Source organism: Myodes glareolus, chromosome X (genome assembly GCF_982192425.1).
Source record: "Myodes glareolus chromosome X, mMyoGla1.1, whole genome shotgun sequence".
In the NCBI taxonomy this organism is placed as follows: domain Eukaryota; kingdom Metazoa; phylum Chordata; class Mammalia; order Rodentia; family Cricetidae; genus Myodes; species Myodes glareolus.
Genome location: NC_142053.1, coordinates 147,401,829 through 147,473,917, shown reverse-complemented (window position 1 = coordinate 147,473,917; position 72,089 = coordinate 147,401,829). Strand labels below are relative to the sequence as shown.

The window sequence follows — 72,089 nt, the reverse complement described above, 5'->3', positions numbered from 1 at the left end:
CCTTTTTATATTAAATAATAATGCATTTGTGTGCCTACCTTATAGGTCTAATAAACCAACTATATTATATGTTCTGCCATTCATAATTTTCTCATTAAATTTTATTGCATTATATAATATATATTAAATACAGATTTTCATTCACTTATATTATATATTTAGTTTATATTGCAAATATTAAACAATATACTTTATGTAAGTGTGTATTAAGAGGACTCCTTAATTAAAGAGTTTAATCTAACTTTCGAGTTTCTACTATCTGTGAATTCTCTTTTCCTAATTTAATGTCACCTATCAATTTCCCTTCATTCATCTTATACTATTTCCTCTCACTCACTTTCAGGTATAAACAAGTATTTTGATTTTGTGCCTTGCTGTTTTTCCTTTTGATTTATTTTTCTTTAATTCATGCTTCCCTTCCTTTCTGTGTTCCTTTTATCATTTGTAAATGTCTCTCCTTAAGTGTGCTGAAGGTTGAATACATAAAGGAAAAACGTGTCACACAATATATCTTCATGCAAAGAAGATAGACATTATCAATACATTCTTATGGGAACTGTGTGATTAGAATTACACATTAAGTTTTTGAGTTTTCAAGCATATGTAAGACTTCAAGTCTCAAAATGTGTTCATCTGTCAGAGTGAGTAAAAGGAGAAACAGCCTTCCATGCTGGGGAGGAATATTGTTTTAATCCATGGAAGAGGATGCAGTTTCTGCATCCAGGTTTCGATGACTGTGACAAAATAAACAATGTTATAATCTGAAGTACCTGATTGACTTTAATTGGTGAAATTTTATCTCTATTTGTTCAACATTCCCCAGAGAATAATAAGGTATATTATTTAGAAAGTCTTATCTTTACAATTTTCCATAACCAGAGAACATTCTTTGTAAAGGAAGTGCATGATCACAGGTAGAATATTTTCAAGCATATATCCTACTTACAATCTATCATAGATGTTTGGCTTGGAATAGCCTACAATATGGTAAGATGGTTTGTTTCTTCTTCTGATAATCCTCTTGTCCTTGTATAGTTGACCCAACTATACTTTATGCGTGGTTTCTCCACCTTTTCTTACTGCCTGTCTACTAGCTAATGAGCCTCCTCTTTAACTACAATTGACAGGGTACAGACAGTTCCATGGGAGTCTTCAAAGCATGACATACTAAGTTGAGATAAGGAACAATATCCTACCCCATACTGAAAGGCAATAGAAGGTATCCCAGCACGGGTAAAAGTTGCAAAGTGTCATCTTATGCACCACGATAGATCTTTCACTTATATCTTGAGGTAATAAGACCAAATAATTATATACAACTGTTAACCTACATGCAAAGGTCCAAGCTAATTTGCTGTCAATAATCTCTTCTTTTGAGAGAACAGAAGAGATTATTGCTCCAAAATATATAGAAAAGTTTTTCTTACAGTGAATTCCATAAGCAGCACGTGTTGAGACCTCACTGCTATTCTACAGGAACAAAGAAAACTTGACTGATAAAATAGAGGTTTTAGAGTCAGTTCAATAAAGAAGGAGGATAACATGTCTTCAGGTATAGACGTCTTTTTCATTAGATCTCACAAAAGTTTTCAAAAGTATTCAGGTTGCATCTACAGACTCATGATTTACAGAAGATATGAAATGCATTTCTTAAGTTAAAAATTCAAGTTGTAATAAACCTAGAGAAAACAGACACCTCTAGTTACATTTGATAAAAAATTTATGTGACCATGTGTGTTTTGAGCACCACTGCCATTAATTGTGTTCTACATTTGTGCATGTGTGACTGTTTGTGTGTTTCTGTTAAGTGAATGTTTAGATTTTCTGTCACTTAGCTTCTGACTTTGAGTTTTGTACTGAAACTAGTATTCATATACCTGTTTGCTCCATTCAATTTCTCCATTCCAGTGGTATAAAGTTCAGCTACAGTAAAGTATATGACAGATATTTGTCTTCAATTGAACAAGAAGGGGATGAATAAGTGAGAGGTAGAAGAGACATATTGCTGTCTCTGTCCTTTAAATATAAGAACTTCAGTATATGGAATATATCTAAGTTTTTATCTATCTCCGAGATTAGCATAGTGATGACTTCACTTATATGCATGCTGGACCACACTTCTTATTGGTAGTTTTGGAAGAGGAGAAGTAGAAAAATTACAAGAATGATGGAGATTTGTGTCTTTTGGGAAAAGTTAGAGGATATATTGAGAAGTCATAAGTGTGTATAGTTGATTTTAAGTATGTAGGCAGATTATATTGGGACACTCTGATTAGTGTTATTGCCTGGAAACAATGGGAGAATTTTCTTTGTCTGTTATGGGACAAAAAAGCTGCTAGGAATCTGAGATGTAGTGCTCTTTATGTATTTTATTCTTCAGAGGCATGTGATCAATTATTACCATTAATATCAGCTTCCATTGGAAGTGAGTCTTCTATTCATCCCAAGACCAAATTTGGACGTTGGTCATGCAACTGAAAGTATTACCCAAAGCAAGGGTACAAAATTTCACTGATGAAAGTCTGTGAAGGAGCTGTACAACATTTTCCATTTTTTGAATAGGTTCTCCTCCATAAGAACTAAAGTTCTAGAATCAGGTAAGCATAGAATCAACACTATCCACCAAAGTGTAGAGAAGTTTTTTTTTTTATATCTTGCCTGTGTTTAACAAAGTTTTAGCCGTTTCTTAGAAAGGTGTAAGGTTGTTGTATTATGTGTTTATCTCAAATTTGGTAAATGCACAACATACTCTGTCAGAAGGTTTTTCAAACCTTGAATCCAGAGAGTCAGTATCTCCTGTAAAATTTTAGTTTATATATGTCAGGTCAGTGTGCATTCCAGAAAAGTCTAAGGTCCTAAAATAATCTCCATGACATTGTGTTATGATGTATTGTTGCATAAATTGGGAAATGTATCTTGTCTCATTGTAGGGCAGACTTTTTCTGAGGCTACACTAATATTTTCCACTAATGAGATTTTACATATATATTCATATTTTTCATTGATACTTTTTTATGTACACACACACATAAATTATTTTCTCAATTTTTGGTTTATTGTCACTTTAATTTATTGAAAATGGTATTCCTGCACAGTCTTTACACTGAATAACCTTTCGTAAATGCAACTGTGAAAACCACTTTTGGGTAAAATTGCCAAAGTCAGTGGGCTTTGTGTGGTAGGCAGGTAAAGGACAAGGGTACTTTTCAAAATTGATCCAAATGAGTGAAACTAGGTAATAGCAGCTTGACTTTTTGATGATAAGTTATCTTGAAGCAAATTTGGTTTAGTAATATAATCAGTACATTTTTTGGTTCCCTTGTCAGCATTTGAATTGAAAGGGTTTCTTATTTTTGAGGAAAAGAGAAATTTCATTCTGTATTTGAAGTTCCAAATGTTTCCAAGTCCATGGATCCCTCTGTACACTCTAGTTTACAGTGCAGTTAGCAGAATTCTTGAATTACTTGTAACTTCCGGGGCCAGCTTGTTGGTGTATCTGTCATGCTTGGCAACCCACAGCCAGTATACCCCAAAGAAAATCATACAGAGGACTAGATAAGATTATTAAACTGATAGATCTATTAGCTCAGGCTTTTTATTATCTAAGTTTTTCATATTTTGGCAAACCATAATTCTTGTCTGTGTTAGCCATGTGTCTCAGTACATTTTCCAGTGGGGCAGGATTCATCATGCTTCCCTATGCTCTGGGTAGGAATGTTGAAGAATGGGCTTCCTCCTTCTCAGCATTCTCCTGTTCTCCTTGCATTTCATGTACTTCCAGTCTTGTTTTCCTTCCTGTAATTCCTGACTGATCAATCAGCATTTATTAAAAATATAATTGACTGATTACAGACAATTCTCCCAAACCATTTCCCCTCTTTATCTTTTAATAAAGGAAAATATCCATAGTCCATTTTTGGGGAATGTAGACATTGTTCCAGGCTATTTCCTGTTTATTGGGGGCACTGATAATCTTATGGGGACCTAAAGAAAGTTTAGAGTTCTTAAGTCCTGACAGGAATATCCTTTGTGTCTTGATCATCCCAGGCAGCAGTCTTGAATCAGTTCTGGATGTAGAACTCAGACATCTGGGCCATCTGTTCCTACCAGGGATTTAGCAGGTGGTCTTCCTTGATCAAATCTTATTTTTCTTAGTTCAGTAAGAATCCACAACCTCTCATTTCCTGTGGAAACAAGAAGAAAATCTCTTCTACAAAGTAACATACAATTTGACTTCAGTTTTGAAGCCAAGTTACTTTCAAAATCCCTTTCTTGGGTTAGTTCAACAGCATTTATAAACAAAATTCTTGTTAGCAGCTGTTTCTCGTTTCTTAGCATTCAAACAATTCAAAGAAAACACAGTATCATATCGTATCAAGATTCTCTTTGTATTTTCCATCATAAGCCGGCTTTATTTTAACCTCTATTTCTTTTATTTTTACTTTTACTTTTTGAGACCAGTTTTCTGTATAACTTTGTCAATTGAATAACTCTTAGAAAAGACTGTCCTTTTTACTCACAGAGGTCTGTCTGTCCCTGCCTTCCCAGTGCTGGGATTAAAGGTGTATACTACCACACCTTGAAGTCACAGAAATCAATCGACCTCTGCCACCCATGCATTGGGATTAAAGGTGTGTTCCACTGCACCCAACTACTCTATTTTTTTACTTTAAGAAGTTCAACTTTTATACAGCATGTATTTTTAAAAAATTGTAAACCATTAAGAGTTTTTCTTCCTCTTTGAATCACTCCTTATTGTTTATCTCTCTTTTTCTGACTACACAAGTCTTTACCAAGCAGTATTTGAAGGATGAAAGTCAGGGCTTTGACAGCTGGATCCTTCCCATTCCTTAGCTTTTTGAGATTTCACTACTGGCTGTAACCACATTTATTTCCATAACTCTACTGTGTTTCAAGATCTCTGCAGCAAGCAAGATAGAGCATCCTGCTCACAGAACACAATCAGCCGGACTGTCTGCCTGAAGGAGTCAGAGTTTGCCCTTGAAGGGTGGCCCAGAAAGCCGACATTTTAAAACAGCACAGCATTTTTTTTTTGCTTTGACTGAAAACTGAAAAGCATGTTCTTGACCAGGATGAAATAGAAAATATATTCTCTGAGTTCCCTTGCTGACTCATTATGGGTGTAAAGTAAAATTATATCAATCAAGGGAAATATATATGTGAATATTGTAAAAGGGGCTCTTTCCTGTGATTATTGAATTGTTTCTCAGCAGAAAACAAAGTCACACCAACTATGCAATAAAGTGTCCACGGGTGTTTCTGACCTCTCTAATCAATCCCATTTCTCAATTCTTTGGTTCTCAATGGGTTATGGTCACTTTGAACTATATCCTTGAGTTGAAAGCACAATGTAACTTTAAACAATGTGACTAAGATTTGCATAAATTTTATATTGTAATATTAGTTCTCCCTGTTGCTGGACATATTTTTGGCATATCTAGTAAATGTCAGAATTCTCTTTCTTGTCTTACATTATACTACTATTATATCAAACTTATCAAACAAAAAAGCATCAGGAGTTCCTAAGAGTAGCATCAAAACAACAAGCGACCTTAACCCTTAAAAAAAGAATACAAATCACAGGAGTTCTGTGAATGGGAACTATAGTCTTCCAAAGTATTAATATCACTTCCTTTTAAGCTAGTTAATAATAATACAATAAAATTTTGAACATTTGCATTTGCAAAACCAATTCAGTAAATTTCTTAGAACATTCATGGTACCATTTCCCATGACTTTTTTGAATGTATATGTGAGCATATATTATCATATGTATATACAGAGTTATTGTAGCAATTTTAATATATACTTATTAATCTATAAATATATTAATAAGCATCTCTAACTATATTAACAGTTCTTTCATATTTATGTGCCCTTTCTTCCTTTGCTCTTCTTTACTATATTTTTCCTACCTCCCATGCCACCAATATAATACAAGCATCTGACAACCCTACAAAAGGACAACTCAAAGATGGGAAACACACAAACACTACCACCAGGTAAAATAACTGGCGCTAACAACCACTGATCAGTACTATTGCTTAATATCAATGGACTCAACTCACCTATAAAAAGGCACAGGATAAGAGAATAGATACAAAATAAGGATCCAACATTCTGCTGCTTACAAGAAACATACTTGGAACACAACGACAGACAATACCTCAGAGTAAAGGGTTGGGAATAAGTTCTCCAATCAAATGTACCAAGAAACTAGCAGGTGTGGCTAAACTAATATCTAACAAAATCGATTTCAACCTGAAATCAATCAGAAGAGATAGAGATGGACTCTTTATACTCATATCAGAAACAATTCATCATGAGGAATTCATCCATTCCTTTATATTTCTATACATATGGTCTCTGAGTATTAGGGTGGTTTCAACTTTGCTAGAGGAATGTTTGAGTGACGTAAAAAAAATTCCTCTACAATCTTTGAATCTGACACTATCCCAATGACTTAAATTGTGAAAATCACATTTTGTTAGAATTACTTATGATTTTGGTGTTTCCATGGTAGGCAGTTGTAGACAGAAGAGGGTATATTTTTGGTTCCCAGCCATCCGAATAGCTTAGAACCAAAATAATCAAATAGGAACAGTATTAATTAATGAATACTTGGCTCATTAGCTCTAATTTCTTAATGGCTAACTTTTACATATTAATTCAACCAATCTCCATTAATCTGTGTATCACCAGAAGAAAGTGCCTTATGGCCAAATTTCAGCATGTCTGAATCTGTCTGCTCCATACTTTTTTCTGACTCTACCTTCCTTCACCAATTCTATGGGCCAAACCAGTTTCTTTATTTATTAACCAATAAAAACAACACATAGAAAGATGGATCTCCCATACCATTTGCCCTTTACTATTTAAATTTAAAAAAATCTTTAAATTTAACATAGTAATAGTACATGTAACAAAGAGTTAGGATTTTAAAAATTCAGTTAAAATTAAATCTACTGATTCTTTTACCATAATTAAGAAAAACTATATCTACAAATTTTTCAACTTCATCAAATACTCCTGAAGGATCTAAGTAAACAGGAAATACATTGTAACCAACTTCCAAAGCTCTAGAATTGTTTTTGACATGTTGCTGCCTGGACAGTCACCCAAAGTTCTTCTGCTCCAATGGGGCACTCATCTTCAGGTTCGTTGTCCAACAAACTCTTCCATGAAGCATGAAATTTCAAAGACAGTTCCACCTATAGTGGCAGACTTCCATTCGCTTTCTTTTGTATCCTGCATAATATATTCAGACACTTTCATGAGGCAGAAACCCCCAAGTATCATCCCACATTTAAGCAAGTTCACCAATCCTTTCTATGTTATAACATGAAGGGCCTGCTTGTTGGGGATTTTCTGTCCTCCCCAGTACCCCAAGCTGTTTAGCACCAAAGAAAATAACACAGAGGACTCCGTAAGTTATAAAGGTGATTGGACCATTAGGTCTAGCCCCTTACTTGCTAACTCTCACATCTTGATTAACCCATTTTTTTGATCAATGTTAGCCATGTGGTTCAGTACCTTTTTCAGTGGGGCAGATCATATCCTGCTTCTGTGATCTGGGCAAGAGTAGGTGGAATCAACTTCCTCCTCCCCAAAATTCTTCTGCTCTCCTTGCATCATTTCTAGTTCCTGTCTAGTTTTCCCACATATACCTCCTGCCTGGCCAGTCACCATTTATATAAAAGACAACTGACAGAATACAGACAATTCTCATGCACCACTTTGATCAATGGAGATCACCTGAGAAATCTCTGGTAGGAAGAGATGGCCTGATATCAGAGTTCCTCATCCAGAACAGGTTCAAGACTGCTGCCTGAGATGAACAAGACTCACAGGATACTTTAGTCAGGAATGGATCATAACTCTAAATTTTCTTTGGGTCCCCATAAGATTATCAGTACCCCCAACCAGCTGGAAGTAGCCTGAAATACTAAGCCCACATTCCCCAACAAAATGGACTGTGAATATTTTCCCTTGTTTTTAGTTTATTTTTTTAAAGAGGGGGAAGTGGTGTGGAAGAATTGCCTGTGTTCTGACAGTCGTGTTTTTACACAATTATATTTTACTTATTTTTTCTTCACTCAGGATACTTTTTAGAAATGTCCATTCCACAAAATATCTTTCATATATCAAAATTCCTGTAGGGAATTACTGGGAAAGTAAAATGACCAGAATTTGACACTTAAGATTTGGGTCCACATAATCTACATGTACCTTCTGTAATTTCTTTTCAATCAAAGTTAATGCTATTCAACACCAATTTTTAATTTGGTAGGTCAATGTATGTCTTTGTTACCATGTAAGTTATAAAAAATAATTTATTAGATCAGGTGGAATCTCAAATGTGTGCTGTAGATTGGAAATATGTCCTAACAATCTTTGGAAGTCTTTAAGAGTTTTTAATTTATCTCCCCTTATTTGCACATGATATATTCTTTTTTACTCTAAACATAATTTATTTCCAAGAAAATTTATATCATGTCCTCTTTGTATTTTTTCCAGGAGTAATTGGAAATTCCTAACTAGGCAAAAGATTCTTTACTTCTTCAAACATTCTTTCTACAGATTCAGTTTCTAAATAAGATAGCAAAATGTCTTCCATGTTGATAGAAATTACCGATTTTGGAAATTGCTTATGTATTATTTACAATGAATGACTTACAAAATGTTAGCACTGTGTTGTCTACTAAACTTTCCCTTTGGGAAGAGCCTTCTCTTGAAGATTTCTTTAAAACTACAAATGCCCAAGAATTTCATACAGGATTGATTCTTCAGTATTCTGAGCATCTAGTTTCTTATGTAACCCTAATTCTAAAACCCATAGTTTCTCTTTTGTTAAAGGCCATTGTTTAGCCTATATTGATCCTAAGTTAACCATTTTAAAGGTAGTTGATATCTCTGACGTTATGCTAGTTGTTATTAATTATATTTGCACAACATGAATGGTTGTTGAAAGTTTTTGTAGTATCTTGGAATATACTTCATGAAAATATGAGTAGGTTTATGTTCCTTTTCTTTGACTGCAGGAATTTTAAATTGCATATTTCTTTGCTGCAACAGATCACAGTCACATAGATTTTCTTCTCTCTAAGTCACATATGGCCTCAGATTTCCTCTCTCTCTTTCTGGTCCTATATATCCAACCAATCTCTTGTGTTGATTTCCTTGAGATAGGACTCCAATTCCTAATAAATGAACATCTGCCTCCTGAAGAGTTCAATTCACATGCCAAGACTCTGGAGTAATAATTGTCACGTTACTTACCATGACCAGTAATCCTTCAATTAAAATGTTATTGAGTTGAACTCTCAGCTTTGATTTTTGATCATGCATAGACATCTACCAAAATATATGTGTTCTCGATCCTATTGCAATTTTTGATTCATCCTTCTTGTTTATTCATTAATCCAGAGCAGTGTAGGTTTTACAAAAGGCACTGGATAGTTTAATTTTTCTGGGGAGGCAAGTACTTCACAGTGACTGGGAGTGATTGGATCATGTTTGACCTGGGAGACTGAGAGACCTACCTAGAAGTATTTTGTTGGTAATTGATTTGCTTGTTTGTCCCTTGTTCATCTATATTCCTTGATAAAATATATGCCTTTGCCACATCTTTGAAAAGATCCAGAAATTTGAGACGTTCTATTTGTGTAACTCCCACAGAAAACAGTATTTGGAAGAATGCATTGTCTAAAATCCAGGTGCCATATTCTACCACAATTAAAACCATTTGTATTTTGATATTTCTTCAAACACTTGGAAATTGCTTGTCATATCCACGCCTCAGTATTATAGTCAAATGATTGAAAACTGACAGTATGCATGAACCAGTCACCCTTTGATGCTTCTCTAATGTTAAGGTCACATTAACAAAACATTAATACAAAATAAGAATTTGTATTCTTATGTAAAAATTTTCAACTGTCAGAGAGTCAAGTAAGTACACATCTAGCTTCTGGATCTGTTATTTTTATTTCTTTAGTTTAATTAATTTATTTATTTATTAAAATTTGTACTTCTTCCCCATCTACATTTTCCCTCCCTCTCCCCACCTATCTCTCCCTCTCTAGTCCTATGGGCAGTCAGGGTGCTCTGTCTCATGGCAAGTCCAAGGTCCTCCCCACTCCATCCAGGCATATAAAGTTGAGCTTCCAAACAGACCAGGCTCCGACAACGTCAGTCCATGCAATAGAATCAAAATCCAGTGCCATTGTCCTTGGCTTCTCAGCCAGTCCTCATTGCCAGTCACATTCAGAGGGTTCAGCTTGATCATATGCTCCATCACTCTCAGTTCAGGTGGCATTGGTTATCTCCCAGTATATCAGTTCCACTATTTCAGTGCATGGACACACCCCTCATTTTAATACTTGTCTTTGTAGTTCCTGTTTGTTTACCCAGATTTCCCATACCCAGCCTTCCATCAGTTTGTGTTTTCTTCATTACCTCCATTTCGTTTTTCAAATCTTGATCAGTTTCCCTTACATTTCTTGCTTGCTTTTTCTTGATTTTTTTGGTTATCTATGAGAGATTTCCTCATTTCATCTAATTTTTGTTTGTTATCTCCATTTCTTTATGGCAGTTGTTCACCTCCTGTTTATGTTCCTCTATCATTTTCATATAGTTCCGTTTAAAGTCGATTTCTTCTATTTCTTCTGGAGAAGGGTGTTCAAATCTACTTGTTGCATGATCCCTGGAATCTCGTGTTGTAATGTTGCCTTTCAGATTGTTGGAGGAATTCTGGCATTGGTGCCTGCCCAACTCTTACTTCAAATGCAGCCAAAAGAATCTTTGCATTGGTCTAAACTTTGCTGGGTGATTCTGAGTGGATCTCCTCAGGGCAGAAGAAAACTCTCTTCCCTGGTTTTCTGGGTGTGTGGCCTTAGTGCTGGAGCAGGAACTGCATCCAGAATATTCCCTCCATCTTCATGGCCGGCCATCCCTTTTTCCTCAACTCTTCAGGCCTCATCTGCTGGGTCTGTTCTTCCTGGATCATCTCAACATCCTAAGTAGTAGTAGCTGGCTGTAATTGCATCTGTAAAGTCTCCTTGGCATAGCACGAGATTTAATATTTGACTGAAGTTTTAATTTTATTTTCGTCACTGTCATAAAATGTCCCTTGTAGAAGCAACTTAGGAAAAAAAAGGGTTGATTTTTGTTTCACAGTTCCCAAAGGATATTGTCCATCATGATGAGGATGGCATGGTCAAAAGGGCTAAGTGAAAAAAAATGACTGATTATATTGTACACATACACAGGAAGCAGAGTAGTGTATGATAAGAAAGTCGGGTACTCTTTCACTGTCCCCAACCCCAAGGGACATTCTTACCCCAGAAAGACTCTGCCTCCTGGAGGTCTCATTAACTCCCAGAACAAAACCAGCTGCTGTGGACCTAGTGTTCAAACACATGAGCCTATGGGGGACAGTCTCATTCAAGCGGGGGACACTTCCATTCAAACCCCATACACCTGAATGCACAGCAGATGGGGACTTTGATGTTAGCCCCCAACACAATACATCTCTGAACATTTCAGATTTTTTTGTAACACTTTTGCTCAAAATTTATAGTTGAGGGAACTAGACAACAAACCGAACCAGTCACCAGGTCAGGGCTGCACATTGGAAAACCAAGGCTAACATTCAGGTAGTCTCATTTCCAACCATATGGTCTTCTCTACATAATTCCTCACTCCATGAGTGATGACTGGCAGTGAGAAAAGAGAAGTAAATAACAAACAACTAGACAGTGGTTCAATAAAGAGTGGAAATTGTTATGTTCTAATATAAAATATGAAATGCCAGACTTTGTGGAGGTATCTCTTAAATCTCACATAAAACTCCTGTATCTCAAAACTTTTCTTTGAAGCTACCAGTATCAGGACTGGTATTTCAACTATTCCCTTTGATGTTATTTCCTCATGTCCAACTGCTAGTAATTATCCAAGTTAGATCCACAGGGCTCTGAGTTCAGGGTACTGTCATACACTGCTAAAAATCAAACCCAGCCCATGGCTTCACACCTCAGACACTGCCTCCCACAGATACCTAGGCCCCGGAAGCCTGTAACTCTTCTCCTATTGGAGGCCACCATGACACTCCAGCCAATGTTCTGACTCATCTCTGTGTCTGAGATCTCTCTACCTGCAGTGGCATGCAGGGTACCCAAACACTGACCACAACCTGGGAGGTGAAGTTCTGGTGGAGGTGAATTTCACGATGATGCCCACTTATTCTTTTTCTCCTCCCCATTCAAAAAGTGGCATTGCAGGTGTGGGAGACTTTGGGAGAGAGGGCTACTACAAGGAGACACAATGGAAAGAGACACACCATACTCAGATATTGAAAACAGGAGAAGTTAACATGCCTCAATGTCTCTGATTTATAAGGCATCAGAAGAGCAGGATGGGGACAAAGTGTAAATATAAGTACTCATTAGTGACAAATAACTGATAGAAAGACTACAGGAAAGTCACTTTGCATTATAAATAATGACAAATAAAACAATAAACATTATTTGAAGGAGTTCTCTAATTTTGGTTGCCTTTTGGAAGAGCACTGTTTTTCTTACCTCACCTTTTCTTTTGTTCACAAACCGCCACTATTTGAGACCCAGGTTTATCTTATTCCACTCTTATACTAATTTGAAAATGTATAACAGGTTTAAATGTTACTAAGAAGATGCTTTTTCTATCCATCAAGTGCAACACCTGAAAAAAAGATCAAGAGTGCTTTGCTAAAATTCAAATGTTAATAGGCTGAGTGTTCATTGAATGCACTAGAAACATGGATGAAATCAATACAATGCACCAAAATCTGCAATTTCTAAAACTTGAGAGAATGAGGTGGCATTGCCCAGTGGTCTATTTCTTGGTATTTGGAGGTGTTCTAGCTCACCCACTGTTCTACTTCCCATCTCCTGTTTAAGCAAATAAGATGCTGAGGTCATGTCCTGCATCAGGAAAGTGTCTTGGTTTGAAGTTGAAGGGAGGGACTGAGGAGTCACAGTGAATCACAGACAATGAAGACCAGTGGTTTCAGTGTAGAAATTAGAAGCCTTAGAAAATTAATGTGGGATGTCTGGTTAGAGGTAAAACTCTATGTGTGTGTGTGTGTGTGTGTGTCTGTGTGTGTGTGTGTGTGTGTGTGTGTGTGTGCATGTGTGTGTGTGTGTGCATGTATGCCTGAAAGCATGTGTGTGTGAGTATGTTTGTGTGTAGTGTTTGTGTGGGTGTGTCTTTCTGTCTGTCTGTTTGTAGAGGCCAGGAGTCATCCTGAAGCGACAGTCTATCCATCAGCATCCATTTACCTTGTGTTTTGTGACAGAGTGTCTCATTAAATTAGAGAGCTCAATAGTTAGGGGTGGTTAACTAGTCATTTTGCCCCTGTTATCTTCCCATCTCTGTCTCTCCAGATTTTCGATCACAAATGTACACCTGGTTTGTCTATCTGGATGCTGAGGAATGAAATCAGATTCTTGTGGTTCTTGGGTAAGCACTTTGTCCACTCAGGCATCTCCCCAGTCCCTATCTGAAAATTATTGCTCTGTTGAAGGAATGGTATCTAGATTAAATATCAACTTAAAAACTGAACTAAAATGAAATCCCTCCAAATTCCCCCCATATTGGTTTAGGACATTTTTGCTGTTCAGAGCAGGCAGATCACAGAGAGTAGGGTACCTTAGATGGCTACCAAACAAGATTGGAGATAGAAATAAAGGGCAATGGACAAGAGTGAGGGAATGGGAATGAGAAAATGAGATCTACAAGTCAATGTATGTTTATTGCACAAATTCAATTCCACATATGAAAATCACACCTAGAAGTCAGCATAACAAGTGAAGAAATATTTTAGTGAGGACTGTACAAGAAATGTCCCAGAAAATCTATCTTAAGAAGAAAGAATTGTACAAATATACCTGACACTCTGTTGGGATTAGCATTTAAACAAGTCCTAAAAGGGCCAAGCGATAAGGGAAAGGTTCAATCTGTGATTCTGCAATGTTTATCATTGTGTGCCTTCTACTTCTTATTGTTTGTACCTTTTAAAACACTTGTTTATCAAGTGGAAGACTGGAGGTGAAGCCAATGCCTGAATATTTAAATAATAAAGGAGGAATTAGTGCTTTTCACCTCACAAATTTAATGGATCTTTTCACAATCTGTTCTTTTCTCATACTCTTCATTATGTTATCCCAACCCCATTAGCTTTTTCTATTCATTCTAATGAGCATATGCTATACCAAGTCAGGCAATGCTCAGGGCATACGTCCTTCCTCATGGCCAAGATGAGTCTGCCAGAAGGCCCAGATTATGAGGTCACAATGAGGTGAGTGGATGTCTTCTAAAATATCTAAGGTGGGACAGCAGGCAACGCCTGCCAGTTATCAAAGATGTTGAAGGGAAAGCAGGTCCTTAACCAAGGCATCTTCAGTTTGCCTACAGGATCCTGAAGTTGATGTTTCTCCCTGCCTGATTCATAAGTAATGAGGTAAAAAATGACCATAAAAATCATATTCATCCTACGTGGTGGGATTTTCTTTGCCTTCACCATTGTCATCCTGAAAATGTTATTTCAGTTAGGCTGTATGTGGGAGCAGTCTACTCTGACATTAAAGTAACTCAATACATGTACAAAAGTATATGTTGTAAGACTGCAAAAAGAGGAAAGAAACTCAGGGAAGAAGAAAAAATGCTGCCTGCCCCCTCGATAGAACACTGACATTTGAATTCTCTCACAAGAGCTTCTGAAACTTTCAACAATTTATTCAAAATTAGAAGATATTTAGGGTGGTATTGTTTATTATTATTAATTTATAAAACTTTCAACTTCATCCCCTCCTTCGAGTACCCTCCCACTCCCCCCACTCCCTCTCCTCCTTCCTATCTAGTCCTAAGGGCTATAACACGAAGGGCTGGCTTGTTGGGGTCTGATCTTGCACAGTACCCCACAGCCGACACATCCCAAAGAAAATCACAGACAGGACTCCATAGGATTATAAACTGATTGGCCCATTAGGTTAGGCTACTTATTACTTCTTAAAACTTATGTTACACCATTATAATTTTCTACATTAGCCACACAAGTCAGTACTTTTCTCAGCTGGGCAGCTTACATCTTTCCTCTCTGGTGGTCTGGGCAGAACTGTGGATGGAGCTTCCTGCTTGCCAGAATACTCCCAGTCTCTTTGCTCCAACTCTTCTTCCTGTCTGACTTTCCCACCTATACTGCCTGCCTGGCCAATCAGCATTTTAGTAAAATATGATTGACAGAATACAGACAATTCTCCCACTTCATTTCCCTCTTATTTTTTGAAACAAAGGAAAATACCCATAGTCCATTTGTTGGGAATGTGTGCGTAGTATTTCAGGCTACTTCCTGCTGTTTGTGGGCACTGATGATCTTATGGGGACCTAAAGAAAATTTAGAGTTATAATCAAGTTCTGACTGGAGTATCCTGTTGAGTTTAGATCATCTCAGGTAGCAGTCTTGAACCTATTCAGGATGAAGAACTCTGTCATCTGGGCCTTCTGTTCCTATGGGAGATTTCTCAGGTGGTCTTCCTTTATGGAACCTGATTTTTCTCAACTCAGAATGAATCCACAGCCTCTCATTTTTTATGGAAACAAAAACAAAATCTATTCTCCAAAGTAACATATCTTTTGACTTCAATTTTGAAGCTCAGATATTTTCAAAATACCTATCTTAGGTTATTTTAGCAGCATTTATACACAAAGTCCTTTAGCAGCTGTTGCTCCTTCCTCAGCATTCAAACAATTAAAACAGAGCATAATAGCATACAGTATCAAGATTCTCTGTTTATTTTTTCATCTTTATTTTAACCTCTATTTCTTCTATTTTTACGTTGACTTTTTGAGACAGGATCTCTGTATATCTTTATCCTGGAATAACTCTGTAGACCGGGCTGTCGTTGAACTCACAGAGATCCTTCTCTCTCTGCTTCCCAGTCATTGGGACCAAAGGTGTGCGCTACCACATCTTGAAGTAACAGAGGTCAATCTACCTGTGCCCCTTGAAGCCACAGAGGTCAATATTCCTCTGCCTCCCATGCATTGGGATTAAAGTTGTGTACCACCACACCCAACTACTCCTTTTTTTCTTTTTTACTTTTAAGAACTTTATCCTTCAGCCTGAATATATTTTTACCACATAATAAAACAATTAGAGGTTTTCTTCCTCTTTGAATCTCTCTTTACTGTATATCTCTATTTTTCTGACCACATGAGTCTTAAATGGGTAGGACTAAAGCCGTAGCTTTGACAGTTAGATCCAGCCCATTCCTTAGCTTTCCAGTCTCATGGCTGAGATACCAGTCAGAGCTTTGTTCACTGCCACAACTCTATGGCATTTCAAGGTCCTTGCCAGCAAACATGCTGCAGCATTGTGCTCACAGAACACACTCAATGGGACTGCCTGCCTGAAATTGTCAGAGTTTGCCCTGGCAGGACAGCCCAGAAAGTTGGCATTTTAAAACAGCGCAGATTTTTTTTCTGCTACAGCTGAACAATCCGGGGACCTCTCCTTGGACCTAGGAACTTCCCTAGACTCACGCCTCTTGCAAACCCTAAAATGGCTCCCTTAGGTAAGATATATATTTCCCTGCTCCTATATCTGTACTTACTCCCTCCCCCATCCCATTCCCCCAAGCTATTCCCATCCTCCCCTTCTCCCTTCTCTCTAACCTACTTCATTTACTTCCACCCCCCACCCCTGTGCACCCAAGTTTGCCTGGCCATATTGTCTACTTCCAATATCCAGTAGGATAACTACATGATTTCGACAAGTTTACCTTCTTATTTAGCTTCTCTAGGATTATGAATTATAGGTTCAAATTCCTTTAATCAAGGCTAGAATCCACTTATGAGTGAGTACATACCATATTCCTCTTTTTGGGTCTGGGATACCTCACTCTGTAAAGCGTTTTCAATTTCCATCAATTTGCATGCAAAATTCAAGATGTCATTGATTTTTACCGCTGAGTAAAACTCTAATGTGTATATGTTCCATACCTTTCTTAACCATTCTTCTATTTAGGGGCAACTAGGTTCTTTCCAGGCTCTGCATATTACAGATAGTGCTGCTATGATCATAGTAGAACAAATGTTTTTGTAGTATGTTTGAACATCTCTTGGGTATATTCCCAAGAGTGGAATTGCTGGATCCTGAGGGAGGTTGACTCCTAGTTGCCTGAGAAAATGTCACACTGACTTTCACAGCCTTGCACAAGTTTGCATTCCCACCAACAATGGATGAGTGTTCCCCTCACTCCACATCCTCTCCAGCATAGGCTATCATTGGTGTTTTTGAGTTTAGCTATTCTGACAGGTGTAAGATGGTATCTCAAATTTGTTTTCATCTACATTTCCCTGATTGCTTAGGAAGTTGAGCATAACCTTAGGTGTCTTTTTGCCATTTGAATATCTTCTGTTGAGAATTCTCTGTTCAGTACAGTACCCCATTTTTTATTGAGTTAAGTAGAGTTTTAGGTTCTAGATTTAGAGTTCTTTGTATATTTTGTATATCAGACATTTGTCTGGTGAGGGATTGGTGAAGATCTTCTCCCAGTCATTAGATTGTCTTTTTGTCTTAATAACAGTTTCCGTTGCTTTACAGAAAATACTGAGATTGAGGAGGTCCCATTTATTCATTGTTGCTCTTATTGTTTGCGCCACTGGAGTTCTACTAGGAAGTGGTCTCCTGTGCCTATGTCTTGTTGACTACTTGCTACTTTCTCTTCTATCAAGTTCAAAGTGGTCAGATTAATGTTGTAGTCTTTAATCTATTTGGACTTCAGTTTTCCCATGGTGACAGATATGGATCTATTTTCATTCTTCTACAGGTTGACATCTAGTTATGCCAACACCATTTGTTAATGATGCTATCCTTCTCCCATTGTATACCTTTAGCTCCCTTGTCGAAAATCAGGTGTTCATAACTTTGTAGGCTAATATCTGGGTCTCATATTTGATTCCATAGTTTGACTTCTCTGTTCTTATGTCAATACCAATCTGTTTTCAGTACTATAATTTTGTAATAGAGTTTGACATCAAGGATGGTAATGCCTCTAGAATATCTGTTATTGTATTGGATGGTTTTCTCTCTCTGGGTTTTTTCTAATCTCATATAAAGTTTAATAGTCTCAAGATCTGTGAAAAATTTTGATGGGACTTTGATGGGGATTGCATTGAATCAATAAATTGCTTCTGGTAGCATTGCCATTTTTATTATGTTGATTTTCCCCATCCATGAGCAAAGGAAGTTCTTCAATTTTCTGGTATTCTCCTCAATTTCTTTCTTCAAAGACTTATAGTTTTTGTCAAATAAGTCAGTCACTTCCTTGGTTATAGTTATACCAAGATATTTTATGCTATTTGTGGCTATCGTGAAAGGTAAAATTTTTCTGATTTCCCTTCCTGCTTATTTATCCTTCGTGTAAAAGAGGGCACTTTTTTGGAGTTTATCTAGTACCCTGCCACATTACTCATTATCTGATTGAATTTCCATCAAATTTCTCAATCACCATGAGAGAACAAAGATGAAATTTCACATTCCCCAAGACCAATGTCTCATCTTCCATTTATTTCTCATATTTTCTCTCACTTCTCTGATGGTGTCATGTTAAATGTGAGTTCACTGGTGTTTTATATTTAGAGGTTAAATAATTTTATCATAACATTTATGAAATGTGGCAAAGCTAAAATTGAACTTCCAAAGGAAAGAAGGCATTACAAGCTAACCTCTTGAATTGCCTACTAAAACCATCCTTATTATTTTCTCATTCTTTGCAGGGATTCTGTTTACTGATAGTTACATTCAGATGAAAACTTTTAATTTCATTTATTGATTGTTGGATATATTTTTGTGGTAATAGAGTCTTGGTCTATAAGTCCCTTCCTATACTTTTAATATTGGATTGTTTCCCCTATCTTTTACCATGTTCAAAAATCAATTCAATGTTTATCAATATCTAGACTTGAAATATTGTTTCCATTTTAGGAAGCAATCTCTTTTCTCCATTTTTCTCAGAGCAGCATCCTATATCTTTTCTGGATCCATCTTCCTCTTTCCTTCTCCAACCCTGGCTTTGAGATTTATGGATATTTCAAGTATGTTCAGCTATTTATGTGTTAGTTGTTTTTTCTATATTTTGTTTTGTTTTTGTTTTTATGTTTGCAAATGAAATGTTATTAAATAAATATCGAATACAGGGTTTGAGGCTACTATTGAGCTTCACCAGACAAGATGTTCCAAGTATACAGCCATTTTTTCACTTTGTCTGCATTTTGCAAAATATACATGTCAGTCAGTACTACCCTTTCAACACATTCCAATATATGTTTACTGAGGGAAGATCTGTTCATTATTAGAGCTAAGATATCCTGAGAAAAATTGTTGTTATTTCTAGGCTTCTAAAACCACAGAGTTGTAATTTTTTTACAGATAACTAAATTTGAAAACCCACTCATGAGACCTCCCCCAATCCTACTGAGAGCAACTTCTACTCAACTTCTACTCAGTGATCTAAATCTCTCAGTCAATAACGTTAAACTGGCTTTGCCAACACATTATCCTTGATGTCAGATGTTCAGGTAGAATCTTATGAAAACTCACAGTTCATGTCTGTGAAGAAATCGACGGGCCATATTAGTCCTAATTAGAAATCCCATTTTCTTCTGAAAATTCCATTAGGAAACAAAAGTAGAAACAATCATTAAAGCTTCCTGCATAGAATCAATTGATTTTGTTATCAGGAAATGAGTTTTGTATAGCAGTTGTTTTCCAGTCAGATACTTCAACCACCTGTAGCATTCTTGTATTTGACAAATTATTTATGAAAAGAAATGTTTAAAATTAGTCACACACTAGCTCAAAATTGAGAATAACAGAGAGTTATATATTTAGGTGTAGACTCACATATCACAATTCTCTTATCAAATGTGGAACAGCAATCAAATCCAGCAGCCTGGAAAATGGGTGTACATGTACTTTACATTGGCATATATAGTATCAGAGTTCAAGTACAAGTGTGTGTGTATCTTGAAGGATACTGGAAGTAGGAAATCATATAACAACTCCATTTTTTGTTTAAATGAGAACTTTCTAAGCCTAATACAAAGTTATTTACAATAAAAAGAAATATCACCGAAAAAAGATACATATAATTAATGTTTTAATAATTACCCTATCCTCTTGAGTTCAAGTCTTATATAATAAATAACTAGGAAAGTAACTAATATTCCTGCTGAGATGAAAGAGGACATGGTCCATGAAAAAGAACCAAAGTGGATGAGTTTATGAAGGGGTGGGGGACAGTCCATCTGGATTTGTTAAACTCCCATTAGTTCAAATTCACCGTCTCAGTATGTGGACCAACCACTCCTGGTCCTGTTTTCCTTTGTCGTATTCTCCCTCCATTAGCTCTTCCACTGTACATTGAAAGCTCAGTCCAGTGCTACCATGGGGGTCTCTTTCTTTATCCCCATCTGTTGCTGAAGGAAGTTTCGATAGATGAAGATAGTTATCAGTCTGAATCTGAGACAAGGCTAGTTCAGTTGACCCTCTTCTCCTATGCCTAGAGTCCTAGCTGACAATATTCCTGTGGACAACTGGAATTCCCTCTAGAGCAAAGAATTTTTCAAACCCCAAAATGGCTCCCTGAACTCCCTACTCCCTTATCTGCCCTTCCTATGTTTCAACCAACACACTCCCCCAAGATCTTCCAACCCTCCATTTCACCATTCACTATTCCCCTTCCCTTCCTCTAACCACACTTCCATTGCCTAACCCCACTCCCATCCCCATACTTCCAACTTTTGCCTGTCCCGCGCTACCGTCTCGCCAGCAAGAACCACGCGGTACACATAGGATACTTCTGCAGTAAAGCTTTAATGCCCCTTGGGAGAGCGGGCATCAGCCAACATGGCGGAGACCCAGATAAGATGGAACCCATCCCTTATATAGGAAACAGACCCTGCTTTGGACGTGTCACTCTTGGATAGGTCCATTGTTCCCAGTCCCAGGTGATGCCTCGGGAGTAGGCGGGGACTCAGTGGGAAATTACCGAGCACATGTGCGTTCACCTGGCGGTGAAGCCGGATGTCAGCGCCATCTTGATAATGGAGAATGTGGCTGCGGCCTTCTACATTTGCCTGGTGTTCTTGCCTGCTTCCAATTTTTAAGAGGACCTAGATATATTTTAGTTTCTGTTCACCTAATGACTTAGATTCTCTGGGATCAGGAAGTATATGCTAAATGTTCTATGTTTATGGCTAGAATTCACCAAGGCATGAGTACATACCATATTCAGATTTTTGGGTCTGGATTATCTGACTTTGGAAAGTGTTTCTATTTCCATCCTTTTTCAAGCAAAATTCAAGATATTATTTTTTTCCAGCTGATTAGTACTCTAATTTCTAGAAGTGTCACAATTTCTTTATTCATTCTTCCATTAACGGGTTGTTTCCAGGTTCTTGCTATTGCAAATAATTCTGTTATGAACATAGTTGAACAAATGCTTTTGTAGGATGATTGGGCATCTCTTGGGTATATTCCCAAGACTGATTGCTGGATCCTTAGGTAGTTTGACTACCATTTTTCTGAGATACTCCCACTCTGTTTTCCAAAGTAGTTGCATTACTTTGCAAACCCACCAGCAAGAAATGAGTGTTTCCCTTATTCCACATACTCTCCAGAAAAGGCTATCACTGGTGTTTTAAATTTAGCTATTCTGACAGGTGTAAGATGGTATCTCAAAGTTGTTTTGGTTTATATTTACTGATAGCGAAGGAAGTTGATCATGTCCTTAAGAATCTTTTGGCCATTTAAATTTCTTTTATTGAGAATTCTTTGTTCAATTGAGTATCCCCATTTTTAAATTGGGTTATTTAGAATTTTCATGTCTAAATTCTTGCTTTCTTTATATATATTGGAGAATCGATCTTTGTCTGATATCTGGGTTACTGAAGATTTTCTTCCATTCAGAAGGTTACCTTTTTGTCTTAATGATTGTGTCCATTGCTTTATAGAAGCTTCTCAGTTTCAGGAGGTCCCTTTAATTCATTGTTGCTCTTACTGGCTGTGCTACTGGGGTTCAACGTAGGAAGTGGACTCCGGTGCCCATGTATTGCAGGCTAATTTCTTCTTTCTCTTCTATCAGATCCGGTGTGAATGAATTTATATTGATGTCTTTAATTGATTTAGTCTTGAGTTTGGTGAAAGGTGAAAAATAAGGATATACTCAGTTTATTTATATGATGGATTACATTGATAGATTTTTATATGTTGAACCAGTCCTGCATCTCAGGAATGAAGTTACCTGATCATTCAAAATGGATTTTTTTGATGTGTTCTTGGATTTGGATTGCAAATATTTTATTTAGAATTTATGCATTGATGTTCATGATTGAGATTGGTCTGTGATTCCTTTTCTTGCTTGTGCTTTTATGTGATTTTGGTATAAGTGAAACTGTAGCTTCATAAAAATGTTTGTAAGCAACTCTTCTATTTTCATTATGTGCAAGACATTGAGGAGTTTACTTATTAGCTATTCTTTGTAGAATTCTGCACTAAACCATCTGGTCATTGGTTTTTGTCATATGAAGGTATTTGGTGACAGCTACTATTTCCTTGTGAATATTAGGTCTATTTAAATTGTTTATGTGTTCTTGATTCGATTTTGGTGTATGGTATTTATCTGAAAAGTACCCATTTTTTGAAATTTTTTCCAAATATGTTTAGTACATGCTTCCCCTCCATCCATTTGCATTAAGGTGAGCATCCAACCAAACCAGGCTCATACAAAGTCTGTCCATGCAGTCAAATCAAAACCCAGTGCCATTGTCCTTGGATTCTCAGTCAGCCTTCATGGCCATCCAAATCTCGAGTGTACTGTTTGATCATATGCTCCATCACTCCCAGTACTGCAGGCCTTGGTGAGCCCCCATCAGATCAGTTCCACCTTCTCATTGTGTGGATGGATGCACGTCTCATACGCCTGACTTTCTTGCTCATGTTCTCCCTCCTTCTGTTACTCATTGGGACCTTGGGAGCAAAATTCATTGCTCCAGTGTGGGTCTCTGTCTCTATCCCCAGCCATGGCCAGATGAAGTTTCTATGGTGGTATGCGAGATATTCATTGGTGTAGCTATAGAACGAGGCCATCAGGCACCATCTCATCTGCTGCCCAGGGAAAAATCTGGGGACCTCTCCATGGACCTGGAAACTCCTCTAAGGATAAGTCTCTTGCAAACTCTAAAATGACTCCCTTAATTAAGATATTGATTTTGCTGCTCCCATTTCCACCCTTCCTCCATCCCACGCATCCCATTCCAACAAGCTCTCTTGAATTTCCCATTCTACCTTCTCTCTAGCAATCTCCCTTTATATCCCCCCCCCAGATCTCCATGCACCAAATTTTGCCTGTCAATCTTCTCTACTTCCAATATCCAGAAGGATAACTACATGAATTTCTTTGGGTTCACCTTCTTATTTACCTTCTGATGAGGCATTGTTGAAGATATTCTCCCAGTCAGTAGGTTGAATTTTTGTCTTAATAAGAGTGTCCTTTGATGTACAGAAGATACTCAGGTTCAGGAGGTCCATTTATTCACTCTTGCTCTTATTTTCTGTGCTACTGGAGTTTTCCCTAGGTAGTGATCTCTTGTGATCATGTCTTGAAGACTACTTCCTACTTTCTCTTCTATCATGTTCAATGTGGTAAGATTAGTATTGAGGTCTTTAATCCATTTTGACTTGAGTTTTGTGCATGGTGATAGACATGGTTCTATTTTCATTCTTCTACAGGTTGACATCAATTATGCCAAAACCATTAATTAAAGATGCTTTCTTTCTTCCATTTTACAGTTTTAGCTCATTTGACAAAAATCAGTTGTTCATAGGTTTGAGGATTAATATCTGGGTCTTCGATTTTATCCCATTGGTCGACATCTCTGGGTTTTTTTTTTTTGCCAATACCATGCAATTTTTATTACTGTATTTCTTTATTAGATTTTGAAGTCAGGCATGGTAATGTCTCCGGAATAGTTTTATTGTATAAGATTGTTTAGACTATCCTGTGTCTTTTCTTTGCCATTTAAACTTCATTACTTTTCTCTCTATGTCTGAGAAATTTTGTTGGGATTTTGATGAGCATTGTCTGACTTACAATGTTTTGGCACAGGGATGGGCTATTGATCCTTCCCTGTGGGAGAATGTTCCACTGGTATTCTCTGTTGGCTGAGAATCATAAGATGCAACTGTGAAAGAAAAATTTTCTCTGTCCTCTTGGAAAATATACTAAAGAAATAATTTAAGTCAATATTTCATCCTTTTGGTAATAGAGAAAGCAGAGGAATTCCAGACTCTAGAGAGCTTATAGTTGAATCACCTTGAGAGTTCTTAGATCTCTCAGCCTTCTCCATTTACCAGATTTCTTTCTAACAACAAATACAGGATAATTAAAGAGCTTGTTCATTATTCAATATGGCAAACATCTATTTGCTTTTGTACCAGCTCTCCTAAAGCCTGAAGTTTGTCTTGTTAAAGTCATTCTTTAAGCCATATGTGATTCTCTGTTAACCTTATTAAAGGCAAGACTGTTAGTAATTCTGAAGGTTTGCCCAATGTTCTGTATTGTTGTACAACCTGAATGGCTAGTAACTTTTTTATAATACCTCATGATTTTCTTTCCCGAAATATGAGTTTTGGGGAGTACAGGATGTTAACTTGAGTATTCTTTTGCAACAATAAATCATGACCCATTCAATTCACTGTGATATTAGATACACATGAGAGTAGACTTTGTTTCTGTCCTCTGGCTCCATAATTTCAACCCGAATTTGTGCTTTGTTTCACTTGAAACAAGGTTCCAATTTCAAGGAAATGAGTATCTTTAAGAGGCCAAATTGCATGCCAGTAAACTAGAGTTATGATTCTAACATCGACATCTGTATCTAATAAGCCCTCAATTACAATGTCATTTATATGCACTCTTTGATTATTCTTTGATCATTTTCCAAGTATGACAAAATATAGCTACATATTTCCGATTGGAGTTTTTGATTCATCCTCCATGTTTATTATCATCCTCTCTGGATTGTTTAATTTTCCTGGTGATCCATGTTCTCTACATGACAGGGATTGACTGAAATTTTTTTGACATTGGAGACTGTGAGAGCCCCCCAATAAGTATCCCAGTGCATCATAATTTCTTGTCTCTCTTTTATCGACCTTCATTTATTGGTCCAATGTCATCATTTACCCCTCATATATTTACCAGAAGACTGAATCCTCCTATTATTACCATACCTAGAGGAGTCATTTTTCCTACTAATAACTTATCTAAAGTTGATTTTTAGATGTCCTTTACTACAACAGTTAAAACATTTGACATTGTGGTGTCTCCGCATACCACTGAAAATCGCTTTTCCCACCCTAGTCTTAGTGCTTCAGTCAAATGTTTCAACATTAATTGTATGTAAAATTCATTTACCTATGGTGTGCAGATGTGACCAGTAAACACCCAAAAATCATCTTATATTCTAACGTGACATTTTCAAAAGCCAAATTTCGATTTTAATATATCAAGCTTCAGGCTCTGTCACTCCTACTTTTATAGCCTTACTTAATGTTTTTAAGAAGTCACTAAAGTGTTCTCTCTGACCCTGTTTAACCATAATATATGACCCAATACTCTTTCTTGGCTTCTGAATCCCTACCCCAGCATTTATTGCTGCTGTGCTACATAGGAAGAACGTGTGTTTGCTCTAGTCATCCTGTTTCTGAGGTTTGGAGTAATGACCCTCTCCCAGAATTTAATCTTGGAAGTGTGAAATCTATTTTCTTCCCCATCTTGTTCTAAAACTTTTATCTCTCTTCTCCATTACCATTTCCAATGCAAGCAAAGTACATTATCTCGGACTACTAATACTTATGGAAACTCTTCTCTTGGGAATCCTTAGTGCTTGAAGCCCAACTTTCACCATTTTCTGACAGTAGGTGGATAAATCCCATTAGAAATACACGCTTGAGGTGGTACAACCCTTATGAATGTTGATTTGGTGATTATTTAGAAAATTATGCAACAACCTTCCTCAAAACCCGGTAACACTACTTTTGAGTATATATTCAAAGGAGGAGGATACTCAATCATGCCACAAGGGCATGTGCTCAACTATATTTATAGCAGCAGTTTTGTCATATCCTGAACCTGGACACAACGTAAATGCCCTGCAATTGAAGAAAAGATAATGAAAATGTGGTACATTTACCCAATGGAATACTACACTGCAGAAAACCAAAATGACATCTTGAAATTTGTAGGAAAATGTATGGAGATACATGGCATGTATCTCTTCTACCATTCATAATTTTCTCATTAAGTTTTATTACATAAAATAGTATATGTTAAATATGCTTTTTCATTCACATATATTATATATTTTAGTTTATTTTGCAAATATTAAATCATATATTTTATATAGGTGTGTATTAAGAGGCCTCCTTAATTAAAGAGTATAATCTTACTTTCGAGTTCTTACTTTCTATGGACTTCTCCTTTCCTAATTTCATGCCACCTATCAATTTCCCCTCATTCATCATATACTATTTCCTCTCACTCACTTTCAGGTATAAACAAGTATTGAAATTATGTGCCCTGCTTTCTTTCCTTTTGAATTTGTTTTTTTTTAATTCATGCCTTCCTTCCTTTATGATTTCCTTTTATCACTTGTAAATGTCTCTTCTTAAGTGTGCTCAATGTTGAGTACATGAAGGAAATATGTGTCACACAATATATCTTCATGCAAAGATAGTCATTATCATTACCATCTTATAGGAACTGTGTGATTAGAATTACACATTTAACATCTTAGTTTTCAAGCAGATGTAAGACTTAAAGTTTGCAAATACGATATGTGTCAGGGTGAGAAAAAGGAGAATGAGCCTTCCATGTTGGGAGGGAGTATTGTTTCAATCCATGGAAGAGGAAGCAGATTGTGCGTCCAGGTTCCAATAACTGTGACAAAATTAACAATGTTATAATCTGAAGTACCTGATTGATTTTAATTTGTGAAATTTTGTCTCTAGTTGCTCAAAATTCACTAGAGAATAATAAGGTATAATATTTAAAAAGTCTTATATTTTCAATTTTCCATAGCCAGAGAACATTCTTTGTAAAGGAAGTGCATGATCACAGGTAGAATATTTTCAAGCATATATCCTACTTACAATGTATCATAGTTGTTTGGCTTCACGTTGTCTACAATATGGTAAGACATAATGTATTTTGTGTTGTACTCTAGAGAGGTTTCTGTCCCACCTGGTCTACCAGACATTCATTCACAAATAAAATACAAAAAGATCTACAGTAATTATATACTGATTGGCCCAGTATCTCAGGCTCTTCATACTAACTAATTCTTATAACCTATATTAGCCCATGATTCTTGTCTGTGAAAACAATGTGGCTTGATGAGTTTTTCAGAGAGGCAGTCACTTCTTGCTTCCTCTGTGGCTGGGTCATGACTTAAGATGGTTTGTCTCTTCTTCTGATAATCCTCTTTATCTTGTATAGTTAACCCAACCATAACTTATGCGTGGTTTATCCACCTATACTTCCTGCCTGTCTACTAGCTAATGAGCCTCCTATTTAACTACAATTGACAGGGTGCAGACCATTGTTCCACAGTTCCATGGGATTCTTCAAAGCATGACTTACTAAGTTGAGATAAGGAACAATATCCTATCACATACATAAAGGCATTATAAGGTATTCCAGCATGGGGTAAAAGTTGCAAAGAGTTATTTTATGTATCATATTAGTTCCTTTTCTTACTGCTTGAGGTAAAAAGACCAAATAATTATATACAACTCTCAACATACATGCAATGGTCCTAGGTTAATTTGTAGTCAATAATCTCTTCTTTTGAGGCAACAGAAGAGATTATTAGTTCAAAATATACAGAACAGTTTTTCTTACAGTGAATTCCATAAGCAGCACCTGTTGAGACCTCACTGCTATTCTTCAGGAACAAAGAAAACTTGACTGACAAAATGGAGGTTTTAGAGTCAGTTTGATTAAGAAGGAGGATAACAAGTCCTCAGGTTCAGACGTCTTTTTCATTGGATGTCACAAAAGTTTCAAAAGTATTTAGGTGGCATCTACAGGCTCATGAGTTACAGAAGATATGAAATGCATTTCTTAAGGGAAAAATGTAAGTTGCAAAAAAATGTAGAAAAAACAGACACCTCTAGTTAAATTCGATAAAAGATTTATGTGACCATGTGTGTTTTGAACACCACAGCCATTAACTGTGTTCTACATTTGTGCATGTGTGGGTGTTTGTGTGTTTCTGTTAAGCGAATGTTTAGATTTTCTGTCATTTAGCTTGTGACTTTGTGTTCTGTACTGAAACTAGTATTCATACACCTGTTTTCTCCATTCATTTTCTCAATTCCATTGGTATAAAGTTCAGCTAAAGAAAAGTATATGAAAGCTATTTGTCTTCATTTGAAAAAGAAGGGGATGAATAAGTGACAGGTAGAAGAGACATAATGCTGTTTCCATCCTTTTAATATAAGAACTTCAGTATATGGATTATATCTAAGTTTTTGTCTGTCTCCTAGATTAGCATAGTGATGACTTCACTTATATGTGTGTTGGACCACACATCTTTTTGGTAGTTGTGGAATAGGAGAAGTAGAGAAAGCTACAAGACTGATGGAGATTTGTGTCTTTTGGAAAAAGTTAGAGGATATATTGAGAAGTCATAAGTGGGTATAGTTGATTTTAAATATGTGAGTAGATTATGTTGTGACACTCTGCTTAATGTTATTGCCTGGTGTAAGCCTCCGCACTTTCTGTGGATACCCAGGCCTGATCCAGGAGCGCACTTTCCTGAACCAGGGCCACGAGAATGGATGACTGTCCTAAGGGTTTAAACAGACAAACACAAGAGACCTGCTTGCTTGCCAAAGAGTAAAACAGCCTTTATTAAACTCAAGTTGGGTATTTATACCAGGAGGCAAGAGGGTTCAAAAGGGCATGGCCCCCTCCCATCAGGAGCAGTAGAATAGATTGATACATTCCCAGCACCTCAGGCAGAATCAGCTACAGGGTAGGCAGGCGTGGGAGGCGTGTAGGGCCCACAGCTGCAACCTTGTTTACAGGTGGAATTACCATAATAAAGACAGCCAAGTTCTTTCTAAGCTACCCTCAAGCCATTGCTAGTGCAGAATCTCCAGGGGCCAGAGGTCAAACAGCCCTGCAAAATGCCAAGGAAGAAAAGGGAAAAAGACCTGGGTACCTACAGCCTGGAAACAATGGAAGAATTTTCTCTGCCCATTATGAGACCAAGAAGCTGCTATAACTCTGAGATGTAGTGCTCTTTATGTATTTTATTCTTCCAAGGCTTGTGATCAATTATGACCATTAATATTAGCTTCCATTTTAAGTGAGTCTCCCAATCAATCCAAGACCAAAACCTTGGACATTGGTCATGTAACTGAACGTGTTGCCTAAAGGAAGAGTACAAAATTTCACTGATTATTGTCTGTGAAGGAGCTGTTCAACATTTTTCTTTGTTGTATAGGTTCTCCTCCATAAGACGCAAAGTTCTTGAAACAGGTGTGCATAGAATCAACACTATCCACCAAAGGGTAGAGAAGATTTTTAATCTTAACTTTGCTTAACAAAGTTTAAGCCATTTCTTAGAATGGAGGGAGGTTGTTGAATTATGTGTTTCTATCAAATTTGGTAAATGCACAACATACTCAGTCAGAACGTATTTCAAACCTTGAATCCAGAGTGTCAGTATCTCCTTTGAAGTTTTAGTTTATATATGTCAGGTTAGTGAGTATTCCTGAAAGGCTAAGGTCCTAGAGTACTCTCCATGTTATGATGCACTATTGCATAGATTGGAAAATATATCTTGTCTCATTGTTAGCAGACTTTTCTTATGTCCTGCTCCAGGCCTTGGTTATCCCTACTAGTCCCTGGCCCTGCTGCTGGGCCTTGCCCTCAACCCTAGAGGACTCAAGCCACTCAGAAGTAGGTCACAACATCCAGAATCAATTGGTGCATAGTCCGACTGTTATCAGAGAGTCTTCTCCCAGCAACTATGGAAACAAATGCAGATACCCACAGGCAAACATCCTCAAGGTTAAGCCTGGAGAATTCTGTGGGAGAAAGGAGGAAAGATTATAGGACACAATGGAGTCAAGGGTACCACCTGAAAATTCCCTGAAATATCAAACCTGGGCTCTTGGGTTTAACAGAGGCTGAAATGATAACCAAGGAGCCTTATGGGACCTCTGCATATATGTTACAGTTGTGTTACTTGGTCGTAATGTGGGCCTCGTATCAGTGAAAGCAGGTGATGTCTCTAACTCTGTTGCCTAATTTTGGGACCCATTTCTTCTGCAGGATTGACTCATCTAACGTTGCTGATGGTGGGGTAGTCTGGTCACAGTGCAGCTTGATATACCTTGACTGAATGATATCCATGGCCTGTATCTGAGTAGAAAAAATGGAGGGGTAGTGGATAGGGCAATGGGAAGAAAAAAGAGATAAAGGGAGGGGTTAGGAAAAGGGGAGGGACAAGACAAGAAGATTAGGTTAGGATTTAAATATCACAAAAAAGGAATCGCAAGTACATTATTCTTGGTATTTTCACTCACTGAATTTGTAATTCATAGTTATTTTTATGAGCTGACTCCTGTAAACTGCATAAAAATATATCTTTTAGGTTCCTTGCTGTTGAGATTCATATAAAACGTGATAAAAAATATGAGGGAATTTGAAAGAATTGGAGCATCATTGTATTTTATTTTATTTAATTTTTATTGTTCTTTTTTTCCTTATTTATTTATTTAAAGAATTTCCACTTCCTCCCCTCCCCCCAATACCCTCCCGCTCCCCCCACTCACTCTCCTCCTCCCTCACCATTCCCAAGGGCAGTCAGGGTTTACTGCCCTGTGGGAAATCCAAGCTTCCCCCCCTCCCTCCAGGTCCAGGAAGATGAGCATCCAAACAGGCCAGGATCTCAAAAAGCCAGTCCATTCAGACGAAACAAGACCCAGTGCCATTGTCAATGGCTTCTCAGTCAGCCCCCTTTTCAGTCACATTCAGAGAATCTGTATTGGTCACATGCTCGTTCAGTCCCAGTCCAGCTGGCCTTGGTGAGCTCTCATTCGATCAGTCCCTTGTATCAGTGGGTGAACGCACCCTTGGCAGTCATGACTTCCTTTTTCATGTTCTCCTTCCTTCTGCTCTGCAATTGAACATTGGTAGCTAGGTTCAGTGCTCCAATGTGGGTCTCCATCTCAATCTCCATTCATCGTTGGATGAAGGCCCCCTCTGATTTAGCTTACCTCACTCAGTAAAGCGTTTTCTATTTCCATCCATTTGCATGCAAAATTCAAGATGTCATTGTTTTTTACTGGTGAATAAAACTCTAATGCATTCCACACCTTTTTTAACCATTCTGCTATTGAGCGGCACCTAGGTTGTTTCCATGTTCTGGCTATTACAAAGAGTGCAGCTATGAACATAGTTGAACAAATACTTTTGTAGTATGATAGGGCATCTCTTGGGTATCTTCCCAAGAGTGAAATTGCTGGGTCCTGGGGGAGGTTTTCAACAAAGGAGCTAAAAGTATACAATGGAAGAAAGAAAGCATCTTTAACAAACGGTGCTGGCATAACTGGATGTCAACCTGTAGAAGAATGAAAGTAGATCCATATCTATCACCATGCACAAAACGCAAGACCAAATGGATTAAAGACCTCAATATAAATTTGACCACATTTGACCTGATAGAAGAGAAAGTGAGAAATAGTCTGTAATACATGGTCACAGGAGACCACTTCCTAGGTAGAACCCCAGTAGCATAGACAATAGAGATTTGAGGAATATGGGACCTCCTGACACTGAGGAGCTTCTGCAAAGTAAAGGACACTGTCATTAAGACCAAAAGGCAACCTACAGATTGGGAGAAGATCTTCACCAACCCCTCAACAGACATAGGTCTGATCTCCAAAATATACAAAGAACACCAGAAACTAGACACTAAAACTCTAATTAACCCAATTAAAAAATGGGGTACTCTACTGAACAGAGAATTCACAACAGATGAAGTTCGAATGGCCAAAAGGCACTTAAGGTCATATTCAACCTCCATAGCGATCAGGGAAATGCAAATCAAAACAACTTTGAGATACCATCTTACACCTGTCAAAATAGCTAAAATCAAAAACAGCAATGATTGCCTATGCTGGAGAGGATGTGTAGTAAGGGAAACACTCATCCATTGTTGGTGGGAATGCAAACTTGTGCAGCCACTGTGGAAATCAGTGTGGCGGTTTCTCAGGAAACTGGGAGTCAACTTCCCTCATGACCCAGAAATTCCACTCTTGGGAATACACCCAAGAGATGCCCTATCATACTACAAAGGCATTTGAGCAACTATATTCATAGCAGCACTATTTGTAATAGCCAGAACCTGGAAAAAACCTAGGTGCCCCTCAATAGAAGAATGGTTAACAAAGGTGTGGAACATATACACATTAGAGTTTTACTCAGCGGTAAAAAACAATGACATCTTGAATTTTGCATGTAAATGGATGGAAATAGAAAACGCTTTACTGAGGACGTAACCCAGACCCAAAAAGAGGAATATGGTATGTACTCACTCATAAGTGGTTTTTGCCATAGTTAAAGATCTTTGAGTCTATAATTTGTGATCCTAGAGAAGTTGAATAAGAAGGTGAACCTGAAGAAAATCATATGGTTATCCTCCTGGATATTAGAAGTAGGCAAGATTGCCAGGCAAACTTGGGTGCACGGGGGTTGTTGGGGTGGAAGCACGGGGAGATGGTTAGGGAGAGGGGAGAGGGGTAGGATCGGGGATGAATTGGGGAAATGGGAGGGGGGACGGAGGAAGGATGGTTATGGGAGCAGGGAAGTTTATATCTCAACTAAGTGAGCCATTTAGGTGTATACAAGAGACTTGATTTTGGAGGGGTTCCCAGGCCCAAGGAGAGGTCCCCAGATTGTACTCTGGGCAGCAGAGGAGAGGGTGCCTGATCTGGCCTTGGCCCATAACCATACTGATGAATATTTTGCATATCACCACAGAACCTTCATATGGCGATGGATGGTGATCGAGACAGAGACACATATTGGAACACTGGACTTAACTCCCTAGGCCCAAATGAGAAGCAGAGGGAGGGAGATCGTGAGCAAGGAAAGCAAAATCAGAGGGGGCCTTCATCTGAAGATGGATGGAGATAGAGACGGAGACCCACATTGGAGCACTGGAAGTCAGGACCGCGAAGGGTACGTTCACCCACTGATACAAGGGGACTGATCGAATGAGAGCTCTATTCATGAGAACCAGAAACTGAAAACGACCTAAACGTCTTTAAACAGACTAATGGATAATTAAAATATGCTTCAGACACACAGTGGAATGTTGTTCAACTGCTATGAAAAATGACAGTGTGACACTTACTGGCAAATGGCTAGAACTAGAAAAGGCCATAGAGTGAGGTATCCTACAGTTTCTGTCTCACCTGCAGATTCGAGCCACAAACATTCAGATGTGAATTTATGACATGGAATAAATTCAGAAATCAGGAATGTACAAAGGCTGTAGGTGCACTAAGGCAAGTTGGGAGAAGAGTATTTGGATAGGGATAATTTAAAGATAGAAATTGGGTCACTATGTCCCAGCCTCCAACAAGGATGGAGCCCACCTTCTTGATCAGAGATCACTCCAGATGCCAGAACTCCAAGTAGGTCACCCACCTGAAGACACCTTCCCCAAATCTTGAGGTTCCTGGCTAACCTAGCCCAAACCATAGTCTTCTTCATCTCCATGTCTTGACCCCCAGTTCAGATGGAGACCCCCTGCTTGATCATGGGCCACTGTGACCACTAGAACTTCAGGTAGATCTATGGCTCATGGATCTCCCCTACTCTCTAGATTGCTGCACACAATACACAATTCTAACTCTCCTCCCCCTTCACAGAGTTTCTCTGTGTAGCTTTGGAGCTTGTCCTAAAACTCACTCTGTAGATCAGGCTGGCCTCAAACTCATAGAGATCCACCTGCCTCTGCCCCTCAACTGCTGAGATTAAAGGTGTGCACAATCATCAACTGGCAACTGCCTCTCATTCTTTTCTTTTTTTTAATATTTCAGTATTTTATTTGTGGTTCAGTCTATGTTAAACTAACTTGAAAGAGGAGAGGAAATGTTGTTAATATTAAAAAGGCCTATGCCATATTCAACATCAAAAATAAAATATGGGAAAATATTTAAGTGAAGGTGACAACACAACATTATTTCTTTGCATTAACAATCGTTCTTTTTTGCCATGTCCCAGATCCCAATTCGGACAGATACTCCTTCTTTAGCCAGAGGCAACGATTCTCACCAGAAGTTTAGGTAGTCCAACTGCTAACAGATGCCTCTCACTCTCACGGTGCCTGCCCTACCAAGGCCTCCTTCCTTCCTGGTCACTGTGTCCCAGTCCCTGAATTAGACAGAGACTCTCAGCTCGCCCAGAAGCTATGCTGTCTGCCAGAAATCCATGGAACAAATTACCCATCCAAAACTGACAAAATCAGAAATTGTTAAGTAAGCCTATAGTCACCACAAATGCAGAGGCCTAGATGACAGCATAAGAACACAATCAAAGGTAGGCAAAGCAGTTTATCACTACTAGAGCTCAGTTGTCCTAGTACAGCAATCCCTGAAAATCCCTACATGCTGAAGCACACACACACAGGCCTTAAATCTAACCTAATGAAAATGTCAGATATCCCTAAAGAAGAAATTATTAAATAAATCCCTTTTAGAAATTGAGAAAAAGGCAAACAACTATTGTGGAAAATGAATAAATCCTTTCAAGAAAGCCAAGGAAAAACAGTCAAAAGAAATGGATAAAACTATTCAAGACTTGAATACAAAGATATAAGGAATAAAGAAAGCACAAATTGGAATACTGAAAAAGAGAAGTCAAGGTGAGCAAACTGAAACTATAAATTCAAGAATCACTAACAAAATACAGGAAATGGAAGAGAGAATCTTAGGCATTGAAGATTTGAGAGAAGTAGGCATACCAGTCAAAGAAAATGATAAATATAAAAAAGTGAAAATGTCTAATTGAAGAATTCCTGACACAGAACATCCAGGAAGCCTAACTGATGTAATTACTTGAAGGAATATGGGTAAGGGGTTACTTATAGATAGAATCGCTCAAGGGCAGTTGCATCATCAAAGAACACATCCCATGTCAGTTTCTATTGTACAGACACTTCTAGTCAAGCCTCATGACCGGAATTCTATCCCAAAACCCTCATGGTCGTAAAAGCAAACCAGCTCTCATTGGTCATCTTATGACCTCCAAGTACACTTTACTCTAAAACTCTCTCAGTTACCATTCACATACACAGACAAATACACATTAAATAAAAAGCCCACCTCAACACGAGTCACAACTTACAAACACTGCATCCCTGGAGCTCTTCATATGACCTTCAGGTCACTCAGCTCCTCTGAAAATATTCTCAACCTAGAAATTGATGCTTCTTTTCTGGTATTCTCTCATATTTTGCATCTTAAATGCAGTTTCTCTTTCCTCCTCTTCCCTCAAACCCCTCCCTCCTCCCATTTCCCACCTCCATTTTCTTCAGGTCAAATGGACCTAAATCACTACAAAATAGGGGATGTTCTATACCTTGACCTTGTTATATACCTCTGTATCTATGGATAATTCTTGGCATCTCCTCCAATTTTTCTTCTACTAAAAATCATAAGTCCATGTCAGGATTCAGAAAAAAGATTTGGGGTCATGATATCACTTCACGTCTTCTTCTTTGTAATGGGAACAATTCACATCTCCCTTCCTCGCCTTCTGCCATCATTTTGTCTTGCTAAAGCTTATTGAGTCTAACATCTTAGCAATGCTTCATTTGGGAATTTCACATAAAGTTCTTGCAATGGTGGTATGCATTCCAACAACTTGAACGCATGTCACTCCTCTGCCATTCCCTATTTCTGATACTGTGGTCTCCATGAAGTACTGGGATGAATTCTATCTCATTTTCCCTTTAGGCACTTTTACACTCTCCTTCACATCTTCTTCCTCTATTCCAGTAGTTTTCAACCTGTGGGTTCTGCCACTTGGGGGGTTGAATGCCCTTTCACAGGGGTTGCATACCAGGTATTTACATTATGATTCATGACAGGAGCAAAATTACAGTTAAGAAGTAGCAATGAAATAATTTTGTGCTTGAGGGCTACCACAACATGAGGAACTCTATTAAAAGGGTCATCACATTAGCAAGGCTGAGAACCTCTGCTCTATGCCTTAATGGAGTAAAAACTTCTGAAAAAATTGCACTGAAAATTTCAGAGTCTAAATTTAGCTATTTCATGTAAATTTGGAGAGGTGGCTTCCCCTGGAGACTGAATTGCCTTCTAACTGATGTCTGAGAACAAACAATGACTGAGGTGAAAGTCCTGGAAACTAAACTTTCCACCCATATCTTCAGTTTATATTATGAGTTATTTATTTATGTATTTATTTATTTGCCGAAGCATACCTCTTTAGAATGTGGAGCAAGAGGACCTTGTGTGGTTCTATTTTCCTACCAATTTCTGTCAGAATCCTCTTACTATAGCACAGCTTCCATCCATATGGAGAAAGTGTGGGTCTAACTCAATTGTTCTTTAAAAGGGAGATACACTATCTGTGAGAGGTTATATATGTGACAATGAATGCCCATGGTTGGGTTCTTCACAAAAGGGAAATAGAAGTGTGCTAGTGCCCCGTAGTGGGCAGTGCCCATGGATATCCCTCGTTTAGCTCAATTGCACATTGTGGACTCTATCTCCCCAATCCCAACACAGTCAGAGGTGACAAAGATCAGAGATTTTGCTCCAACCTCCAAAGCAGTATAAAAGCTAAGGACTCCACAGTGGAGATATAGTTGCTTTCCTGTTTGTTGGTGTGAGCTTATTTATTTAAACTCCTTTTAGCCTGGAGTTGGTCATGTGTATGAATGCAACTTGAACTCTTCTCTGCCCTTGTTTGTATCCTGCCTTTGCTTTAAGTATCTCTATGTACAATCCTGGCCTATATTTCCAGAAATGAAGACCTTAAGAGATGGTAGTGCATTTGTAGAGTAGAGCAAGTCGTAAGCAGGTGACAAACATGGGTAATGCAGTTAACGTTTTATTTGACATGAGTAGATGACCAGAGCAGGTTTATGTGCACACAGAAAGTATCTTGAAGGAGTCTCCTGGCAGATGTTGCTGATACAGGAGCCCTTAGCTCAATTCTACAGACAGTGATCTATTTAGGCAACTATTGACTTCACTGTGGCTTTTGCTTTATAATTGACCACATCTCATAAAGCAATGTAATGATGCTGATGACTGAAAGCACAGCTGTCAGCATCCCCAGTGGTAGCACATGGGTTTTCTGCTTTCTTATCAGATCCTTTTTACTGACCGGAAATGTTAGTGGAAAGTCAAGGGTGCTTTGACCATAAATGTCCACCAGGTGGTTCAAACTCACAGCCAGAACTGTGCAAATGATGTTGAAGATCAGAAATAAGACAGATGTTTTGTAGCACAGGATCATGAAATCAGGGTATGGGGCTCTGATCCAGCAGACCATAATGGCCACTGAGGTAAAAATAAGGACTACGGGCTGCATAAAATTAGACAATATTATCAGGCCCCTTGCATACTCAAGTTCTATTGAAATGGTCCAGTTGGAGTTCATAGCACTGTACACTGGCACCCTGGTTATTGAACCTGAATTGTTGACTTCTTGATAATAATAAGCTTCCCACAGTCCAATGTACAACAGGGGTAGAGCCTTGCTGTTGAATTCCCAAATGCGCCAGTATCTACTGGTAGCTAGGCTTATCCCAAAACCCCAGACCAAAAAACTGCAAAGGAGGCTTGTCAGTCTGAAGATCCACTCCTTCACTTCGGCAGAGTTGTAGATGCTGTCAGGAAAGTGTGGAATCAACCAGGAACATGAGGGAAAAGAGAAGACACAGAACAAATCATTGTTAGAGGCCTAAAGAGCCATTTTGTTTCTCCTGTCTAAAAGTTGCATTGAAAAGCTATTTCTATATATTACTCCTGCACATTCTGTAGATAACAATAAAAGAAACAAGGTTGGTGACCCTTCAGTGGATAAGAGTACTTCCTATTCTTGCAAACGACCAGAGTTTCTTTCCTAGCACCTTCCCTGAGCTACTCACAACCACCTCCAGGGGATTTGATGCCCTCTTCTGGCCTCCAAGGGCATGGTACCAACATGCCCAACCCCTACACATACATCTATAACAAAACAAAATAGATTATTATTTTATGTTTTGGTGTGTTTTGCTTGCATATACATGTATGTACATTTTGTGTGCCTGATACCTGAAGAGTTCAGAACAGAGTGTCAGAAACTGGCACTGGAGTTACAACTGGTTTTGAGCTGCTATGTTGGTGCTGAGAGTTGAACTCCAAACCTCTCACAAATGAGCCATTGAACTCATTTGTATCCATGAAATATAAGTGACTTATTTATACATGTAAAGAGATATATTCATCTTTAAGTGTGAAAGATGAACACAAAACTGTAACTTCAGGGAGAACAGTTATCTATCCAGTTGGCTTCAGTAGTCAGTGACATTCTTATTTGCATATTTGTTACAATTTATAAGATTTTTGCTAAAGAAAGCAATAGAGAAAAGCACAATTAAAATCATAATGGCTTTACCATTGACGATGTATTTTAAAAAAATGAAATATGATAACATATTTAGGTGATATATTCATTGCCTAGTATGTATTGGATACTTATTTCTATCAATAACACACCTATACACACACACAAAGTATGTAAAACAGAAATCATGGCAGACTTTGTGGACATTTTTGTCCTTATGACTTCCTCCAATTTCTATCTTTGAATAACCAAAGTCACTTCATTAACATATGCAAAGTATTTTGACAAATTTTGAATAAACAACTATTTTCTGTGAAGTAAAACAACATTTTACTTGATCCTGTGAACCATGTTATCAGGATGTCTTATCAGTTTAAATCCTTGGGTGTAAGTGAAAATGATCAGATGGAAAATTATGCCCCAGGGATCTCAGCTTGGTTGTTTTGCAGAAAGGTAAAAGATGGAGTCTTTTTATCAGTAGAAATGTGGACTGTGTCAGTGACTGCATATGAAGAACCGTTTGGGGAACCTACAACGTATATTTTCTTGCCCAGAAATACTTTCTCTTACACACCCACTGTGTTCTAACTGAGTGAAGGCACAGATGTCCTACTTGAAAACTTACACCAACATGATGGGTTTGGAATTGATAGCCACCTTGGTGAATACACTGTCTATAGCACAGCGCTGAAGGAGAGTGGATCAAGATTCAGACTGTTGAAGACTTTGTTAATTCCACGTCTGATATCTGTGGGGTGGATGCATGTTTATTTTTCAGAAAAAGTTTGAAGATCACAGTATAGGTTTCTCCTTAGCCCTTACCTCTGCCTTTTGTAGTAGTATTTATACATTTTGAAGATGAATTCAGATGGGCTTAGTTACTTAGTAGTAATAAGAAATGTTGAACTGGACAGGGAATTATGGGAGAAAGTGAAGCACCTGCAAAAAAAAAGAAGAAAAAGAGAAAAGTACAGTGATGCAGAGTGTGACTCATATAACAAATCCTCACCCATCCCTGGAGCACAGACCCATCCTCGTAGTCCAGTTCTCTGGATTTGCATTAATGTTTATAAGCATATACGCAATAACTAAACCTTCAGTCCTGCAAGCCCCCATGCCTAACTCAGACACTATCTCCAATCCAAAGGAAAAGCTTGTTTTCACCAAAGGAATCTCACTGGGTATACCAACTACTCTTTAGAACAGGCACCATCTGCATCTGTTTCTTGTTTTTCTTCTTTGGCCCTTTCTCCTGGTATTTTGTTTATTTTACCTATTCTGTTATTTTTTTAATCATCTTGGGATATCCATTTGCTTTCCAGTGTGAGAGAGAATGAATGGGTGTGCATTTGGGGAGACGGAGAGTCAGGGATGATCTGAGAGGAGTTGGGGGAAGGGAATCCATTACCAGTAGGTATTGTATGCAAAAACATTTTTCAGTAAAAATCGTTCAAGCCTCATGAAAGTGAAATAACAGGCACATAGCAATGATCTCAAACTTTTGTAGGTTAGGAGCAAAGTGCAAAATAGTGAAGTAATATACTTGAATTTAATACTTTATAGAGATATAATGGATTATCCAGTCTCCCGATAGTTTACAGTCAAAGACAGTGCTCCTTGGCTCTGCTAAAAGTAGATAAATTTTATTCACATAGAAACTTTACCAACAAATACATGAATTGTATGATATATACAGCAGTGGTCAACAGTGGTCATCCCTATGTCTTATAAAAAGGAAAGTGATGACTGATAGAAATTTGTGAAAAATATAAAATACTCACCTCTTTTTCCTTTTTATTTCAGCTTGAATAAAACATTTTATGCACAATACCTTTTTTATAAGAAGAAAAACACAGAACTGCAAGAGAAGGTGTGAGACTGTTAAAAATCTTTATGCATTGCCAGTGGAGCAAGCAGGCAATGTAGAAAACTAGAGAGTTATCTCTCATAGGCTAGAACAGAGAATTGCCATAAGATCTATCATTTTAGTTTCAGGGCCTATTCCCTAAAGAATTCAAGAATCATCTTGAATACATGTTCATTCAACAACATTCATGGCACCCTTCTCAGTAAGCAAAGGTGTCATCCATGTGCATGTTCCTTGATGGCTGAAGACATATACAAATCTGAAGGGGGAAATTCTGACTTTGTTTAATATGTGAGATCTTTGAGAACATAACAGTATGTGGATAGAGAAAAATCACAGAGAAACAATTATGGCATCATTTCCCACTTATGAGACACCCCATAGGGTGAAATATACAGATGTGGAAAGTACAGTGGGGGTTACCAGGGACTGGACAGTGGGTGAGGATAAATCAAAATGAAAAAGACAAAAAAGTTCCAGAAATGTCTATAAACAAACCACCTTAAGTCAGTGAACTGTATACTTCAAATTCAAGATAGCCAGTTTTCTGTTACATGTATTCCCATGGTAAAAGTGTACAGCACCAAGAGGTAGAAAAGTGGAGAAGTTCTGGGAGGAATTGAGGGGGACCAAAATAGGATAAAATACAATGCATGAAAAATACTGGGAAGAAATGCTTTTTTTAAAAAAAATAATATAGTTTATAAAGTCCGATGATGGATTCTATTTATAGAAGGAAGAGAGGGATACCCCCATGGTTTGGCAGCACCATCATTTGAGTTATTGAGTCATAATTTAACCAATTCATTTCCTGGTCCATGCTCAATAATATAACTGATACATAGAAAGGAGGATGTGATGATTCACACCACATGATTCAATTCTGGGATTTGTTCCTTTTCAAAGGGACCTTCAGAATGACTTACCTCAAGATACAGAACACAGAGCAAGAGAGGTAGCATTAAAAAGACAAAGATGACTGTATATCAAGGGCGATATGGATTGAGATGAGCAGGTTTGGGGAACATCCAATGGTGTTGAAGTTCTTCCTGAAGACCATGAGCTGTTTAGACCACACAGACATCCAAGAAGTCTTAAGACTCTTCAAATTATTTTCCAGAATGGACAAATGACAGCGGTTGCTTAGTACAGTAACTCTAAACATTCTAATGTTTTCATGACTATTTGTCTTGGGTAGTGGATTCTGAGCAGTGAAAATATTCTAAGTCTTGTAATCCTAAAGAACTAATACCTATTGTATTATTTGAAATGTTGAAACATCTTTCTCAATCAGAAATCTTTTTATGGTCCCATATAAAATAGCCAGTGTAATTTATGAAGGTCATAAGAGGAAATTGATAAAAAATAAAAGGAAAGAACCAATAATAATATTAGTATTAATAGTTTACTAAATTATTAATAAAAATATCACCTGCAACTGAAATACTTTGTCAGCTAAATGGTCCTGGACTTGAGAAAGTGTACTTTCCTTAGGTGACTGGTCCTTGTCAAGGTGTCTATACTCTAGTGGAGGACCTGAGCACAATAATATAAGAAGAACAACAATTATATTCTATGGTTGAAGTAGAGGGGACATGTATTTGGAAAGAGGATGTGATATGATATTGGGGGGTTACTAACCAAACAAGTGGGAGACCTGGATGACAAGAACTTTAACCCTTTGAAGAAAGAAATTTAAGAAGATATCAGAAATGGAAAGCTCTTCCATGATCTTTGATAGGTAGGATCAACATACTAAAAATATTAATCTTACCAAAAGCAATCTACAGATTCAATGCATTCCTCATCAATATCACACCCCAATTCTTCACAGACCTCAAATTCATATGGGAAAACAAAAATCACAGGATAACCAAACCAATACTCTACAATAAAGTAACTTCCAGATGTATCGCATTCACTGATTTCAAGCTCTACTACAGAGTTACAGTAATAAAAACATCTTGGTATTGGCATAGAAACAGACAAATCTACCAACTGAATCAAATCAAAGCCTATGACATTATTCCACACACCTACGAACACCTGATTTTTGACAAAGAAATAGGTTTGGATGTGTAAATGTAATTTTGTCATAAGACAATAGTAGGAAAATTAGCAAAATATTCTCTACAGCTCAGTGTATCTGTCTCAGAGATGCATTCTTGCTGCTCAGAGGCAATTCCCCTCTGTTGGGAAACCTGCTTTCTGACTGAGTAGGTCAATGAGAGGAGGCAGTATGCCTATCCTCCACATGAGTAATAAAAATGTGCGCAGAATGGCAAAGAAGCCAGAACGACAGTCATACCTCTCCTTTTACCCTCAAGCCATGAGTCAGGTGGCTGCACACAAAAACACTTGACCAAGATCATGGCACTACTGACTGCAAGCTTTCTCTATGTGTCTCCTGATCTAGACCAAGGTTAAATACATAAAGTTATTCTGTGAAAGGTACATTGGGCCACTTTAGCTCTTGATGCAGGGACTTCTTTATTCACACATCCCTGACCACCTCCCTTTGCCTGCCCTATTGTCTGGGAGGTTCTGGGCCCAGGAACAGTTCCTTCTCCTGCACGGAGGAGATCCACTCAGAGTCAGTCACAACAAAGTTTAGACCAAGATGCCAAGACTCTCCTGGCTGCATTTGAAGGACGGGTAGGGCAGGCACCAATGCAAGAATTCCTCCAACCATTTGAAGGGCAACATAACTACACCAGAATCCAGGGATCATGCAACAAGGAGAATTGAACAACCTTCTCCAGAAAAATATAGAAGAAATCGACTTTAAACGGAACTATACGAAAATGATAGAGGAACTTAAACAGGAGGTGAAAAACTGCGGTAAAGAAATGGAGATAACAAAAACAAAAGCAGATGAAATGAGGAAATCTCTCATAGATGACCTAGAAAATCAAAAAAGAGCAAGGAAAAAGGTAAGGGAAACAGTTCAAGATTTGAAAAACAAAATGGAGGTAATGAAGAAAACACAAACCGAGGGAAAGCTGGGTATGAAAAATCTGGATAAACTAACAGGAACTACAGAGACAAGTATTACAACGAGGGACAGTGGAACTGTTATACTGGGAGATTACCAATGCCAGCTGAACTGGGGGTGATGGAGCATGTGATCAAACTGAACCCTCTGAATGTGGCTGGCAATGGGGACTGACTGAGATGCCAAGGACAATGGCACTGGGTTTTGATTCTATTGCATGGACTGACATTGTGGGAGCCTGGTCTGTTTGGATGCTCAACTTTATATACCTGGATGGAGTGGGGAGGACCTTTGTCTTGCCATGAAGCAGAGTACCCTGACTGCTCTTAGGACTAAGGGCTAGAGAGGGAGAGATAGGTGGGGAGAGAGAGGAAAAAGGTAGATTGGGAAGAAGTAGAAATTTTAAATAAATAAAATAATCATTTAAAATAAAAAAATAAAAATAACAGATCCGGAAGCTAGATGTGTACTTACTGACTCTCTGACAGTTGAAATTTTTTACATAAGAATACAAGAAGAAATGTGACCTTAAGATTAGAGACGCATCAATGGGTGACTGGTTCATGCACACTGACAGTTTTCAATCATTTGACTATAATACTGAGGCATGGATAAGAAAAGCAATTTCCAAATATTTGAAGAAATATCAAGATACAAATGGTTTTAACTGTGGTAGAATACGACACCTGGATTTTAGACAATGCATTCCTACAAATACTGTTTCCTGTGGGAATTACACAAAGAGAATGTCCCAAATTTCTGGACCTTTTCAAAGATGTGGCAAAGGCATACATTTTATCAATGAATATAGATAAACAAGGGTCAAACAAGGCATCCAATTAACATAAAAAAACTTCTAGGTAGGGCTCTCACAGTCCCCCAGGTCAAACATAATCCAATCACTCCCACACTGTGGGGTACTTGTCTCCCCAGGAAAATTAAAATATCCAGTGCCTGTTGTAAAACCCACACTGTTCTGGATTAATGAATAAACAAGAAGGATGAATCAAACATTGCAATAGGATCGAGAACACATATATTTTGGTAGATGTCTATGCATGATCAAAACTCAAAGATGAGAGTCCAATTCAATAACATTTTAATTGATGGATTACTGGTCATGGGAAGTAATGTGAAAATTTTTACTCCAGAGTCTTGGCATGTGAATTGAACTCTTCAGGAGGCAGATGTCCATTCATTAGGAATTGGAGTCCTATCTCAAGGAAATCAACACCAGATATTGTTTGGATATATAGGACCAGAAAGAGAGAGAGGAAATCTGAGGCCATATGTGACTAAGTGAGAAGTGAATCTATGTGACTGTGATCTGTTGCAGCAAAGGAATATGCAATTTAAAATTCCTGCAGTCTCAGAAAAGGAACATAAACCTACTCATATTTCTGTGAAGTATATTGCAAGATACTATAAATCTTTCAACAACCATTCAAGTTATGCAAATATAATAAATAACAACTAGCATAAATTCAGAAGATATCAACAGCCCTACCTTTAAAATTGTTAACAAAGGATCAATATAGGTTAAACAATGGCCTTTAACAAAGGAGAAACGATGGGTTTTAGAATCAGTGTTATATGAGAAACTAGATGCTCAGAAAACTCAAGAATTAATTCTGTATTAAATTCTTTTTATTGGTAGTTTTAAAGTAATATTGAAGAGAAGGCTCTTCTAAAAGGGGAAGTTTAGTAGACAACACGGTGCTAAGATTTTGTAAGTCATCCATTGTAAATAATATACAAGCAATTTCCTAAATTGGTAATTTCTATCAACATGGAAGACATTTTGCTATCTTATTCTGATATAGAATCTGTAGAAAGAATGTTTGAAGGAGTAAGAAACATTTGCCTATTTGGGAATTACAAATTGCTCCTGGAACAAATACAAAGAGGACAGGATATAAATTTTCTTGGATATAAATTATGTTTAGAGAAAAACAGAATATATAAAGAGCAAATAAGGAGAGATTTATTACAAACTCTTAAAGATTTACAAAGATTGCTAGGACATATTTCCAATCTACAGCACGCATTTGAGATTCCACCTGATCTAATAATTTATTTATTTATAACTTACATGATAACAAAGACATACATAGTCCTACCAAATTAAAATTGGTATTGAATAGACTTATCTTTGATTGAAAAGAAATTCCAGAAGGTACATATGGATAATGTGGACCCAAATATTAAGTGTCAAATTCTGGTCATTTTCCTCTCCCAATAAGCCCGTACAGGAATTTTGATATATGTAAGATATTCTGTGGAATGAATATTTCTACCAAATTTCCTGAGCAGTGAAAAATAAATAAAATATAATGATGTAAAAACACAACTGACAGAATACAGACAATTCTCCCGCACCACTTTTCCCTCTTTAAATAAATAAACAAATAAATAAATAATTAAATATACAAAGGAAAATATTCATAGTCCATATTTTGGGAATGTGGCTGTAGTATTCCAGGATACTTCCAGCTCTTTGGGGGCACTAATAATCTTATGGGGACCTAAAGGAAATTTAGAGTTATGATCAAGTCATGACTACAGTGTCCTGTGAGACTTCATCATCTCTGGCAGCAGTCTTGAATTTGTACTGGATGAAGTACTCTGATATCAGGCCATCTGTTCTTACCAGAGATTTCTCAGGTGGTCTCCCTTGATCAAAGTGCTACCTGAGAATTGTCTGTATTATGTCAGTCATCATTTATATAAATGGTGGCTGGTCAGGCAGGAGGTGTATGTGGGAATACCAGACAGGAAGTAGAAATGATGCAAGGAGAGCAGGAGATTTCTGGGGAGGAGGAAATTGATTCCTCCTACTTTTGACCAGATCACCGAAGCAGGATATGATCTGCCCCACTGAAAAAGGTACTGAGCCACATGGCTAATATGGATCAGAAAAATGGGATAATCAAGATGTGAGAGTTAGCAAGTAAGAGACTATACCTAATGGGCCAATCAGCTTTATAACTTACGGACTCTTCTGTGTTATTTTTTGGGGGCTAAACAGCTTGGGGAACTGGGCAGGACAGAAAATCCCCAACAAGTAGGCCCTTCATGTTACAGCCCAGAAAGGACTGGTGAACTTGCTTAAATATGGGATGATCCTTGGGGGTTCCTGACTCATGAAAGTGTCTGCATATATTCTGCAGGATACAAAAGAAAGCGAATGGAAAACTGCCAATATAGGTGGAACTGTCTTTGAAATTTCATGCTTCATTGAAGAGTTTGTTGGACAACAAACCTGAAGATGGATGCCCCATTGGAGCAGCAGATCTGATCTTTGGGTGACTGTCCAGGCAGTAACATGTCTATAACAATTCTAGAGTTTTGGAAGTTGATCACACTGTACTTCCTTTTTACTTAGATCCTTTTGGAGTATTTGACGGTGTTGAAAAATTTATAGTCATAGTTTTTTTAATTATGGTAAAAGAAGGTGTAGATATAAATATTATAACTGAATTTTTTTACTTCCAAGCTCTTTGTTACATATACTATTACTAGGTTAAATTTAAAGCTTTTTTAAATTTAAATAGTAAAGGTCAAATGGTATGGGAGATCCATCTTTCTATGTGTTGCTTTTATTGGTTAATAAATAAAGAATCTGGTTTGGCTCATAGAATTGTTGAAGGAAGGCAGAGTCAGAAAGAATTATGGAGCTGACAGATTCAGACATGCTGAAATTTGCCCATAAGCCACTGTCACCTGGCGATACACAGGTTAATGATGATTGGTTAATTTAATATGTAAAAGTTAGCCCTTAAGAAATTAGAGTTTATGGGCCAAGTATTAATTAATTAATACAGTTTCTGTTTGATTGTTTTGGTTCTAAGGTATTCGGATTGCTGGGAACGGATCAAATAAACATTGAAGTTTTACCCAGTGGTAAAAAAACAGTATCTTGAATTTTGCATGCAAATGGAAATAGAAAACGCCATAAGGACTGAGATAACCCATACCCAAAAAGAGAAATATTGTATGTACTAAATAGTAAGTTGATTCTAGCCATAAATAAATTACATTGAGAGTATAAATCATGATATTAGTGAGGGTAAATAAGAAGGTGAACCCAAAGAAAATCATAGATTTATCCTCCTGGATATTGGAAGTAGACAAGATTGCCAGGCAAACTTTGGTGCATGGAGATCTGGAGGGGGATATAAAGGGAGATTGGTAGAGAGAAGGTAGAAAGGGAGGATTCTAGAGAGCTTGGTGGAATGGGATGTGTGGGATGGAGGAAGGGTGGAAATGGGAGCAGCAAAGTCAATATCTTAATTAAGGGAGCCATTTTAGCGTTTGCAAGAGACTTAACTTTAGAGGAGTTCCCATGTCCAAGGAGAGGTACCCCGATATTTTCCTGGGCAACAGATCAGAGGGTGCCTGATGGCCTTGTTCCATAGCCACACTGATGAATATCTTGCATACCACCATAGAACCTTCATCTGGCCATGGATGGGGATAGAGACAGAGACCCACACTGAAGTAATGGATTTTGCTCCCAAGGTCCAAATGAGTAGCAGAAGGAGGAAGAAGATGAGCAAGGAAGTCAGGCCTAAAAGAGGTGAATCCACGCACCAAGATGGACGGACTGATCTAATGGGTGCTCACCAAGGCCTGCAGGACTGGGAGTGATGGAGCATATAATTCAACTGAATACTCTGGATGTGGCTGTCAATGAAGGCTGACTGAGAAGCCAAGGACAATGACACTGGGTTTTGATTGGACTGCATGGACAGATTTTGTTTAAGCCTGGTTTGTTTGGATTCTCACCTTTATGGACCTGGATGGAGGGGGAAGAATGTATTAAACATACTTGGAAAATGTCAAAGAAATGGGTACTTTTCAGATAAATACCATATACCAAAATCGAATCAAGATCACATAAACAATTTAAATAGACCTAATAGTCATGAGAAATAGAAGCTGTCATCAAAAATCTCCCTACGACAAAAGCCAATGACTAAATGTTTTAGTGCAGAATTCTACCAAGAAGAGCTCATTCGTATACTCCTCAATGTGTTGCACATAATAAAAATCGAAGATTCATTTACAAATTTTTGCATGAATATATAGTTACCTTTATACCAAAACCGCATAAAGACTCAAGATAGAAAGGGAATTAGAGACCAATCTCACACATGAACATCAATGCAAAAATTCTAAATAAAATATTGGCAAACAGTATCCAAGAACACACCAAAAAAATCCATTTTGAATGATTAGGTAACTTTATCCCTGAGATGCAGGAATGTTTCAACATATGAAAATCTATCAAGGTAATCCATCATATAAATAAACTGAATATATATCCTTATTTATCACTTTTCACCAAGCTCAAGAGTAAATCAATTAAAGACCTCAATATAAATCCAACAACACAGAATCTGAAAGAAGATAAAGAGGAAATTAGCCTGCAATACATGGGCACCGGAGTTCACTTCCTAAGTTGAACTCCAGTAACACAGGCAATAAGAGCAACAATGAATTAAAGGGACCTCCTGAAACTGAGAAGTTTCTGTAAAGCCAGGGACACACCCATTAAGACAAAAAGACAACCTTCTGAATGGGAGAAAGTCTTCAGTAACCCAAATATCAGACAAAGATCTAATCTCCAAATTATATAAAGAAAGCAAGAAGCTAAACACTAAAATTCTAAATAACCCAATATAAAAAAGGGGATACTCAACTGAACAAAGAATTCTCAATAGATGAAAATTAAATGGCCAAAAGATTCTTAAGGACATGTTCAACTTCCTTCGCTATCAGTAAATATAAACCAAAACAACTTTGAGATACCATCTTACACCTGTCAGAATAGCTAAATTAAAAACCCCAGTGATAGCCTTTAATGGAGAGTATGTGGAGTAGGGAAACATTCATTTCTTGTTGGTGGGTTTGCAAAGTAATGCAACTATTTGGAAAAGAGAGTAGGAGTATCTCAGAAAATTGGGAGTTAACCTACCTAAGGATCCAGCAATACCACTCTTGGGAAGATACCCAAGAGATGCCCAATCATCCCGCAAAAGCATTTGTTCAACTCTGTAAATAACAGTATTATTTGTAATAGCAAAAACCTGGAAACAACCCGTTAATGGAAGATTGAATAAAGATTTTGTGACACTTCTAGAAATTAGAGTACTACTCAGTGGGAAAAAAAGAGTAACATCTTGAATTTTGCTTGAAAATGAATGGAAATATAAACACTATCCAAAGTGAGATAACCCAGACCCAAAAATATTAATATGGTACGTACTCATGCATTGGTGAATTCTAGCCATAAACATAGAACATTTAGCATATACTTCCTGATCCTAGAAAATCTAAGTAATTTGGTGAACATAAAGGAATATATATCTATGATGCGGGAGAATTGTCTGTATTCTGTCAATCATATTTTAATAAAACGCTGATTGGCCAGGCAGGCAGTATAGGTGGGAAAACCAGACAGGAAGTAGAGGTGATACTATGAGAACAGGAGAATTCTGGGAAGCAGGAAGGTTTCTCTCCATTTCTTGCAGACCACTGAAGAATTAGCATGTAACCTGCCCTGCTGAGAAAGGTATGGAGCCATTTGCTAACATAGATAAGGATAATGGGGTAACATAAGTTATAAGAGCTAATAAGAAGCCTGACCTAATGGGCCAATCAGTTTATAATCTTATGGAGTCTCGTATGTGATTTTCTTTGGGGTTTGCCGGCTGGTGGGTACCGGGCAGGACAGAAACCCTGACAAGTCGGCCCCCTCATGTTACATATGGCGCCCAGACATGGATAAATGAATCCACAGAAAGCCTGAGAAAGCTTGGGAAAGAATAGAGTAAAGCATGTTTTGTTGGTAGCAGCAATTTCTCAGGTCTGCTCTGCTTGATAGAGGCAAGCAAATGCTCTCATCTAAGAGAGGCTTCCTGACTCAGCTTTAGCTGCAAAACTTTGTAGCTCATTAAGAGGTCCTGCCGAGAAACACTTAAACAGTGTTGGTGAAAAGCTAAACGCATGCATTTCGGTTTTCAGCCATAGCAGGAAAAAAGCTGCGCTCTTTGAAAATGCTGACTTTCTGGACTGTCCTGCCAGGGCAAACTCTGACTCTTTCAGGCAGGCAGTCTGACTGAGTGTGGTCTGTGAGCAGAATGCTGCAGCTTGCTGGCAAGGACCTTGAAACGCCATAGAGTTGTGGCAGTGAACACAGCTCTGGCTGGTACCTCAGCCACGAGGATTTAGCCGTCAAAGCCATGGTTTTCATCCTCTCCTTAAAGACTCCTGTAGTCAGAAAAAGAGAGATATATAGTAAAAGAAAGATTCGAAGTTGAAGAAAACCTCTAAATGGTTTACAGTGTGTTAAAAATATATGCAGGATAAAAGTTAAAGTTCTAAAAGTAAAAAGAAAGAAAGAGTAGTTGGGTGTGGTAGAACACACCTTTAATCCCAATGCCTGGGAGGCAGAGGTACCTTGACCTCTGAGACTTTAAGGGACAGAGGTAGTTGACCTCTATGACTTCAAGGTGTGGTAGCACACACCTTTTATCCCAATGCCTGGGAGGCAGAGACAGACAGATCTCTGAGTTCAAGGTGTGGTGGCACACAACTTTAATCCTAGCACTGGGGAAGCAGAGACACGTGGATCTGTGTGAGTTCAAGGGCAAACACCTTTGAGCCCAGTACTGGGGAGGCAGAGAGGGAAGGATCTCTGTGAGTTCAAGTACAGCCTGGTCTATGGAGTTATTCCAGGACAAAAATATACAGAGAACCTGTCTCAAAAAGTATAAGAAAAAATAAAAGAGAAATATAGGTTAAAATAAAGATGGAAAATATACAGAGAATCTTGATACTATATGCTATTATGCTTTCTTTGAATTGTTTGAATGCTGAGGAAGGAGCAACAGCTGCTAAAGGACTATTGTTTATAAATACTGCTGAACTAACCCAAGATAGGTATTTTGAAAATACTTTGGCTTCAAGACTGAAGTCAAAAGGTTTGTTACTTTGGAGAAGAGATTTTGCTTTTGTTTCCACAGAAAATGAGAGGTGGATTCATTCTGAGTTAAGAAAAATCCAGTATGATCAAGGAAGGCCACCTGAGAAATCTCCGACAGGAACAGATGGCCCAGATGTCTGAGTTCTTCATCCAAAACAGGTTCAAGACTGCTGCCTGAGATGATCAAGACTCACAGGATACTCCAGTCAGGACCTGATGATAATTCTAAATTTTCTTTAGGTCCCCAGAGATTATCAGCGCCCCCAACCAGCAGGAAGTAGCCTGAAATACTACACCCACATGCCCAACAAATGGACTATGGGTATTTTCCTTTATTTAAAAAAAAAAGAGGGAAATGATGCGGAAGAATTGTCTGTATTCTGTCAATCATATTTTAATAAAACGCTGATTGGCCAGGAAGGCAGTATAGGTGGAAAAACCAGACAGGAAGTAGAGGTGATACAATGAGAACAGGAGAATTCTGGGAAGCAGGAAGGTTTCTCTCCATTCCTGTGCAGACCACTGAAGAGGTAGCATGTAACCTGCCCTGCTGAGAAATGTATGGAGCCATTTGCTAACATAGATAAGGATAATGGGGTAACATAAGTTATAAGAGCTAATAAGAAGCCTGGCCTAATGGGCCAATCAGTTTATAATCTTATGGAGTTCCGTATGTGATTTTGTTTGGGGTTTGCCAGCTGGGGGGTAGCAGGCAGGACAGAAACCCCGACAAGTTGGCCCCCTCATGTTACATATCTAGGTCCTCTTGGAAATTGGAAACAGACAAGAACACCAGGCAAAAGTTGGAAGTATGGTGATGCCAGCTAGGACCCTGGGCATTGGAGGAGAGAGTCAACTGATCTGGTCTTGTCTCAGATTCAGACTGATAACTATCTTCAACTATAGAAACTTCCTCCAGCAATAGGTGGGGATAGAGAAAGAGACCCACATGGGAGCACTGGCCTGAACTCTCAATGTACAGTGGAAGAGCAAATGGAGGGAGAATATGATCAATGGAAACAGGACCAGGAGTTTTTGGTCCACTTACTGAGACAGTGTGTTTGAACTAATGGGAGCTTACCAAGTCCAGATGGAATGGGACTGAAAGAGCATGGGATATACTGAACCTACCGAATGTGGTCACAATTGAGGCACACTGAGAAACCAACAATAATGACATTGTGATTTGTCTCTACTGCATTTACTGTTTATTTGGGGGTAGGGGGGAATTCTAGTGTATTTGGATGGATACCTTCCTAAGCCTGGAGAGAGAAGGGAAGGCTTTGGACTTCCCACAAGGCAGGGTACACTGTCCTTTCTTAGGAATGGAGGGGGAGGCAAGAGGATATGTTGGGGTGTGGGAGGGAAGTGGGAGGAGGAGAGGAGGTGGAAACTTTGTTTCCTATTTTATATAAAGTAATAAAAACTATCAGAGAAAAAAGCAAAGAAAAAGATTGTCAGATCTTACCAAGACAAGGTAATGCAGTTTTGAATATTTTCTGCCTCTGAAAATGGTCTCTCAGTTACTCTAGAACTTAGCCAATGTTGGTTGTTCCACCATTGCAAATGAGATTTTGGGTGATTGCCCAGGTAGCCAGTTGTCTCTGTCATTTGCTGCACATTTTTCGAAGTTACTTGAGTGTACTCCCTGCTTACTCAAGTAGTATTTTCTTCTTGGGTCTTTAATGGGTTTGATGGCTAGATATTTGTAGTTACTGAAATTCTCCCAGGAAACTCCATATCCCAGCAGCATATGCGCTAGCTTATTGATATTTACTCCACCAGGGTCTGATGTAGATATGCCTTTCCTTCACGCTCATGCACTGGGATTCTTTTAAAAATCTGAGTGTGTCATCCCCATTCCCCATCTTTCCTGTTTTTCCCTCACTGTCTGTTATGTCCCCAAGTCCATAATAAACTCATCCACGTGGTTCTTTTTTTGTAACCCATGTCCTCTTTCATGTCCGCAGGAATATTAGTTATTTTCCTCTTATATTTGTCCTAGTTATTTATTATACAAGACTTGAACTAAAGGGGATAGGGTAATTATTAAAACATTTATTGTATGTATCTTGTTTGTTATTGTTTATGCGGCTTGCAATTTTAATTTTTTAACTGATATTTCTTTTTATTGTAAATAACTTTGTATTAGGCTTAGAAAGTTCTCATTTAATCAAAAGAGGGAGTTGTTATATGATTTTCTACTGCCAGTATCCTTCCAAATACACACCCACTTGGTCTTGGCATCTGATACTATATATGCCAATGTAAAGCACATGCAAGCCCCCTTTCCGGGCTCCTGGTTTTGATTGCTGTTCCACATTTGATAAAAGAATTGTGATATGTGAATCTACACCTAAATACTTAACTCTCTGTTATTCTCAATTATGAGCTAGTGTGTGATAAATTTTAAACATTTCTTTTCATAAATAATTTCTCAAATATAAGAATGCTACAGATGACCTGTAGAAGAATGAAAATAGATCCATATCTATCACCATGCACAAAACTCGGGTCCAAATGGATTAAAGACCTCAACAGTATTCTGACCACTTTGAACCTGATAGAAGAGAAAGTGGGAAGAAGTCTACAAGATATAGGCACAGGAGACCACTTCCTAAGCAGAACCCCAGGATCAGAGACAATAAGAGAAGCAATGAAAAAATGGGACCTACTGAAACTGAGAAGCTTCTGTAAAGCAAAGGATACTGTCAGTAAGACCAAAAGGCTACCATCCGACTGGGAGAAGATCTTCACAAACCCCTCATCAGACAGATGTCTGATCTCCAAAATATACAAAGAACTCAAGAAACTAGACACTAAAACTCTAATTAACCCAATTAAAAAATGGGTTACTGAACTGAACAGAGAATTCACAACAAATGAACCCCGAATGGCCAAAAGGCACTTAAAGTCATGCTCAACCTCCTCAGGAATCAGGGAAATGCAAATCAAAACAACTTTGAGATATCATCTTACACCTGTCAGAATAGCTAAAGTCTAAAACATCAATGATAGCCTATGCTGGAGAGGATGTGGAATGTGGGGAACACTCATCAGTTGTTGGTGGGAATGCAAACTTGTGCAGCCACTGTGGAAATCAGTGTGGCGGTTTCTCAGGAAACTGGGAGTCAACCTCCCTCAGGACCCAGCAATTCCACTCTTGGGAATACATCCAAGAGATGCCCTATCATACTACAAAAGCATTTGTTCAACTATGTTCATAGCAGCACTATTTGTAATAGCCAGAACCTGGAAACAACCTGGGTGCCCCTCAATAGAAGAATGGTTAATAAAGGTGTGGAACATATACACATTAGAGTTCTACTCAGTGGGAAAAAACAATGACATCTTGAGTTTTGCATGCAGATGGATGGAAATAGAGAACGCTTTACTGAGTGAGTTAAACCAGACCCAAAAAGAGGAATATGTTATGTATTCACTCATAAGTGGATTCTAACCATAATTAAAGGTCTTTGAGCCTATTATTCGTGATCCTAGAGAAGCTAAATATGAAGGTGAACCTGATAAAAATCATGTAGCTATCTGCCTGGAGATTGGAAATAGACAAGAGTCCCAGGTAACCTCGGGTGCATGGGGAGGTGGGAGGGTTGTTGGAAGGGGAGAGGGTTAGAGAGAACGGAGTAGGGGAGGAATGGGGAAAGCTAGGTGGACTGGGATGGGGGAGGGAGAAAGGATGGATATGGAATCAGAGAAGAATATATTTCAACTAAGGGAGTCATTTTAGGGTTTACAGGAAACTTGATTATAAATGGGATCCTAGGTCCAAGGTGAGATCCCCAGATTGATCTCTGGACAGAAGAGAGGGTGCTTGAAATGGCCTAGGCCCATAACCATACTGATGAATATTTTGCTTATCACCATAGAACCTTCATCTGGTGATGGAAGGAGATAGAGACAGAGACCCACATCGGAACACTGGACTTAACTCCCTAGGTCCAAACGAAAAGCAGAAGGAAAGAGAACGTGAGCAAAGAAGGCAAGATCAGAGAGAAACTTCATCTGACAATGGATGGCAATACAGACGGAGACCCACATTGGAGCACTGTACTGAGCCCTCCATGGTCCAAAGGTGAAGCAGAAGGAGGAAGAAAATGAAAAAGGAAATAAGGACTGCGAGGGATGCGATCACCCACTGATACAAGGGACGGATCTAATGAGAGTTTACCAAGGCCAGTTGGACTGGGACTGAATGAGAAGGCAATCCAACCAGATTCTCTGAATGTGGCCGGATTCTCTGAATGTGGCTGGCCCGGAGTCTTTCTGAAAAGTCATTGTCAATGGCACTGAGACTTGTTTCTTCTGCATATACTGGATTTTGTGGATCCAGTCCGTCTGGACACTCACCTTCCTGGACCTGGAGGAAGGGGGGAGGAACCTGATCTTCCCACTGGGCAGGAAACCCTGACTGCTCTTAGAGATGGAGAGGGAGGAGGAGAGGGAGTGGATGGAGTGGGAGTGTGGTGGGAGGAGGGGCGGAAATGGAAACTTTCATAATTTAATAAAATTACAAAAAAAAGAATAACAAGGGGATGCTGAGAAACCACTGCAGAAAATAAAATTTTGTTCATTAGGAAAAAAAAATGCTAGAGGTGATTGAAGTATCTGACTGGAAAAAAATGTTTACAAAACTCATTACCTGGTAATAAAATCAATTGATCGTATGCAGGAAGTTTTACTGATTGTTTCTACTATTGTTTTCTAATGGAATTTTCAGAAGAAATTTCTAATTAGGACTAATATGGCCAGGTGATTTCTTCACAGACATGAACTGGTGACATTTCAAAAGGTTCTCCCTGACCTTCTGTCATTGTGGATAATGTATTGGCAAAGCCACTTTGAAGTTATTGACTGAGAGATTTAGATCAGTGCTTCTGAATTACTGAGTAGTAATTGCTCTTAGAAGGATTGGGGGGATTCTTGGATGGGTTTTTATACTAGTTATCTGTAAAAAAATTACAACTCTGTGGTTTTTAGAAGCCGAGAAATAGCAACAATTTTTCTCAGGATATCTTGGCTCTAATAATGAATAGATCTTCCCTCAGTAAACATATATGGGAATGTATTGATGTGTAGTACTGACTGACATGTATATTTTGCAAAATCCAGACTGAGTGAAAAAAATGGATGTAAACTTGGAACATCTTGTCTGATGAAACTTAATTGTAGCCTCAAACCCTGACTTTGATATTTATTTAATAATGTTTCGTAGTAAGATCTAGTGATTCTCTGAATTTCCTCTATGTCTGTTGTTATGTCCCCCTTTTCATTTCTGATCTTATTAATTCGAGTGTTCTCTCTCTTCCGTTTGGTTAGTTTAGCTAGGGGGTTGTCAATCTTGTTGATTTTCTCCAAGAACCAACTTTTTCTTTCGTTGACTTTTTGGATTGTTTTCTGTGTTTCTATTTTGTTGATTTCAGCCATCAGTTTGATTATTTTCAGTCTTCTACTCCTCCTGGGAGAGTCTGCTTCTTTTTTTTCCAGAGCTTTTAGGTGTGCTGTTAAGTCTCCAATATGTACTTTCTCTGTTTTCTTTAATTGGGCAATTAGTGCTATGAACTTTCCTCTTAGCACTGCTTTCATTGTGTCCCATAGATTTGAGTATGTTCTCTCTTTATTTTCATTAAATTCAAGGAAGATTTTAACTTCTTTCTTTATTTCTTCCTTGACCCAGAGATGATTCAGTAGTTGACTGTTCAACTTCCACACATTTGTAGGCTATCTGGTGTTAGAATTGTTATTGAATTCTAACTTTATTCCGTGGTAAACCGACAAGACACAGGTGGTTACTAATATTTTTTTGTATCTGTGGAAGTTTGCTTTGTTACCGAGTATGTGGTCAATTTTCGAGAAGGTTCCATGAGCTGCAGAGAAGAAGGTATATTCTTTCCTTTTTGGGTGGAATGTTCTATAGATATCTGTTAAGTTCATTTGATTCATTACCTCTAGTAATTCTCTTATTTCTCTGCTAGGTTTCTGTTTGATTTACCTGTCCATTGGTGAGAGAGGAGTGTTGAATTCTCCTATTAGTGTGTATGGTTTGATGACTGCCTTGAGTTCTAAAAGTTTTTCTTTTACATAAGTGGGTGCTTTTATATTAGGGGCATAGATATTCAGGTTTGAGACTTCCTCCTGATGAATTGTTCCTGTTATGAGTATAAAATTTCCATCTCCATCTCTTCTGATTGATTTTAGTTTGAAGTCAGTTTTGGTAGATATTATAATGGTCCCGCCCGCTTGTTTCTTAGGTCCGTTTACTTGGAAAATCTTTTCCCAACCCTTTACTCTGAGTAGATGTCTATCTTTGTGGTTGAGGTGTGTTTTTTTGTAAAGAGCAGAATGTTGGATCTTGTTTTCTCATCCAATCTCTTAGACTGTGCCTTTTCATAGGTGAATTGAGTCCATTAATATTAAGTTATAATAATGACCAGTGGTTGTTGATTCCGGTTATTATTTTTTTTGTGTGTGTGTAGTAGAGTTTGTGTGTTTCTCTTCTTTAAGTTGTGGTTGTGAAGGGTCACTAAGTGTCTGGGTTATTGTAGGCAGTGATGGCAATGTTGGATTCCTTGGGTTGCGATTTTCCTTCTATTACTTTCTGTAAGGCTGAATTTGTGGCTACGAATTGTTTAAATTTATTTTTATCCTGGAATATTTTGTTTTCTCCGTTGATAGTGAATGATAGCTTGGCTGGGTATAGTAGTCTGGGTTTGCATCCATGGTCTCTTAGTTACTGCAGTACCTCTATCCAGGATCTTCTGGCTTTCATGGTTTCCATAGAGAAGTCCAGTGTAAGCCTGATAGGTTTACCTTTATCAGTTACTTGACCTTTTTCCTTTGCAGCTCTTAATATTCTTTCTTTAATCTGTAAGTTTTGTGTATTGATTATTATATGGCGAGGGGATTTTTTTTTTGATCCAGTCTATTCTGTGTTCTGTATGCTTCTTGAACCTTCATAGGAATATCGTTCTTTAGATTGGGAAAGTTTTCTTCTATAATTTTGTTGAATATATTTTCTGGGCCTTTGATCTGCAGTTCTTCTCCTTCTTCAATCCCTATTATTCTTATATTTTTTTTCTATTGTGTCCCAGATTTCCTGAATGTTTTGTGAAGAGAATTTGTTGGATTTGCCATTTTCTTTGATCTGAGCATTTATTTTCTCGATGGTATCTTCAGAATCTGAGATTCATTCTTCTATCTCTTGTATTCTATTGGTTATTCTTGATTCTGTAGTCTCTGTTCATTTACCTAGGTTTTCCATATCCAGCCGGTTCTCGGTTTGTGTTTTCTTCATTGCCTCCATTTCAGTTTTCAATTCTTGAACTGTTTCCTTTACCTGTTTGATTGTTTTTTCTTGGTTTCTAAGGGTATCATTCACGGATTTACTTATTTCTTCAAACTTTTTGTTATATTTATCATCCATTTTTATACTCATTGTTTCAAAATTTTGTTATATTTCTCATCCAGTTCTTTAAGGGAGTTATTCATATCCTGTTTAACGGACTCTATTGCTTTCATAATGGCACTTTTTTCCACTTCTTCTGGGTTAAGTTTTTCAAGTCCTTCTATTGTAGGTCCTTGGGATCCTTGTAGGGTTTGGGAAATTGAGGAAGATACCAGAAAATGGAAAGATCTCCCTTGCTCTTGGATAGGGAGGATCAACATAGTAAAAATCGCAATTCTACCAATAGCAATCTATAGATTCAATGCAATCCCCATCAAAATCCCATTAAACTTCTTCACAGACCTTGAGAGAATAATAATTAATTTTATATGGAAAAACAAAAAGTCCAGGAGAGCCAAAACAATCTTATATAGTAAAGGAACTACTGGAGGTATAACCATCCTTGACTTCAAACTCTATTATATAGTTACAGTGTTGAAAACAGCTTGGTACTGGCATAACAACAGAGAAGTTGACCTATGGAATCGAATAGAAAACCCACAAACCTATGAACACTTGATTTTTGACAAGGGGGCTAAAGGTATGCAATGGAAGAAGGAACACATCTTTAACAATGGTGCTGGCATAACTGGATGTCAACCTGTAGAAGAATGAAAGTAGATCCATATTTATCACCATGCGCAAAAATCAAGTCCAAATGGATTAAAGACCTCAACATTAATCTGACCACCATGAACCAGATAGAAGAGAAAGTGGGAAGTAGTCTACAAGACATAAGCACAGGAGACCACTTCCTAGGTAGAACCTCAGTAGCACAGACAATAAGAGAATCAATGAATAAATGGGACCTTCTGAAACTCAGAGTCTTCTGTAAAGCAAAGGACACAGTCAGTAAGACAAATGGGTACCTTCTGACTGGGAGAAAATCTTCACCAACCCCACATCAGATAAAGGCCTGATCTCCAAAATATACAAAGAACACAAGAAACTAGACACTAAAACTCTAATTGACCCAATTAAAAATGGGGTGCTGATCTGAACAGAGAATTCTCAACAGAACAACTTCGAATGGCCAAAAGACACTTAAAGTCATGCTCATCATCCTGAGCTATCAGGGAAATGCAAATCGAAACAACTATGAGGTACCATTTTACATCAGTCAGAATAGCTAAAGTAAAAAACACCAATGATAGCCTATGCTGGAGAGGATGTAGAGAGAGGGGAACACTCATCCATTGTTGGTGGGAATGCAAAATTGTGCAGCCACTGTGGAAATCAATGTGGCGGTTTTTCAGGAAACTGGGAGTCAACCTCCCTCAAGACCCAGCAATTCCACTCTTGGGAATATACCCAAGATATGCCCTATCATACTACAAAAGCATTTGTTCAACTATGTTCATAGCAGCACTATTTGTAATAGCCAGAACCTGGAAACAACCTAGGTGCCCCTCAATAGAAGAATCGTTAAAGAAGGTGTGGAACATACATTCATTAGAGTTTTACTCAGCGGTAAAAAAAATGACATCTTGAATTTTTCATGCAAATGGATGAACATAGAAAACGCTTTACTGAGTGAGGTAATCCAGACATAAAAAGAGAATTATGGTATGTATTCAGTCATAAGTATTCTAGCCATAATTAAAGGTCTTTCAGACTATTATTCATGATCCTGTAGAAGCTAGATAAGAAGGTGAACCAGAAGTAAATCATGTAGTTATCACCCTGGAGATTGGAAATAGACAAGAGGGCAAGAACTTTCATCAGGCGATAGATGGAGATAGAGACAGAGACCCACATTGGAACACTGGACTTAACTCCCTAGGTCCAAACGAGAAGCAGAGGGAAAGAGAACGTGAACAAAGAAGGCAAGACCAGAGGGAACCTTCATCCGAAGATGGATGGTGATACAGACAGAGACCCACATTGGAGCACCGGACTGAGCCCCTCAAAGTCCAAATGAGGAGCAGAAGGAGGAAGAAAATGAAAAAGGAAATCTGGACTGCGAGGGATGCTATCACCCACTGATACAAGGGGACGGATCTAATGAGAGTTTATCAAGGCCAGTTGGACTGGGACTGAATGAGAAAGTGATCTTACCAGATTCTCGGAATTTGGCCGGATTCTCTGAATGTGGCTGGCCCAAAGTCTTTCTGAAAAGCCATTGACTATTACACTGGGACTTGTTTCCTCTGCATATACTGGATTTTGGGGATCCAGTCTGTTTGGATACTCACCTTCCTCTACCTGGAGGGAGGGGGGAGAAACTTGAACTTCCCACTGGGCAGGAAACCCTGACTGCCCTAAGGGATGAAAAGGGAGGAGGAGAGGGAGTGGGGGGAGTGGGGGGTGTTGGGAAGAGGGGCGGAAAAAGAAACTTTTATAATTTAATAAAATTACATTCAAAAAAAGAAAATTATAAATAATTATAAATTTAAAAAAATGAATGGTATTGGCAATAACACAGAGATGTCGACCAATGGAATCGAATTGAAGTCCCAGATTTTAATCCTCAAACACATGAACAACTGATTTTTGACATGAACAACTGATTTTTGACAAAGGAGTTAAAACTATACAATGGAAGAAAGAAAACATCTTTAATGAATGGTGCTGGCATAATTGGATGTCAACCTGTAGACAAATGAAAATAGATCCATATCTATCACCATGCACAAAACTCATGTCAAAATGGATTTAAAAGCTCAATATTAATCTGACCACATTGAACCTGATAGAAGAGAAAGTAGGAAGTAGTCTTCAAGACATGGTCACAGGAGACCACTTCCGAGGTAGAACCCCAGTAGCATGGACAATAAGAGCAACAGAGAATAAATGTGACCTCCTGAACCTGAGTATCTGTACATCAAAGACACTCTTATTAAGACAAAAAGTCAACCTACTGACTAGGAGAATATCTTCAAAAACCCTTCATCAGACAAAGGTCTGGTCTCCAAAATACACAAAGAACTCAAGAAACTAGACACTAAAACTTTATTTAGCCCAGTAAAACATGGGGTACTGAACTGAACAGAGAATTCTGAGCAGAAGAAATTCAAATATCCAAAGGACACCTAAGGTTATGCTCCACCTCTTTAGTGATCAGGGAAATGCATATCAAAACAACTTTGAAATATCATCTTACACCTGTCAGAATAGCTAGAATCAATAACACCAATAATAACCTATGCTGGAGAGGATGTGGAGTGAGGGGAATGCTCATCCAATGTTGGTGGGGGTGCAAATATGTGCTATAACTTTGGAAATCAGTGTGGCAGTTTCTAAAGACATTGGGAGTCACCCAACCTCAGGAACCAGTAATGCCACTCTTTGGTATGTCCTGTCATACTACAAAAGCATTTGCTCAGCTATGATCATAGCAGCACTATCTGTAATATCCATAGCCTGGAATCAACCTAGTTGTCCCTGAAGAGAAGAATGGTTAATGAATGCATGGATCATATACACATTGGAGTTTTACCCAGTGGTAAAAAGCAATGATATCTTGAATTTTGCATGGAAATGGTTGGAAATAGAAAACGCTTTAATGATTGAGATAATCAAGACCCAAAAAGACAAATATGGTATGTACTAACTCATAAGTTGATTCTAGCCATAAATAAAGGACATTGAGCCTATAATTTGTGATCATAGAGGAGGTAAAAAAGAAGGTGAATCCAAAGAAAATCATAGAGATATCCTCCTGGATAATGGAAGTAGACAAGATTGCCAGGCAAAAATTGGTGCACGGAGGTCAGGGCAGTGGATGTAAGGGTAGTTTGGTAGAGAGATGGGAGAAAAGGAGGATTCGAAAGAGCTTGGTAGAATGGGATGTGTGGAAGTAGGAAGGGTGGAAATGGCAGCAGGGAAGTCAATATCTTATTTAAGGGAGCCATTTTAGGGTTTGCAAGAGACTTAACTTTAGAGTAGTTCCCAGGTTCAAAGAGAGGTCCCCTGATTTTTCCTTGGGCAGCAGATAAGGGTGCCTGATGGCCTTATTCCATAGCCACACTGATGAATATCTTGCATACCACCATAGAACCTTCATCTGGCCATAAATGGAGATAGAGACAGAGACCCAAACTGGAGCACTGGATTTTGTTCCGAAGGTCCAAATGAGTAGCAGAAGCAGGGAGAACATGAGCACGAAGTCAGGCTTACGAGAGGTGCATCCATGCATTGGGATGGTGGTACTGATCTAATGGGAGAGCACCAAGGCCTGCTGGACTGGGTGTGATGGAGCATATGATCAAACTGTACACTCTAGATGTGGCTGGCAATAAAGGTTGACAGAGAAGCCAAGGACAATGGCACTGGGTTTTGATTCGACTGCATGGACAGATTTTGTATGAGCCTGGTTTGCTTGGATGCTCATTTTTATGGAACGATGTAGGGGGAAGGTTGTACTAAGCATATTTGGAAAATGTAAAAAAATGGGTACTTTTCACATAAATACCATATACCAAAACCGAATCAAGACCACATAATCAATTTAAGTAGTCCTAATAGCACGAGGAAATAGTAGCTCTCACAAAAACATCCTATGAAAAAATACAATGACTAGATGGTTTTGTGCAGAATTCTACCTCGAAGAGGTAATACGGATACTCCTCAATGTGTTGCACACAACAAAACTAGAAGAGTCGTTTTCAAATTTTTTCATGAAGATGCAGTTACCCTTATACCAAAACTGCATAAACACTCAAGGAAGAAAGGGAATTACAGACCAATCTCACTCATGAACATCAATGCAAAAATCCTAAATAAAATATTGACAAACCAAATCCAAGAACACATCAAAAAAATCCATTTTGAATGAACAGGTAACTTCATCCCTGAGATGCAGGACTGGTTCAACATATGAAAATCTATCATTGTAATCCATCATATGAATAAACTGAATATATATCTTTATTTATCACATTTCACCAAACTCTAGAGTGAATCAATTAAAGACCTCAATATAAATTCAATCACACAGGATCTGATAGAAGAGAAAGAGGAAATTAGCCTGCAATACATGGGCACCTGAGTCCACTTCTCACGTTGAATCCCAGTAGCACAGCCAATAAGAGCAGCAATGAATTAAAGGGACCTCCTGAAACTGAGAAGCTTCTGTAAAGCAAAGGACACTCTCATTAAGGCAAAAAGGCAACCTTCTGAATGTAAGAAAATCTTCAGTAACACAAATATCAGACAAATATCTGAGCTCTTAAATATATAAAGAAAGTAAGAAACTGGACACTAAAATTCTAATAACACAATATAAAAAGGGGATACTCAACTCAACAAAGAATTCTTAATATAACCTACCCAAGGATCCAGCAATACCACTCTTTGGAATATACCCAAGAGATGCCCAATCATCCTACAAAAGCATTTGTTCTACTATGTTCATAACAGTATTATTTGTAATAACAAGAACCTTGAGACAACCCGTTAATGGAAGAATGAATAAAGAAATTGTGACACTTCTAGAAATTAGAGTACTACTCAGCAGGAAAAAAAATAACATCTTGAATTTTGCTTGAAAATGGCTGGAAAGAGAAACACTATCCAAAGTGAGATAACCCATACCCAAAAATATGAATATGGTAAGTACTCATGCATTGGTTAATTCTAGCAATAATCATAAAACATTTAGCATATACTTCCTAATTCTAGAGAATCTAAGTAATGAGGTGAACATAAAGGAAAATATATCAAGGTCCTCTGGGAAGGTGTAAGAAGACAAGAACGTCAGGCAAAAGATGGGAATATGGGGATGGGCGTGGGGTTAGGCATTGGAAGTGGGGTTAGGGGAAGGGAATGGTGAAATGGAGGTTTGGAAGATCTTGGGGGAGTGTGTTGGTTGAAACATAGGAAGGGCAGATATGGGAGTAAGGAAGAAAATAAATAACTTCAGGGAGCCATTTTGGGGTTGGCAAGAGGCTTTGCTCTAGAGGGTTTTCCAGGTGTCCTAGGGAATGCTGCCAGCTAGGACATTGGGCATTGGTTGAGAGGGTCAACTGAACTGGCCTTGTCCCAGATTCAGACTGATAACTACCTTCATCTATAGAACCTTCCTCCAGGAACAGATGGGGATAGAGAAAGATACCTATATTGGAGAACTGGACTGAGGTCTCAATGTACAGTGGAGGGAGAATATGATCAAGGAAAACAGGACCAGTGTGTTTGAACTAATGGAAGCTTAGCAAATCCACATGGACTGGGACTGAAAGAGCATGGGATATACTGCATCTTCAGAATGTGTTCACAATTGAGGCAGACTGATAAGCCAATAAGAATGATACTGTGATTTTTCTCTATTGCATTTAATGTTTTTGTTGGGGGGCAGAATTCTAGTATATTTGTATGGATAACTTCCTAAGCCTGGATGGAGGGGGAAGGCTTTGGACTTCCCACCAGGCAGAGTACCCTGTCCTTTCTTAGGGCTGGAGGGGGAGGGTAGAGGGGCTGTTGATGTTGTGGTGTGGGAGGGAAGTGGGAGGAGGGGAGGAGGCGGAAACATTGTTTTCTATTTTATAAAAAATAATAAAAAAAAATGTCAGTGAAAAAAGCAAAGGAAAAGATTCTCAGATTTTACCAAGACAAGGTAATGCAGTTTTGAATATTTTCTGCCTCTGAAAATGGTCTCTCAGTTACTCTAGAACTTAGCCAATGTTGGTTGTTCCACCATTGCAAATGAGATTTTGGGTGACTGCACAGGTAACCAGTTGTCTCTGTCATTTACTACACATTTTTGGAAGTTACTTGATTATACTTCCTGGTTACTCAAGAAATATTTCTTTTCTTGGGACTTTAATGGGGTTAAAGACCTAGATATTTATGGTTACTTACATTCACCAGGGAAACTACATCTCCCAACAGCATATGCTCTGGCTGATTGATATTTACTTCACCAGTGTCTCATGTAGATATGCCTACCCTTCACACTCATGCACTGGGATTCTTTTAAAAATCTGAGTGTGGCTTTCTGAAAAGCCATTGACAATGACACTGGGACTTGTTTTCTCTGCATATACTGGATTTTGGGGATCCAGTCTGTTTGGATACTCACCTTCCTGGACCTGGAGGGAGGGGGGAGGAACTTGAACTTCCCACAGGGCAGGAAACCCTGACTGCCCTTAGGGACGAAGAGGGAGGACGAGAGGGAGTGGGGGGACTGGGAGGGTGTTGGGAAGAGGGGCGTAAATGGAAACTTTTATAATTTAGTAAAATTACTTTCAAAAAAAATCTGATTGTGTCAATCCCATTCCCCATCTTTCCTGTTTTCACCTCACTGTCTGTCATGTCCCCCACCCCTTAGTAAACTCATCCACTTTGGTTCTTTTTCATGCACCGTGTCCTCTTTCATCTCCGCAGGAATATTAGTTACTTTCCTCTTATATTTGGCCTAGTTATTTATTATAAAAGCCGTGAACTCAAGCGGACAGGGTAATCATTAAAACATTTATTGTATATATCTTGTTTGTTATTGTTTATGCTGCTTACAATTTTAATTTTTTAAGAGATTTTTTTATTGTAAATAACTTTGTATTGGGCTTAGAAAGTTCTCATTTAAATAAAAGGGGGAGATGTTATATGATTTTCTACTGCCAGTATTTTTCAAGATACAGACCCACTTGGTCTTGGCCACTGACAATATATATGCCAGTGTAAAGCACATGTATGCCCTCTTTCCATGCTGTTGGATTTGATTGCTGTTCCACATTTGATAAGAGAATTGTGATATGTGAGTATACACCTAAATAAATAACTCTCTGTTATTCTCATTTCTGAGCTAGTGTGTGATTAATTTTAAACATCTCTTTTCATAAATAATTTTTCAAATAGAAGAATGCTACAGTTGGTTGAAGTATCTGACTGGAAAAAAAACTGTTTACAAAACTCATTTTTAGGTAATACAATCAATTGATCCTATGCAGGAAACTTTACTGATTGTTTCTACTCTTGTTTTCAAATGGAATTTTCAGGAAGGATTTCTAATTAGGACTAATATGGCCTGAAGATTTCTTCACAGACATAAACTGTGACATTTCATAAGGTTCTCCCTTTCCATCTGTCCTTGTGGATATTGTGTTGGCAAAGCCACATTGAAGTTATTTACCAAGAGATTTAGGTCAGTGCTTCTGAGTTACTGAGTAGAAGTTGCTCTCAGTAAGATTGAGGGGTCTATTGCATGAGTTTTCATACTTAGTTATCTGTAAAAAAATACAACTCTGTGGTTTTTAGAAGCTTAGAAATATCAATAATTATTCTCAGGATATCTTGGCTCTAATAATGAACAGATCTTCCCTCAGTAAACATATATTGGAATATGTTGAAGGGTAGTCCTGACTGACATTTATATTTTGCAAAATGCAGACTGAGTGAAAAATTGGATGTAAACTTGAAACATCTTGTCTGCTGAACTCAAGAGTAACCTCAAACCCTGTCTTTAATATTTATTTAATAATATTTCATTTGCAAATGTAAGAACAAATACAAAACAAAACTTAGAAAAAAACAACTAACACATAAATAGCTGAACATACTTAATATATCCATAAATCTCAAAGCCATAATGAGAGAAGGAAAGAAGAATATGGATCAAGAAAAGGTATAGGATGCTGCTATGAGAAAAATGGAGAAAAGAGATTGCGAACTAAAATGGAAACAATATTTCAAGTCTAGATATTGATAAACATTGAGTTGACTTTTGAACATGGTCAAAGATAGGGGAAACAATCTAATATTAAAAGTATAGGAAGGGACTTCTAGACCAAGATTCTAATACCACAAAAATATTTTGAACAATCAATAAATGAAATTAAAAGTTTTCATCTGAAAAAGGTAACTATCAGTAAACACAATCCCTTCTAAGGATGAGAAAATAATAAGGATGATTTTCGTAGGCAATACAAGAGGTTAACTTGTAATTCCTTCTTTCCTTAGGAAGTTCAATATTAGCTTTGACAAATTTCATAATCTTATGATAAAATTATTTAACCTCTAAATATAAAACACCAAAGAACTTACATTTAGACATGATATCATCAGAGAAGTGAGAGAAAATATGAGAAAAAAAGGTAAGATGAGACATTGGTGGTAGGGAATGTGAACTTTATTCTTTGTTCTCTCATATTGACTGAGATATTTGATGGAAATTCAATCAGATAATTAGTAATATGTCAGTGTACAAGATCAACTACAAGAAAAAATAAAACAGGTGCCCTCCTATAGACAAAGGATAAAGAAGCAAAAAGGGAAATCAGAAAATTTCACCTTTCACGTTAGCCACAAAAAACAAAAAATATCTTGTGGTAACTCTAAACAAATAAGTGACTGACCTATTTGACAAGAACTATAAGTCTTTGAAGAAAGAAATTGAGGAGAATATCAGAAAATTGAAGAACTTCCTTTGCTCATGGATTGGGAGAATAGACGTAATAAAAATTGCAGTGCTACCAACAGCATTTTATAGATTCAATGCAATCCCCATCAAATCCCATCAAAATTCTTCACACTCCTTGAGAGAACATTAATCAACTTTATATGGGAAACAAAAAACCCAGGAGAATCAAAACAATCCTATACAATAACGGATCTTCTAGAGGCATTACCATCCATGATGTCAAACTCTATTACAAAACTACAGTACTGAAAATAGCTTGGTATTGATATAAGAACAGAGAAGTCAAACTATGGAACCAAATATGAGACCCAGATATTAACCCACAAACCTATGAACACCTGATTTTTGACAAGGGAACTAAAGGTATACAATGGAAGAAGGATAGCATCATTAACAAATGGTGTTAGCATAACTGGTTGTCAAACTGTAGAAGAATGAATGTAGATGCTTATATATCACCATGGAAAACCTTAAGTCCAAATGGATTAAAGACCACAACATTAATCTGACAACTTTGAACCTGATAAAAGAGAAAGTAGGGAGCAGTCAACAAAACATATGAACAGGAGACCACTTCCTAGTAAACCACACTAGCGCAAACAAGAAGAGCAACAATTCACAAATGGGACCTCCTCAACCTGAATATTTTCTATAAAGCAAAGGAAACTGTTATTAAGACAAAAAGACAACCTATTGACTGGGAGAAGATTTTCACCAATCCCTCACCAGACAAAGGTCTGATCTCCAAAATATACAAAGAATTCAAGAAACTAGACCCTAAAACTCTACTTAACCCAATTAAAAATGGGTTACTCTACTGAACAGAGAATTCTCAACAGAAGATATTCAAATGGACAAAAGACACCTATGGTAATGCTCAACCTCCTTAGCGATCAGGGAAATGCAGATGAAAACAACTTTGAGATACCATCTAACATCTGTCAGAATAGCTAAACTCAAAAACATCAATGATAGCCTATGCTGGAAAGGATGTGGAGTGAGGGGAACACTCATCCATTGGTGAGAATGCAAACTTGTGCAACCACTCTGCAAACCAGTGTGGTGGTTTCTCAGGTAACTAGGAGACAACCTCCCTCATTACCCAGCAATTCCACTCTTGGGAATATACCCAAGAGATGTCCTAACGAACTACAAAAGTATTTGTTCAACTGTGATCATAGCAGCACTATTTGTAATAGGCAGAGCCTCGAAAGAACCTAGGTGCCCCTCAAGAGATGAATGGTTAAGAAAGGTGTGGAACATATACACATTAGAATTTTACTCATCTCTAAAAAACAATGACAACTTGAATTTTGCATGCATATGAATGGAAATAGAAAACGCTTTACTGAGTGAGGTATCCCAGACACAAAAAGAGGAATATGGTATGTACTCAATCATAAGTCGATTCTAGCCTTGATTAAAGGAATTCGAACCTATAATTCAAGATACTAGAGAAGCTCAATAAGAATGTGATTCCAAAGAAAATCATGTAGTCATCCTCCTGGATATTGGAAGTAGACAAGATGGCCAGGCAAACTTGGGTGCACGGAGGTCGGGAGTGGAAGTAAGGGAAGATGGTTAGAGAGAAGGGAGAAGGGGAGGATTGGGATAGCTTGGGGGAATGGGATGGGGGAGGGAGGGAGTATGAACATTGGAGCAGGGAAATATATATCTTAACTAAGGGAGCCATTTTAGGGTTTGCAAGAGACTTGAGTCTAGAGGGGTTCCTAGGTCCAAGGAGAGGTCCCCGGATTGTTTTCTTGGCAGCAGAAGACAGGGGGCCTGAAATGGCTTTGGTTCATTAACTTACTGATGAATATTTTGCATATCACCATAGAACCTTCATCTATCGATGGATGGAGATAGAGACAGAGAACCACATTTGAACACTGGACTGAGCCCCCAAGGTCCAAATGAGGAACAGAAGGAGGGAGAACATGAAAAAGAAAGTCAGGACCGCGAGGGGTATCTTCACCCACTGAAACAAGGGGACTACTCTAATGAGAGCTCACCAAGGCCAGCTGAGCTGGGACTGAACAAGCATGTGATCAAACCGGATTCTCTGAATGTGGGTGACATGGGGCCTGTCTGAGAAGCCATTGATAATGGCACTGAGACTTGTTTCATGTGCATGTACTGGCCTTGTGGGATCCTAATCTGTTTGCATGCTCACCTTCCTAGACCTGGAGTGACAGGGGAGAAACTTGAACTTCATACAGGGCAGGAAACCCTGACTGCCCTTAGGACTATATAGGGAGGAGGAGAGGGAGTGGGGGGAGTGGGAGGGTACTGGGAAGATGGGAAGACGTGTAAATTTTTTATAAATTAATAATAATAAAAAATAGCAACCTAAATATCTTCTAATTTTGAATATATTGTTGACAGCTTCAGAAGCTCATGTGAGAGAATTCAAATGTCAGTGCTCTATTGAGGGGGCAGGCAGCATTTGTTCTTCTTCCCTGAGTTTCTTTCCTCTTGTTACAGTCTTACAACATATACTTATATACATGTATTGAGTTACTTTAATGTCAGAGCAGACTGGTACCACATACATCCTGTCTGAATTAACATTTTCAGGATGATAAAAGGGAAGGCAAAGACAATCCCACCAATTATGGTAATATAATTTTTATGGTCATTTGTACCTTGTTTCTTAAGAATCAGGCAGGGAGAAACATCATCTTCTGGATCCTGTAGGCAAACTGGAGATGTCTTGGATTAAGGACCTGCTTTCCCTTCAACATCTGTGATAACTGGCTGGTGTTGCCTGCTGTCCAGGCTTAATTATAGCTGACATCCACTCACCTCATTGTGACCTCATAATATAAGCCTCTAGTGGACTCATCTTGGCCATCAGGAAGGAGGTGTGCCCTGAGCATTGCCTGACTGGGTATAGCATACTCTCATTAGAATGAATAGAAAAAGGTAATGGGGATTGGGATAACATAATAAAGATGGTGAGAAAAAACAGATTGTGAACAGATCCATTAAATTGCTGAGGTGTAAAGCATTATTCCTCCTTTGTTATTTAAAGATTAAGGTTTTGGCTTCACTTCCAATCTTCCACTTGATAAACAAGTGTTTTGAAAGGTACAGACAATAAGAAGTAGAAGGCACACAATGATAAACATTGCAGAATCACAGTTTGAACCTTCCCCATTCCCCATTGCCCTTTTAGGACTTATTTTAATGCTAGTCCCATCAGACTGTCAGGTATATTTGTATAAATCTTTCTACTTAAGATAGATCTTCAGGGACATTTCTTGTACAGTCCTCACTAAAAAATTTCTTCACTTGGTATGCTGACTTCTAGGTGTGATTTTCATATGTGGAATTGAATTTGGACAATAAACATACATTGACTTGTAGATCTCATGTTCTCATTTCCAATCCCTCCCACTTGTCCTTTGCCCTTTATTTCTACCTCCAATCCTGTTTGGTAGCCTTCTAAGATACCCTACTCTCTGCAATCTCCCTGCTCTGAACAACAAATATGTCCTAAACCAATATGGGGGGAATTTGGAGGGATTTCATTTTAGTTGAGTTTTTATGTTGATATTTAATCTAGATATGATTCCTTCAACAGAGAAAAAATTTTCAGTTATGGACCAGGGAGAGGGCT

General features: G+C 38.1%; 1 long non-coding RNA gene across 1 annotated transcript; it reads right to left on the bottom strand.

The window, feature by feature from the left end:
• Positions 1 to 37,554: 37,554 nt before the first annotated feature.
• LOC148117540 (uncharacterized) lies at positions 37,555 to 41,800 on the bottom strand. Its single transcript, XR_015736962.1, has 3 exons — positions 41,589 to 41,800; positions 39,618 to 39,734; positions 37,555 to 38,076 (listed from the first exon to the last, which is right to left on the bottom strand). It is a non-coding gene; the product is annotated as an uncharacterized LOC148117540 (long non-coding RNA).
• Positions 41,801 to 72,089: the final 30,289 nt, after the last annotated feature.